The 72089-nt window shown below is 42.8% G+C and overlaps 2 protein-coding genes across 2 annotated transcripts; both read left to right on the forward strand.

The window, feature by feature from the left end:
- The first annotated feature begins 22159 nt into the window (after window positions 1–22159).
- Window positions 22160–29973, forward strand: Il1a (interleukin 1 alpha). The gene is made up of 6 exons (XM_035447011.1): window positions 22160–22206; window positions 23294–23342; window positions 24499–24727; window positions 26454–26627; window positions 27552–27670; window positions 29617–29973. Exons 1-6 carry the CDS (start codon window positions 22160–22162, stop codon window positions 29803–29805), a joined length of 807 nt encoding a protein of 268 aa, XP_035302902.1. The 3' UTR covers window positions 29806–29973.
- A 1821-nt stretch (window positions 29974–31794) lies between these two features.
- On the forward strand, window positions 31795–59950 carry Ckap2l (cytoskeleton associated protein 2 like). The gene is made up of 9 exons (XM_027421832.2): window positions 31795–31929; window positions 32638–32704; window positions 34544–34595; window positions 38944–40181; window positions 43323–43539; window positions 48496–48651; window positions 55816–55876; window positions 57177–57363; window positions 58791–59950. The coding sequence occupies exons 1-9, from the start codon at window positions 31812–31814 to the stop codon at window positions 59014–59016; spliced, it is 2322 nt and encodes a 773-aa protein (XP_027277633.1). The 5' UTR covers window positions 31795–31811; the 3' UTR covers window positions 59017–59950.
- Window positions 59951–72089: the final 12139 nt, after the last annotated feature.

Raw genomic sequence — 72089 nt, forward strand, 5'->3', positions numbered from 1 at the left:
CCCCATCCACTGAAATAATAGATACTGAGTTGGTAAATATGCATGGAAATTCTGGTCTCCACTATTGCTACTACAAAACTGCTACTGAGTAATCACTCTGAATTCATGTTGGGCCCACAAAATTTGGCCTCTACTTCCTTGGGAATTCCCCAGCATACAGAGCTTTCAATGCCTCGATACTTTGCTATTTTTAAGTCTGGAAATGGAATGTTTGTAGAACTTCCTCTGCAAGAGGAAATGGTGACCTCTAAACATTCATCGAAAGAGACAGAAATAGACACTATTGTAAAGTTCCTTCCATTGATGCCATCCAACAGAGCGAAGAGCCTCCTGCCTTTGTTGTGACATCAGCAGAGCCTCCAAGAGGAAGCTGGGCAGTGGTTCTGGAGACACGCTGGGACACAGTACCATCCAAGTTTACCCTTCTACCTACTCTCCATTTTTCAGGGATCTTTGTCTTCCATTTTCCAAAGATCAGGGATGAAAAAACTCAGAGATAAGAAGTTGGAAGTCTCTACCTGAGTCTGGTTCTCAAACGCCCTGGGAATGTCTCTCCATGCCCTGGGAATAGCTCTCCATGCCCTAGGAATATCTCTCCATGCCCTAGGAATATCTCTCCATGCCCTGGTTTATTGGCCACTGGACCTCCACTCAGCCTTTTTCCATAAGGAAAAAGAACTTTGTGCCCAGCCACTAAAAAAGTTCTCTCTGAACTTGAGGCTTCTCTTTAGCTGAGCTCCTCCAGACTCTGGAATCTCCATACTTGGCAGTTCATCTCTGCCTCCCTTGCATTTCCCCTCCTCTCCTCCCTGCCAGGAAGACCTATCCCTAACTGACAACAGAGTTATCACGGCTGGCCTTCAGACAATTCTAAATCGAGCTGCCCAGTTTTCTGTTCTCTCTACAAATCATCACCTTCATCCTTGAGCTGGCCCAGTCCCCTCTTTCCAAGGCAGGAAGGGAGGGAGGGGAGAAGATAGAGAAAGGGAGCGCCACAGTCATAACCAAGTGATGTATAAAACACGAATTGCTCTTTTTCCTCCCACAATTGTACTTTCAGATGCCAGGGCATCTTAATCTCTTGCAGGACTTTCTGATAAGCACTCTTCCTATCAGAATAAAGGCATAAATGTGCACTCCTGCAGCTAATGCTGTTCCCTTTCCCCACCCCCAATCAAAAGAACATTAAAGGCTTGTGATGTGTTTCACTTAGCTTTCTTTTTAAAAACAAACCCACAAGGATGCTGAGAACAGGAAAGAAGATCACAGGAAGAGGGAGCAGAGAGTGGGAACAAGAATTAGACCCACCAGGCAGTTCTTCACTTCACTGAGTTCACACTTACAATAGCAACTCAGGAACTCCCAGCCTCACACCAGAGTTTTGTAAAAACAAAACAAAAACAAACAAACCAAAAAGGCCTTGTTTTTGAAGGGTGGTGACATGATGTTTATTGTCAAGCATGATGCCCTGAGTTTGATTCCCCAGGACTCACACAGTAAAAGACTATAACTGATTTACATGGTATTTTGTGTTTGGTTGGTTGGTTGGTTGGCTGGTTGGGGGTTTTTGTTTGTTTGTTTGTTTTTGGTTTTTCGAGACAGAGTTTCTCTGTGTAGCTTTGGAGCCTGCCCTGGAACTTGCTCTTGTACATCAGGCTGGTCTCGAACTCACAGAGATCCGCCTGCCTCTGCCTCCCGGGTGCTGGGATTAAAGGCGTGCGCCACCAACGACCGGCTACATGGTAGTTGTTTTTAAGCCCAAAACTAGTTTAGGGACCAGTAAAACGGTACTTACTGCCAACCATGATGCCCTGAGTTTGATCCCCAGAACCCAAATGGTAGAAGAAATCAACTCTAAATTTTCTTCTAACTTTCACATGTATGACTGACACACACACAACAATGAAGAAATAAAGTAATAAAAAAATAGAATAACAAATATACATGAATTGGTTTTGAAAATGGAAAGCAGATGTGCAAGTGGAGGCTGAACCTAAGTGGGCAGGAGAAAGATAGAGAGCCAGTCAGAATCTTGCACCTTTAGGAATGAAATGATGCATAAGGAGGACTGTTTGCTCGGTGATTAAGAACAATAGGCTCTGGCCCCCACAAAAGAGTGAATCACGTAGGATTCCATTCATATAAAACTATAGAAAACATGAAGTAATCTTTAAGGATCAAAAAAACAAAGATCTGGGTTTTCTTTAAGGGAAGGAGGGAAGGGAAAGAATTACAGAGGACTCTGGAGAGACCTGAGAGGAGACATGTATGTCCTCAATGGTGGTGATGGTTTGATAGGTATATGTCAAACACACACAAATTAAGTAATTTAGATAGGAACGATTTAGTATCTGTCAGTTTTACCTTGACAAAGCCGTCTTTTAAGAGTGTTAGTGCAGAGTCTCAGGGCTAGTCAAGGTGCGAAGAACAAAGGACCATCGAGTGCTTAGCCTTAAATGGGTCAATCATATCACTCACTCGGAGGATCATAACACATCAAGGAAGAGGGGATGGAAAGAATGTTAGAGCCAGAGGATAGGGAGGGGAGCAGAGCCCTGAAATACTGTCTTTGGGCAGGAAAAGACGTAGTTCTCACAAATCCATAGCAGTTATGGTCGCCTGTATAGGATCTGTACAAAACTGAGCCTACAAGCATGCAGGCACAGATTTGGGAGGGGCTCATGAGGCCCAGCTCAGTCCAGGGGAGCTATTGACTATCCAGAACTGTGAGGAAGAGGAAGTTATTGTCTTCAGTGATGTAGGCACTGGTGAGTTACTCATGCCTTCTGCAATAGCTCCACACCCATGCCTACACAGCAGCCCTGGCTAAACCCAGTGGGTCCCAAAGCAAACCAAAAGACATGAAAGTGTAATGGGAATGGGGAGGAGGGGTTTATTGGAGTGGGAGAGAACTGAGAGAGGATGATGGCAGAATGAGTGTGACCAGGATGTATTAGATACATATATGAAATTGCCAAAGAATAAGTTAATACAAGAAAGCTCTAGGTTAAAAAGCTGAGGGGCTGCAGAAACAGCTTGAGTGGGTAAGAGTGCTTGCTGTGAAAGCAAGAGGACCCAGAGTTCAAATCCCCAGAACCCATGTAAAAAGCTAGGCATGGAAAAGTGTGCCCCATCATTGGGAATCAGAAACAAATGGATCCTAGGAACTCTCTGGCCAGCCAACCTAGCTGAAACAGGAAGCTCCAGTTCAGTGAGAGGCCTGTCCAAAAAACAAATAAGGTAGAGCATAATGGAGGAAGATACCTACCTGATGCCTCCCCTGCCTTTATAAACATATGTATGGGCATGCACCACACACACACACACACACACACACACACACACACTAGTACACTAGTTGGTTCTGTGATAATAATTTAACTATGGTGGAAAAATAAAAATGAAATGATCAGGGAAAATGAACAATTAGATTCCCAGAACAGCTCTTCTCAAACTACCAGGAATCATATTCTGCAAAAACTGGAAAATGAAGTGTGTGGGGACTAGAGGCTGCCTGGAGTATTTTAAGATAAGAAGCGAGTCCTGAAGACAGGATGTTTAATGAAGGCAGAAAGCTTTCTGTGGAGAATCCCAGCCTTCTCCCCACACCTAATGCAGGCTGGTCGCTAGCCCCCATAAGCACATATATTTGAACTTGCTGTCCCCAGTTAGTGGAACTGCTTGGAAAAGATTAGGAGGTGTGGTCTTGTTAGAGGAGGTGTGTTGATAGTGCCAGGCTTTGATGTTTCAAAAGACTCATGCCATTTCCAATGTCCCTTCTCTCTGTCTCACGCTTACAGGTTAAGACATGAGCTCTCAGCTACTGCTCCAGCTGCATAACTGCCTGCCCGCTGCCATGATGGACATGGACTCACCCTCTGGAACTGTAAGCCCCGAAAACAGTCTTTCTTCTACAAGTTACCTTGGTCATAGTGTCTTATCACAGCAAAAGTAAAATAACTAAGACAGAAAGTCTTTTCCCTCCAGGCAAGAGATTAAAAGAGACCTTCCTGGGAACCAAGCCAAAACTACTATTAAGGGCTGTTTCACCCAACAGCCCCAATAAGACATAAATCAATGATCTCTGTAGCTAACTAACCTCACCATGTACTCAGATGTTCCAATCCACTCTAGTGACACCCATTCTAAAAATGTAAGATTATCAAACACCCGCAGATTTCTCATAAGGACATCAAATAAACCAACTCAGAAGGGCAGATAAAAAAAAAAGACCATGCAAAGAGAATAAGGACTTGAAAAACAAATAAAAACCAGTATGAATCAGGCACAGCCACCGTGACATGTTCCTGTAGTCCTAGATGCTCAAGAGGCTGGAGCTGGAAGGGTGCTTGAATTTCAGGAATCAAGACTAGCCTGCACAACCTATCTCCATTTTTTAAGTTTAAAAATATTATGGATATATACTAAATAGGTAAGTATCTCAGTATATTACAAAATACATTACGCTAGTAAGAATTAGTAGAACTGTGAAACAATAATAAAATCTATGATGTTCAACAGGTGGAATATTCAAGAAATAAAACATATTAAAATGTCAGAGAAATGAAAACTCAATAAATGTGCTGAGAGATAATGGTTAAATAAACCTCCCAGGAAGTAGAGAAAAAGATAAAGGCTTAAAATATAGAATAGAATAGAGTGTTAAAGGTAGGGCTGGAGTGGGTGTCTCAGTTGGTAAAGTAGTTGCCTTGCAAGCACAAGGCCCTGAGTTCAACCGCAGAGCTCCCATAGAAAAGCCAGGCATGGTGGCCGTGTTTGTAATCCCATCATCTGGAGGAGACAGAGGATTCCTGGGACTTACTAGCCAGCTACTCCAGCCTAATCCATGATGAAGTCAATAAATGACCTTGTCTCAAAGGAGGTGGATAGCATTCCTGAGAATGACACCCAAAATTGTCCTTTACACTACACTCATGCATAAGCACACACACACACACACATATGCATACATGTAAGCATGCATACACACACACAGGCATGCATAATTTTTAAAGTAATTTTAAGGGAAAAAACCAATAAGAAGAAATAATAGGTAGTTTTAAAACTTAAAGTATACAGGTTTTCAGATTCAATGATCTATTAAATGCTTCACAGAATGAATGAAAATGTACCTACATCATAAAATTTCAGAATACTGAGACTAAGATGATATACTTACGACATTCCAGAAAGAAAACAACAGTCACATGAAAAGAACTAGACATTTGCATTAAGTCAGACCTCTTCACAGCAATATTGGAAGCTAGAATGAAATGGAGCCATGCTTTCAAAGCCAGGAAGCAAAAGCAACTCCAGCCTAGAATTATATACCCAGATGTACTATCAAGTAAGTGTCAAGAGTAGAATAGAGATACTGCCACACAGGCAAATTCCTAAAGAAATTGCTACACTTAGACACCTTTCCCCAAGTGAGAAACAAGGTCCAAGTCAGGAGAGAAGCCAAGGGAGAGAAGAGGATAAATCATGAGGCAACAAATAACCACAGTCCAAACAGAAGCAGATGACAACCAAGCTTAAGGGAAGACAAATAATTACAATACAATTAATGGTAGATTTAGATGAATCTTCAGTGAAGATAATCAGACTTAAATGTGAGGATCTTTTATTTCCAAGTGTTTGGTTAGAGGATCCTTTATAATTACCTCTCTCTCTCTCTCTCTCTCTCTCTCTCTCTCTCTCTCTCTGTGTGTGTGTGTGTGTGTGTGTGTGTGTGTGTTCTCTGTCTGTCTGTCTGTCTGTGTGTTCTCTGTTTATCTGTCTCTGTCTCTGTCTGTGTGTGTTCTCTGTTCATCTGTCTCTGTGTGTGTGTGTTCTGTTTATCTGTCTCTGTCTCTCTCCGTCTGTGTGTGTTCTCTGTTCATCTGTGTGTGTGTGTTCTCTGTTTATCTGTCTCTGCTTCTCTCTGTCTGTGTGTGTTCTCTGTTCATCTGTCTGTGTGTGTGTTCTCTGTTTATCTGTCTCTGTATCTGTCTGTATTACTGAAGTTGAACTAGAGCCCCACTTATGCTAGGCAAGCACTCTGTCACTGAGCTACAGCTCTCTTTCATTTTTTTGAGATGGGATGTCACTTGGTTGTCTAGGCAGACCTTGAACATGCAATCCTTCTGCTTCAGCCTCCTTAGTAGCTGAATTACAACTCTATAACATGTATTTCTTTTTTTAGCCAGGTCTGCCAACAGAAATTATAGACCACCCTACTGATAAGTACATAGAAAACTAAGAAAATAAGAACAAGAAGACAGTTATTAAGGGATGGCAAAATGCTAACTGAACAAAAAAATGCTTAATTTACTAAGTATATCAGGTCTGAGTATATTTATGTCATCATCATCATCATCATCATCATAATAATAATAATAATAATAATTACACCAGTTATTGATCTAAGAAAATTAAGGTGTAACCATATTAGGAGGATCAGCAGGTGGGAAAGGCAGATAATGCCAATTGGAAACTTGAGCAGAACAAAGAATTTGTTTCATTTTCCAAAGAGGAAGTATTGTGCAAGCCTAAAACTCAGCGTTTAAGGCTTAACAATAAGGTGTGTAGCTCAGAAACAAGACCTAAGGCTGTGACACTCAGTCAATAGCATGCCTGCTGAACAGCCAGGAAGATTAAACTTTGGATCCCTTGCACCTACGTTAAAAACTGGCATTTTCACACATCTGAAGCCCTAGTGTCAGGGAGCAGCAAAGGGGAAAGAAGTTCTGGGAGCTTGGTATCCAGAGTCTAGCCAATCAACAAGCTCCAGATTCCCTGGAAGACCTTGTCTCAAAAATAAGGTGGTGAGAGATTGAGGAAAATAACTAACTTGGACTTTCTGGCCTCTATACATATGCACACACTGGAAAGAAAGAGAGGGGGAGGGAGGAATGGAAAGAGAAACAAGAGCTCCGTGCAAAGTTGGAAGACAGAGATGGAGGAAATGGGGCAAATAAAGCATCTGGTTTTTTTGAAAAGAAACTTTAGAAAGCCCCTGGACTCTATACAAAACTGACTTTAAAACAAACCTGAAAGAATAAAAGAAAACAAAACAAAAAAATAGCACTGCGCTACTTTTTAAAACTAGTTTTATTAAGAATAAACCACTATTGTTTTAGTAATTAAACTCACTTCAATATTGTATAAAGTGATGATGTAACTACTCCATAGTTACGGGAAGGTTTTTATTGTAGATATGAGAGAGAACAGACAGAGGCATCAGGAAGAGTCAAGAACAGAGAGAGAAAGCAGACCGGGCATGGCTAGGATTATCTGCAAGGGAGGGGAGAATAGCAGGGGACAGAGAATAGAGAAAACATAATGAGAGAAGCAGGAGCTGATGTAGATATTAATTCAAGGAGCCAAGACAGTGTGAATAGCAGGTTGTAAGGAGGGCCAGCAGCTGGAGGGAGGGAAGGACCTGTGGAGGCATTGAAATGTATGACAGGTACTTGTGAGAAGGGACTGAGCGAGCCTGAAGGCTAGCATGGACCTGATTATGCTGACAGGCACACAGATAAATGTCAACTGGAGAACCAAATGTCCCTTCTGCCAGAGATAAGGGAAATGATTCCCTTTTGGTAGACAGGAACCTGCTTCACAAGTTCCTGCAGAACGCTGGCTTCATCTAACCACCAGAAATCCTTCTGTAGTAGGGTCAAGCTCATTTTTGGATATTTGGTCTGTCTTTGGAATTTCCTTTGAAGCTGAAAAGTATTAGCTGAGTCAACACGCAGGTGTGTGTGAGTGAGTGTGTGTGTGTGTGTGCACACACGCGTGTCTGTGTGTGAGTGTGTGAGAGAGAGGGAGTGTATATGTGTGTGTGATATGTGCAGAATTGTTTGAAACATGTCATGATGAGAACACACACACACACACACACACACACACACACACACACACACACACACACACGCTACCCACCCAGTCAACCTCTCCCTCCACTCCCAGCTCTGGGAAGAGACTACTCTTTCCCCACCTCCTTCCCCTTCCTCCTCTGGCTCTCCCTTCCTCCTCCAATCCTAGAAATGGAAAGTCTTCAGACTGTGGAGTTTGCCAGAGCAGGTGACTGCTCCACCCCAACTTCCGCAGCACATGAGGTGGGAATTCCCGCCGACGCCTAAGTCATTAGCCAAGGATCCAATACGCCCAGGCACATCCTGTGACCTGGAGGGGCACCGAGGCACACGCAACTGGAATTCCTGCCCTGGCATGAGCTGACTTGCATGCTGGGTGTGCAAAGTCTGTGGAGGAGGGGCCCCTGAACAAACAGCTGTTTTCCCAAAAAACCTGTGAGACCCAGGAGTGAGCACTTAGGTGTTTATCCTTAGATATATTCTCTTAACAACTTTTTTGTGGTTTCATTAACAAAACATATGCAAATTTAGGGACAAAGGAGATAGATGGGCTCAATTGGGCAAAAAGCATTTGCTGCCAAGCCTGAAGACCTGAGTTTCATCTCCTGACCTCACATGGTGGAAGGAGAGAACAGAATCCCACAGGTTAGCCTTTGACCTCCACATGCATGCTTGAATGCATGCATGCACACACACACACACACACACACACACACACACACACACACACACACACAATAACTTTTTAAAAGTCTTTTGCTGCAAAAAGAATAATTTTAAATACAATTTGGTCTTTTAAAACCTGCAAATTTAAAATGTACAATTCAAAAAATTTACAAACGTATATACAATGAAACCAAGTGACATAACCAAGTGCTGAACACATCTATCATTTGTATCCCAAATAATATAAACCCAAAGATAGACAGTGGGATTCAAGCTGAAGATCAGAAAAGCAAAGCAGCCAAACCACCAGACTGCTCTTACCTCTGCCAAGGCTGGGGAGATCCTGTCCTCAACGTGGCTGGAGACTAATTCCCTAGTCAGTTATTTCCCTGAAGCTTCCTCCTGCCACTTACTCAGTGAACCCCTTGTCTCCACTCGGTCTTCACTCCCATCACCACACAAATGTTAGTGCATACTCTCACCATGGACTTGTTCACACTTTCTAGAATTTGGTATAAATGGAGCGTGTAGTGTATGTACTCTTTCTGCATGGCATGTTGCACCATAATTAGTCTGAGACTCATACATGTTGTTCCATGTGCCACTAGTTCATTGCTTTTTATTGCTGAGTGGTAGTATTCCATTATATGGCTGAGCCACTGTTTATTTACCCAGTCACTTGTTGAAGACTTAGAGTTGTTTCCATTTTTAGCGATGACAAAGAACATTGTTATGAACATTCCCATAAAATATATTTACATACGGATATACTTTCCTTTCTCTCGGGTAAATGAAGACCTATGACTGGAAGGGTGGAGCCTCATGTTTGTATAGTTTTTTTAAAAAACCATGAATTGCTTTTCAAAATGACTACATCACTTTACATTCCAACCAACAGCATATGAAAATTCTAATCCTTTCTCGGCCTCTTTAATTTGTAACATACTGATAACTCTGTGATTATTTCTAGAGCCTTGAATTACATTTACTTCTCTTTAGCATTCAAAACTTTGCCAAGCTTGGAGGAAATGCTCAGAGGCTTGGTCTCTGTCACAGTAAGTGGAATTCGTTACTGTTATGCCAGACTAATTTGTGCCAGTGCCAACACAGAGTGGGGTGTGGTTCAAGACAAAGCAAAAGACTGGTTAGAGTAGACCAGGCCTCCAGTTTTAGCCCTCAACTTGTAAAGTATTACCCAAGTGTCCATGGCCAACTCACCTACCTTCCCAGAGACTGTCTAGGTGATGGAAACCATGGAATCGTTAATTTGTCAAAATTACAGAGGTTGGTGATATTTCTACAATAACAGTAACTTTCCAAGTATTCTAAGGTTACACGAAAAAGGAAACAAATATTACCAACTCTTTCTTATTTTTACCAAGAAACGCACATTTTGAGTTTTTTTTTTTTTTTTCAACTATCTTACAAGGAAGATGGAGTTACCCCCATTCAGGATGATAGAAACTCTCGTCTGCCCTCCACCAAAGCCCAGGTTCTTCTTTCTCGAATGAGAAATGAAACAACTAGTTTCCATCAGGGCCACACATGTAAGTTCTGCTTGTACTCATTTCATCGCTCCACTCTTATACAATTCAGAATGCCCTGTCTAGGGAATGATGCCTCCCCCAGTGGGATGACTCTTTCCATATCAATTAACTTAATTAAGACAGTCACCCACAGGCCAGCCTGATGTAGGTAATCCCCCATCTTTCTTCTCAGGTAATCCTAGGTTGTGCCTGGTTGGCAATTAATGCTAACCATCAAAGGTATATTCTAGTAATTTTCTCAAGTCTTTGTTCAATGAAATTGAATTTAGGGTGAGTGAGACCAAATTGTATAGGCCAATTATAGTAGCAAGATCCTGTCTCAAAGCACCAGATAACCAAGGAACTAAAGACAATAATAATCTCATTTTAATTTGGGTGACAACTCCTGTGTGAGATTCTGGTAGTTACTGCCTCTGTAGGGTAGGTAGCATTTGAGCTTTCACTGTGAACAATGAAGAATTTCTGGGAATGGAGAGGTTAAGCAGAGCCATATATTATTGTAACACAAAAGATTCTGACTGTGGCAAACATGACTGATGAGCACAAGAAGTGAGTGAAAGCGGTAACTCATCCTCCGACACCACAGTGAGGAAAGAGTGGGTGAGGGAAATCAGTGATGAGATTACCCACTGGTGGGAGGGGGAAACAGAAGGAAGAGACGGTCAGAGGGAAAGAGGAACCGCTGAGGGATCACCTGGGTATACAGGAGAGCAGAAAAGGACTCTATGATGGCATCAAGATCTTGAGTCTGGACTAGGAAAATGGAGAAGTCTGGAGAAAGAATGATGCTGTCTCTGGATAATCTGAGTCACTGCATAGGGTAAGTTTCACGAACACAGAGCATTACCCAGATTTCCCCACTGGTTAGTTCTGCTTTGCCAGCAGCCTGTGGGAATTTCTAGAGAACTGAAGTAGTGGACTTTGCAGTATGGAAAGAAAGAATTCGTAGAAGCAAAGTGGAGAGAGGGGAAGTGATAGTCACATCCCTTTAAGGAAGGAAGTAGAGGCTTCTCACTCCCTGGTCTCCGATTTCCTCAAAAGTCGCCTAAGAAACAGCAAGTTACACTTCAATGCCAAACTTCCAGGATTTCAAGCCATACCTAGTTAAACTCCAAATAAATTAAAGGCTTAAACACAAAACACTACATTATAAACCACCAAGAGATATCAAAAGCAAAGTTTTAGGTAATCCTGGGGGTGAATTTTTTAAAGATGAATCTCTAAAAGTAGAATCCAGAGTTCAAAGGTCTTTGCTAAAAGGATTTTGGTATTCTATGGCAAGCTGCCCTCCCTGCCCCTCCCTCCACCCCTACTTTCGTGCCTCATTGATCCTCACTCTCAGAGCTTCTTCACTGGTTTGCTCTTGGTTTTTCTAACACTCACGGTCTTCCAGCTTCAGGGTTCTGCATGGGCCATTCCTGTTAGCTGGAACATGACTCTTTCCCTATGTCTCTTCCTTCCCTACCTAGACATGATGCTCATTTTTCAAGGGGACTTTTAGAGGGTCAAGGTCTCCCCACACACGTCTTCATAGTATCCCATATTTCCCCTTCCTTAATGATTACCTGCTATAGACTGAAATGGCTGTATGCCAGCTCCTCCAAAATTCATGTGTGGAATCCAAATCCCAAATGCAAAGACATTGGGAGGTGAGACACTGCGAGAGGTGAGACAGACACTGTGAGAGGTGAGACAGACACTGCGAGAGCTGATCTCGTTTCTGAGGGCACTACCTTGGCAACCTTATAAAAAGAGATCTTCTGGAGCTCTCTGTTGCCCCTTTCTACCATGTGAGGCTTGAAGAAAAGTGTAATCTATGAACCAGAAAGTGAACCTCACCAGAATTAGCCAGCACCTCTGGCTAATTCAAATGAAATTTGATTAGACAGCACCTCTGTCATCTCTGAGACTCCAGAATTTCTGTTGCTCATAAGCCATCAATTTGATGATGTTCTGCTATGGCTGTGCTCGTAGGCCAAGACAACACCACTCCTACAGAAGAAGTGTGGCCTCTCTGCCGACAGGGGCACTCCATGAAGTTAAAACACTGTGTCTGTCTTACCACTCAGTCCTTAGCTCTCCATATGTTCCCAAGTCAAAGACCCCATCTTCTATGAGTGAAAGGGTATGTGAGTGAATGAATGAAGAGATAACCTTTAATAATTATCCCAGCCTGGTATGCCTTCTGTAGACAAATTTGTGTTATACTTAGAATCCTTCTGACTGTAGCTTGACTTTTTTATTATTAATTTGTTTGCTTTGCCTAGCCACATTTGACAGTCCCTACTTTCAGAAAGCTGTGTTTCCATCCTGTGTCAAGAACGGACCTGGACAAAGAGTGAAGAAGTCACCTCAGTTCCATGGGTGGAAGGAAAATAAATTCCAAAGAAAGAATAAGCTTCACCAAGGTGTAAAGCTGGAGAAAATGTGGCACCTAGAGAGAAGGGAAAGGCAACCAACACTCACAAGCACAGTCTAATGTGATGACTCCAAAACCCTGTGAGGAATTACCAGAGCAGTTTGCAAGTGAGGCAACCCAAGCTCTGAAGGGTGAGCAGCTTACCCATTACCACACAGTAGGAGATACAACACAAGCCTTAATTAAGCCTTACTCACCCAGTTTCCTCAGCCTGGAATAGCCATTCTCCGCTATGCAAATCCAAGTTCCCAAGCTAAATGGCAGCTTAAGGTAGCTTCCCTGAAGGCTTGCCTGAGCTTCCTCCCACTTCCGGAGCTTCTGGGCGCTCCCTGTCTGCCTGCTTCTATCTGTGCTACTGCTATTCTTCTTGCATTTGCTCACCTTCCCCAGTCCCCAGAAGTTAAAAAAAAATAATAATAACTTAAAAACAGTGGGCTCTTTGCTGTTCCTTTTCCCACAGTTTTCCTCCAGTACTTCACCGTTGACTGAACCATGAAGTAAGCCAGCTACCAGGCCGACTCCTGCTTCTGAGGAATACCTGCCCAGGGCTCACATGGCTCCACTCTTGAGCCCAAGCGCTGTAGCTCTGCTCCTCTTTCAAGAAAATCACAGTACCTTTGAGTAACCTTGTATCAGATGAAATAAACCTCCATAGGTGCTAAACCCACAAAAGAAAGCAAAAAAGAGAGTTAAAAGCATATTCCCCCTCCCTTGGATATTTGTTTTATTAAAACTTGTCCAGATGTTCTGTCTTGGAAACATAAACTTCTTTTCCTTAAGGGTTGAAAAGGGCCCTGAATGTCTTTCACATATTCCAGGCTTTCTTGAAAGCAAGACTGAGTAAGCAATGACCCTTTCACAGTCATGGTAGAAAGACCAGTTCCTTCTAACGTGTCACATATGCCTATGCTAAGAAAGGATTTATTTCTATTTAAGGTCAAAATATCAAGTTTTCCATTGAAATTGGGAAGGAAAAAAGTGGAGAGAATTTAGCATCCATCTGTGAATTGACTGTGTATGAAACAGCTAAAGATTTACAAGAGGTGGGTAAGTAGTGGGTCTGGAAAGGGACACTATGCCATCAGACACATTATTTCAGGAACACAAGGGAGCCATTGTAGAACATGGTCGTATTCAGGGTCATCACGAAATCTGGAATGGACAACCAGTGCTAGAATGCCCCAAGTGATTATCTGGTCCAATCTTCCTCCTCATAAATAAGGGAAGCCCCGAGAAGTGTGAGAACTAAGGCCCTACAGTGGCCAAGATCAAAGTCAGAATGAAGATCTGCCTGGCTGGCTGGCCACACAGTGTGTCACACCTGTTGCTCCCACCCTGTACCCTAGCTGCTTCAGTTGGAAGTTCATCATCTTCAGCCGAAAGTCCACATTAACAACGGAAGGAGAAAACCACTCACTGGTCATGGGACTGTTGGCATGCATAAAAAGTCAACCTCACATCATGTGAGGTTCTTATATGTCTCTTTATTAAAAATACCATGAGGTCTGGGGAAATGGCTCAGTGGATAAATTCACACGTCACTCAAGCATAAGGACCTGAGTTTGAACCCCCAGGACCCATAAAAAGTTGGGTATGGTAGCGCATGTATATAATCTCAGCACTACTACAGCAAGATGAGAGGACACGATGAATCTCTGGAAGCTCCCAGGCCAGCTATCCTAGAGGACACAGGGTCAAAACAAGAAAAGAGACCCTATCTCAAAGTAGGAGAGAGTAGAGGACTGAGTTCCGAGATGCCACTCTGGTCTCTTCCAGGCGTGCAGTGGCACTCACATGCATGCATGTGTGCATATGTGAACACACATACACGAATGCCTGATACACACATAAAAATGTTTAAACACTTCGGAAGACTGTAGGGCACTATGTAAGCATTAGGTTATTTTATTATTTGTCTGACCTAGTATTTCAATATTATCATCCACTTTGTTCTCACAATCAATTTATCTTTACCTCTGAAATCCAAATTTGGCCCCACTGTAATCATCTACTTAAGATGCTGACTTGTCTTACTGGAAAATCCCTCTCCCAGAGGGCAGAGAGAGCTTTGAAAAGAATACTATTGTAGAGACCATGCTGTCCAAGATGAAATTGATTGTGTGAGAGAGGAGTTTTGAGGGAATATATGTCATCCTGGTCTGTGGTAAAGAAGGGAGTGAGACACACACACAGCATTAGTCAGAACAGGTCTGGTTTTACCACAGAAACAAACTGAAATCTCAGTGATTTGCCAAAACCAAAGCTGTGTTTCTCATGCACGCAAAGTTGAGCACAGGTGTTTCAGTCTTTGCCACAGCAGCATCTCGAACACATGACTTCCATGGTTGCTGCATCAAGGGAAGTGACGAAGGCCCAAGCTGGCCCTCATTGCATCAGCAGAGCATCAATCACTTCCGGCTCACCATTTGTGGGCCAGAGTTTGCCATGTGTCCTCAGTCTAACCACAAAGGAGACCAGGAAGACAGACATTCATCAGGCAATCCCACATATGAGCAGAAGGATATTTAGTGAACAATTAGCTACCACACATTGATTCCAGGAAAGCAAACATCAAAGGACTTTATAGTATTTCAATTACCTAAAAAAGAATTTACACTGGCCTTAAAGACATGAAAGCTTGAAGAAATAACATAAAAATAAATAGTAGTAATTACTCCTAGCTATTACATTTCTCGTGGGCTTTATTTTAGTCTTTATATATACATATATATATATATATATATATATATATATATCCAACACAGCAATATTTAATAGTAAATATTTAATCACAGTATTTTTTAATTGAGAAACAAATTCAAAGTGGAGATAATCCTAACTCCAGTGAGGAAAAGGCTCAAAAGGAAAGAAATGCCCTTTTGATCAGAAGATCCCAATTAGCCCAGAAGAAGAAAAGTAAGAGACACAAGGGTTGCCACACAGGCAGCCTGCTGGTGAGATCATTTCTGAAGGGCAACCAGTACAAAGGCAAGGAAGAGACGAGGCCTCATTACTCAACATCTCAAGAGGTGAGAGAAAGGGAATTCGGAAACAGAAAGCACCCATAAGGGAAGGAATGGACCAAAGCAGAGAGAAGGGGTCTCGGCTACCTGGTGATTCCATGACGGAACTTCATCTGTGGATGTCCCTCCTGCTGCAGACTTCTGAACCTCTCATCACCTCCAAGCTAGGGCTGTCCCTCAGCTCCTGGGCTCCCAGAACATCTTAGTGTACACACTGTTGAGTTCAGGTAGAAAGACTGCTTTTGATACCCTTATGAATACATTGGCATCTCTCTATGAACAGTTTTACAGCCTAGAAACAGTTTTCAAACTCAAATTGCTGTCCTATGAAAGGACAGAGCAAGCTGGGAATGCAGCTCAATGGTAGAGTGGAACTTGACATTATATGCACAAGACCCTGCCTCAGTCCCTGGCAGCACCAAAACAAAACTGATCAAGTTACTAAGATGTCTTCCTCTAACCCTCCAGGAAAGACTTTCCAAGAGTTACATGAGACTTTGTTGGTCTGGCTTCTGGTTTCCTCCCAGTCCTTGCTCCTAGGCTCGCCAGCCCATCCCCCACCAGCAGTAGCTCTGAGCTCCAGCCTTCACAACCTGCTTCCATTTACTTGACCCTCATAGCATCTGCTTGGTCCAGAATGTTCCCTTTCTCTCCCCACTGAATAACCCTTCCCAGGATTAACTAGTGCCTCTCTTTCATACCTTTAGTACACTTAAGCTCAGTGTGTAACTAAGTATGTGTTGTCAGGGGTCATCGCTGGCTTCATTGTCAACTTTGAGGGGATCAGAGACCATAGTTGGTTATACTCACTTGATGGAAAGTAAATGTCAAAAAAAAGTTCAGAATTATCAAAGATTTCCTTCATTCCTTGTAACTCCTTTAAAGTGTGTGTGTGTGTGTGTGTGTGTGTGTGTGTGTGTGTGTGTGTGTGTGTGTGTGTTATGCATGTGGGTGCCCATGGAGGCCAGAAGAGGGTAGATTCCTTGGAGCTGGAGTTCCATGTGGTTGGAGTTACAGGTAGTAACTGGGATGCTGGGAACTGAACTTGGAAGACTAGCAGGTGCTCTTACCCACTGGGCCATCTCCCCAGTTCCCTGTAACTCCTCTTTTTAAGAACATTTTCAAACATGTATTTTGTCACCAAATCCACAGTAAACATTTTATTTTATTTACTTATTTCACTTGCTTGTTTGCCTGGGTCTTGTGTATCCATGGCTGGCTTAAATTCATCATATAGCAAAAGATCTGATCCTCCTGCCTCCACCTTCCCAGGGCTAGAATCACAGGCATACACTATCACACCCAATTTTTCGGCACTAGGAATCAAACGAGGGGCTTTGTGTATGCTAAGCTAGTATTTTACTGTGCCACACCCCCAGCCCTGGAACTTTTTTTTAAAAGAAGTGTGTGTGTGTGTGTATGAGGGTGTCAGATCTCCTGGAACTGGAGTTACAGACAGTTGTGAGCTGCCATGTGGGTGCTGGGAATTGAACCCAGGTCCTCTAGAGGAACAGCCAGTGCTCTAACCACTGAGTCATCTCTCCAGGCCCGTATAACTCCTTTTTAAGAGTGAGAAGTCACAGGAGATTTACTTCTTGTCTTTCTCCACTTCACTGAAGAGCCTTGGTCCTTCAGAAGTAGGATACTGTAGGGCAGAAGCAAGAGCTGAATTTTAATTTTATTTCCTGCTCTCATATGAAGTCTCCAACTAAGCCTAATCTCTTTTAGGAGAGTTTATAGTAGGTGGACTCCAAACGCATCCTCTGCAACATGTAAGTCTAGGACTCCCTGTAGACCAAGACAAAGTAGAAAGAGTAAAACCCCATTTAAAAGAGAACCAGAAGACAGAGAGGGGGATGGGGAGATAGACAGACTACATTAAGACATAGAGACAGTCTTGTGGTTGAGTGTAGACTCGTGTCTGAGTCCTATTTCCGCAACCTGCTGACCCTTGCAACCTTGGGCTGGTTACTCAATTTTGCTAGAACTTTACTTCCTCCTCTGTAAAATGTGATGGGGATTACCTACCTCTCTGGTCTAATGAGAAGATTAAATGAGATAATATACTGTAAAACCTCGAAGCTGATAAGATGTTATGAACATCATTTCCTCAGACCTAACTGTCATGGAATTAAAAAGCAGATTAAAACTACGCGGGGCATGAATGGAGACTACAAAGCTCGCTTGCCTCTTCACGTGTTACTCCTCTGAACTGGCTGCATATCACCCGAAGAGAAACACACCCTTCAGTGAGGTCCAAAAATAGCTAATTCCAGGATCCCTATGTCCTCACAAATGACAAACTCTGTAAATGCTCATATCCCAGATAGAACAAAGCTTTGCCTTCACATAACCTATACATTGCCCCCATATGCCTTGAATCATTTCTATATCTCTTATAACACCTAATGTAGTGTGTATGCTCTGTAAAAAAGCCATTATACTGTATTGCTTACAGAATGATATTAATGCAGATACAATACAGTAACAGTGTCTGCATTGTTCAAGACAGATACTTCTCCTTCCCACAATCCCCCAAGTATTTCTACCCACAGTTGGCTGAATCTATGAATACAGATCCCAAGGACACAGAGGGCCAAATTCTTCACCCAGAAAAATTCAGAAATGTGCTTCTCTCGGTATTCAAGGTCTCTAGACATCATGTGCTAATTTTAAAGTGAATGCTGAAGGTGTTTGCCTATGCTTCCCATCTTTATGCTATATTGGCAAGACCATGCCTGAGTTCACAGCCATACTCTACCGGCAATCATTACTCAATCATTGCAAGCCTTCCTTCTGTTTTTAGAATAAAAGGAGGTCTCACTAGAAGAGAAAGGAGAAAATCTTCCTGATCTTTGGGGTTTGTTTTGTGTTGGGAAGTGTGTTGTGTGAGCACATGTGCATACACTCTGTGTGTGTGTGTGTGTGTGTGTGTGTGTGTGTGTGTGTGTGTGTGTGTGTGTGTGTGTACTGAGGCCGGGGGTTGATATCAGAAATCTTCCTCGGTCACTCTTTCATCTTATTGTTTGAGACCTGGAATTTGCAGATATGGTTGGTCCAGCTAACCCAATTGCTCCAGATTACCTTGCTCTACTTTCTGATGCTAGAGTTACAAACATGGCTACCAAGCATTTACATGGGTTATAAGTATCTGAACTCTGGTCCTCTTGTTCTTCCAGTAATCACTTCTAACTTCTGAGCCATCCCCTCAGACCATCTTTTATTTTTATAAAAATCTTGGAATCGCTAAAGACAATGCATTTCAGCCCTGTCACTTGAAAGTGATGGTGATAAAGCTTTCTGGGGTTCAGACTGCAAATGAGATCTGACCTGGAATCAGAATCCTGGGTTTCAAATACAGGCTGTGTCTGTGTCTCAGTTTCTATGACCGTCATTTGGTCATTTCCTTCTTCCAAGGTCTTCAGCCACATAAGGAGATAAAAATGGCCACTGAATATGTGCAGTTGGAGGCTGAAGTGTGAGCACTTTGCAAACCATACGGCAATTGTCACACGAAAAGTGTCACCAAGGTTCTTTGGATCGTTAGGATAAGTAAGTATACATGGCTGTGCTTATAATGCCAGCACTCAAGAAGCTGAGGCGGGATGAACAAGTGTTTGAGAACAGACTCAGATACATAGTGAGACCCTGTCAAGAACAAAAGACAGAGGGAGAGAAGGGATGAGATAGAAGGATGAAGGGAAAGAGAAAGAGGAAGACAGACAGGCAGATCCTTTAGAGTTACAGCATCTGGGTTTCCAAAGCACATTCACCTACCGACGTCCATCATTTCATCTTGCATGCTTAGTTTGGTGACTACTGAGAGGAAAATGCTAATGGTCAGTAACACCTATGGTATAGAACAAGTAAGTGCAAAGGATTATTCCTGGATTATTGAGGAAGCTCTGAGCCAAATACATCAGGCCCAGTAAAGCCCTACCCAAAGCATTTCTCTCCCCCTTCCCGGAAGAGTTGGTTTAGACACACTTGGTGTACACTCACAGGAAGGTAAGCTCCCCACCAAACAAGTGAGGCGCACTCACTCTCTGAACCTCCTGCACTGTCTTTTTCCCTTAAAACCGCTTTCCAAGAAGGTCATGTGAAAGAGTAAGTTGAGAGAGACACTGACCCTAATGGGCTCTTTCTCAACCCAGCTCTCATCTGGGGAATTCTCTACAGCGCAGGAATGAAGATGGAGCCCGGCTGGGTGTTGCCACAGATGGTAGAACAAAGGTGCTTTCCCAGATTGCCAAAGAGGCGCCCTCATTCTTCTCAGAAATCAAATAGCTTCGATGCTTCAGTAGTGGCCCTCACTTGAAAACGTCTTCCCTGTTGAAGTTTTCAAAGCCCTATTTTCATAAGAAGTCTATTCCCTCTGTGAACTAAGGCATCACGGGGATGACTCTACAGACTCTCAAGTGACTGACTGGGGCCGTCATTAGTGTCATTATTTGTGTTTAGTTGCATCTCCATAGCAGCCCACATTCACAATGCACCTTGCATTTGTTTCTTAGTGCTTGTCCTCACACGATGGCCAATAGGCAGAAGATGACAAGATTAACATTTCTGTATTGCCTAAAGGGGAACTAAGATATGGAGTTAGCTGGCTGCTATTGATGCTCATATAAGACATGCTGAGAGACACCCACACTTCGGCTCCAATCTGCTTTGGCACTTATTCTGCCTTCATTTAGGATATCACTCATCTTTGACTCCTGTTTATAAATACAACACGAGCAGGGGCAGCAGAACTGGAATTGGAGGATCTCCATATGCAATAGAACCAATGAACATTTAAACAGCTCCATTATCTATGGTTAAGCAAGACCACAGGGGATACTTCATCTAACCCATAAACTACTGTACTCCTAGTCCCATGCTTCTTTTTGTCGAATGTTTCAGTGGCTTACCTTTCTCCCTCTGCCATTGTTTTTCTTTCCTCTTCTACCACCCACTACCTTTAGTTAAAATGTGAGTGGCTTTAATGCCAACTAGGAAAGTTGAAACCTGATTTACTTAAAGTCAGGTGCTCTACCACCTGAACTGGACCAGCCTTAGGTACTGAAAATGTCTCTAATAAAAATGAGCAGGCAGCGCTGATTCCATGTCCATATATAAGAATCCATACCTTCCTTTCCCACAGCCTCCATTGCTGAGCTGAGCCACTGTCCTGACTGGGCCTTTGTACCTGTCTGCAGAAGCGGGTAGCTATCCTTGCCCACCTTTGATCCATCCTTGTCTTTATGTAATGGAGCAGGGTCACTTTACCATGACGTGACTGAGGCTGGGAGTTCTCCCTTGAAGCTGTCATCTCTGTGGGAAATGTGTTGACATTATTCAAAGGAGTGAGAGGGCCCAGATCTTTATGGTCAATGTCACTTTTATCACCTCTGCCCTCTAACCATAAGGCTGCCATTCCATACTCAGACTGCTGACTTACTCAAGCAAACCTTTCTCTTCAGAGGGGAGGGGTAAACCTCATTTTCCCTCAAATGCCATGACTTAGCTGCCAATTATCCTGCCCAGATTCAGTCCTGGAGCACAATAAACAAATTAGGCCAAACACAAAGTATACCCCCGGAGCGCCCATCCTACTCAGTCCAGCCCTCTGATTTGAGCATTTCTGCCTTCCTCTTCCACCAAATGCTCTGGGTGTCTTGGTAAACTTCCTGCTGCTCTTCCCCTTTTTTGTAAGACTACATGTTTATAATCATATGAAACAAGCAATAAATAGATGAATCAAGTCAACAGCCCAAGGAATCTTTGCAAACAACATCATTACCAAGTGTATGAGCTGCATTTCGGCCAGTATCAAGCTGCGTGAACATAGAAAGATACAAAGCAGAATTATTTCCTGTAAATTCCCAGTGACACACTGGCGGGGGCCCCACCTACTTGAGATGATTATAAAAGACAGAGAAGCCTGACTCAGGCATAAGTCTCCAGGGCAGAGAGGGAGTCACCTCATTGGAGCTTGAGTCGGCAAAGGTATTGTCCTTATCACATCTGAGGCTATGGAGATTGTCTTTTGTTTGCTCCTTGACTGTCTTCTCTCAAGGCACCTTCTGTAAGGCTATAGTCTGTTCTCTTTCTTTCTCTTGTTGTTCCTGATTTGGTGTGTAAGCTGGAATCACAGATTTCAGAGAAGAGCTCTCTTTCTAGTGATAAGGACCTGAGGGGGCAGCTGAACAGGATTCCTGGGAGGGAATCCATCAGTTCAGCCTAATCTTTTCCTGTAGATAGGAAATTTCTACTGACAAAAATGAGATATGCTGGTTCCCGTTCTCTATCTCCCTCGCCTCTATAGAAGGCAGATACCTCATGCAGGTGGTTTTCCTTTTTTTTTTTTTCCTTATCCTATTCACCTTTATTGAATGCCTACTATGTGTGATGGAATGGGCTGGACACAAAGAATACCAAGATAGAGAAAACATTCTAAAACAAATGTACAAGTTAAGAGAGGAGAACAAAGCTTATACAAATAATGTAAGGGCGTATGAAGAAGAATAGAGGAAATTCTGGGCATGTGATAAGTCAGCCACTCATTGTAGTTTCTCAAGAAGAGCGAAGCAGGGTCACTGCCCTTGCAAGCACGGGGTTCAGAGGTGGAGAGCTGACCACCACTGTTCTTTTGTAGAGGTCAAGATGGCCAAAGTTCCGGACTTGTTTGAAGACCTGAAGAACTGTTACAGGTAAGAAACACATTCTACTTTTTGTGATTCAATGACTCCAACTAGGTGTTCAAGTGGCCAGTCAAGTGCCATGTTGTCAGAGGCTCTGTAGATATACACTGGCTCTGAAGTCCAGTCAAGACCAGAGAAGAGCTAGAAGGATAAGACCTCCAACATGCTAAAGTGGTATTTCCCTGAGTGAAATGGGAATTTAGAAAAATATTTTTGAGGTGTACTGACTCCTACATAATCTTAAATTAACATCAACTTAGGCACTTGATAGAGTTTGTATGCTCTATACAGCAGCAGCTATTAATGAACTGTTTGAGAGAAAATTCATTCTTGGGAGAACCTGCTCCCAGTCAAGAGGAGGAAACAGCTCTTGGGCACATGAACTCATACCCACAGTGAAACTTCACCCTGATACAGAAGATAAATGAGCAGAGCTGAAATTCTAGAACATTCTTAACTAACAAGATGTTTTTGTTTGCAATTAATGTTAATGCTAATGAAGCTACAAACTAGTGCTTGAATACTGTTAAATATAGAATCTGTTTTAGTATGTGAAAACAATGTATGACAAAGTGTATCTGAAGTACTTCAAAAGTTTCTCTTTTCTTTTAGCAGCTTCAGCCTTTCCTGAAGTCCAATAAGGCTCTTTGATTTATTAATCATGCCTAATTTTTACAGATAAAGTGCAAAGCTGTTCTAATAATTACTAACTCCAAATTAGTAGACAAATGAGTTACTATGTGTGTAGACATGAATATGCAGAAGTCTTTAGCTTTTCAAAGAGTAGTGTGTGTGTGTGTGTGTGTGTGTGTGTGTGTGTGTGTGTGTGTGTGTGTGTTCGTGTGCCCAAGTTACTGTAAGGCTGACTCTCATCCTGACTGGGATCGAGTTCTCCAAAGAAAGAAGTAACTCTTAAACAGCCACTAAAACCCAGTGCTGTGTTAGAGCATTCAGACTCAATAGTACCTATGTCTAAATCAGTATTCAGGAATGTTGTCTGTATTACCAAAAGCTAATGTGGTCATTAAGATATGATGCCTACGGACCTCAGTGGAATGATGAACAAAAATACAGTCTCCTTATATGTTTTTGACAGTGAAAATGAAGAATACAGTTCTGCCCTTGATCATCTCTCTCTGAGTCAGGTAAGCATATGGTTATCATTCTTATAGATTTGGATTTTCTTTTTACATACTACCAGAAATGCAAAATGAAGGTTGAGTATTATACACTTTTGTTAAAGGTCTAAAATACATTTATTTATTATTAGTGAGATCACTTGCCTCTCTATACTAATAGTTAACTGGCATTCTTCATGCTCATTGACTCTTCCATAACAGAGAAGAAGGGTTATCTGAAGCCCTAAGAACTTCTGGGCCAGGCTCCTTCAAATTGTTAGTTTTGGCATCTTTAGCCAGTTGCTTCAATCCACCTCACCTGGACACCTCTCCTAACATGCTATGTTGACATCATTCTCTGATAGCCCACAGAACTGAGGGAGAGGAAGCTGGCTAAGAGAAAGGGAAAACGTCACACACACTCAGCATGTTATTTTGTGTATCTGTGATACCTGTTTTAAAAGCTGCTTCCAGAAAAATAGACACACCAACGGTATCCATGGGTCCTTGACTGCAAGGCCCCCTAGGGAGATCACCTCCTGCAGATGTTCAAGTCCTTTATATTAAGTGACCTTCTATTTATATAAAATATACATGTATTCTGAAATAACTTTAAATCATATCTAGATGTCTTAAAACTACACCTGCCACACTGTGAATGCTATAGAAACAATTGTTATACTTATGAATCAGTGATTATATTATTTAGGAAGTAATTACAAAAAGATTCACATTTTAGTACAAATGTGATTTAGGTTTAAAAAATATTTTGAACCTTAAGGTTAGTTTAATTTGAGCAGGCAACACAGAGGGCCAAAAGTATTTTTTAAAATATTTTGAGTACTCTGGAATAGATGTCAAACCTTTTGACAGAAGGATCTCACTCACCAGGATCACATGTTAATCTGTTTAATTAAAATTTTTTCTTTTTGAGCCTAAAGGTGGGTGAAAAGACCCCCCCTCAACCCCAGCCTTGGTTTCAGGGAAATCCAAGAATGGAATGGAGCAGAAGGGAAGGAAGGGCAGTGGAGGATGAGAGGGGAGGGAGGGATGAAGCACAGGTTGGTTCCCTACACCCAGAAGGGAGATCCGTCTCACTAAGTCTGTAGGATACAGACCCTACTAAAGAGTCTCATCATGAGGTCATAGGTAAGCGCTCAGGTGCCACTTCCCTTCCTTACAGAAATCCTTCTACGATGCAAGCTGTGGCTCACTTCATGAGAATTGCACAGATAAATTTGTATCTCTGAGAACCTCTGAAACCTCAAAGGTGTCCAACTTCACCTTTGAGGAGAGCCTAGTGATGGTGGCAGCATCATCAGACTCAGGGAAGATTCTGAAGAAGAGACGGCTGGGCTTCAATCAGGCCTTTGCTGAAGATGACCTGGAGACCATAACCCGCAATTTAGAAGGTAAGGGATGAAACATAACAAAAATCCAATTTTTTAGTTTTAAGAAAATGATGATAATGAAGTAGAAAGAAAATAAATCTTGGAACCAAAATAATAGGACATTAGGTCAATAACTATAACAAAGAAAGATTAAATGCTGCTCTTCTCCAGAAGGGAGAGATCAATGGTAACCTGAGTCTAGAACAGTTGTTGAAGGGTTCCTTTCTTGGCTGTATTATAAAGGTCATCCAAAGGTCTTTGGTTGGAGAGAAAGCAGTCACAGTCCATTAGCCCATGACCTCTACTAGGTTCCATCTCCTTAGTCATGATCCTCCGTCTCTCTGGGCTTCAGTTCCCCATACTGTGAATAGAGATGACCAAGTCTTACACCTCACTGGGTTCCTGTAAAGATTAAAGAAGCCAATACCTCAAAACATTTAGACTAGAAGAATGTCTAATGTGAAGTCATCACCCAAGAAATGTCAGCCATTGTGATTACTCCCATTGCCTTTGTAAATGATGCAACACTACTCATTTATTGATGGCTGCACTCTCTGTAGGCTACAAAACAACCTCCTCCTCCTCTCGGTTTACATATGAGGAAATGAGGCTCATATGTGAGAAACCATGCAGCTAATTCGGTCCACTATGACTATGAGAACCCTGAGTTTGTCTTTCATGTCTTTTCTATACATTCCTGCACAGGAAACATAAACCAAGTACTCATTTTAATGTAAAACCTGGAAAACAATACCTCTCCGCCTCGAAAGTTTTAAAATAAAACAAAGTAGAAAAAAGAATATTAACATTCACTCATTTTTGCCACCCAGCTTTTAACCCTACCAACACCAGGGAATGGTTCCTAAAAGACTTCTGTGCATAAGATACACACTGGAGCAAACATGCCCAACATCATCATTGGTATACTACACACAATCTCAGACCCAGCTTTTTCCGTTTACAGACATTTTACAGGCAAATTTTTCAACACTGAAATGGCAATAAACATCTATGTCAGTTTCCATCACCATTCATTTTCTTAGAATAGCATCTTAGAAGTGAAATTAGTCAGAACCTGGAGATTCATGAAGCTACTCAGACATATACTTTCCAGGAAGATGGTAGACCTGTATACTATCTGATATATATATATATATATATATATATATATATATATATATATTATAGATAATGAGGACATAACATTGTGGTATATAATTTTTAACACAATTACTTTTATCTTAGCATAGATTCATCTGAAAAATATAGACTGGGAAGACTGGTAGTCTTCCTTGTCTTTTGGAAACCTGCTAACAGGGCCAGGCATGATAGTTAACACCTTTAATCCCAGTGGGAGGCAGGCAGAGACAGGAGAATCTCTATGAGTTGGAGACTATTCTTTTCTGCAGAGTGAGTTCCAAGCCAGCCAGGGCTCCATATTGAGAGAAAGAAAAGAAAATAGCTAACTAAAATGCAAAATTTTCTCAAGAACTCTTTCAAAAGGTAAAATAAAATTATTGTCTGATGAATTGGTTTACAAAAAAAAAAACAAAATTAAGAAATAACCATAATAAAAACCCTAACTGTAATCAAGCCTTCTGCTGATTGAGTTCAACTCTGGCTGTTCCACGTGGATTGGCTACCCCTACAGTCCCTCTCAGAGCTACATCTGATGCTTGTATTAGCATGTGTACATCATCTATATTTGTAACTAGGCAATAACCTGAACTTGTGGTAATGATCCTAGAGACCATCCAATCAGATTCAGCACCTCAATTCTTCCAGAGCAATGTGAGATACAAACTGATAAGGCGTGTCAAGCAGGACTTCGTCCTGAATGATTCCCTCAATCAAAATATCTACCTGGATGCAGACAAGGTGCATCTCAAAGCAGCTTCATTAACTGACCTGCAACATGAAGGTAAATGGCCACCCTGTCACTCCTCCCCTCCTTGGGTTTCTTTGCTTCTTTCAAACTTTCTGCTTTCAAAACACAAACTTATCTACCTTCTGGGCTTTGCACAATTCTAGAACAGAATGAAGCACCCCCACCCCCACCAAGAATCCCTGGGAAGGACAGACAGACTATCATCCAAATCTTTGCGTTCCACCAGAGAGCACTTTCCTACCTGAGTTCACTACCTGGGACAGAGAGCTTTCTGATGTACCATCTCTTGGGTGCTTATAGACATTCTCAATATGACCTCCCTGTTCTAATTTTAAAGAAGAGAAAACTGAGTGTCACAAATATTTAATGACTTACCCAGAAGCTAACAAGGTGCAATCATTCACTATCTGATAGTAAGCTGACAATCCAACTTAAAACTATCATTCAGTTAGGAAGAGCTTGCTAATATGATGGGAAAGCCAAACAGCCCCTAACTGCAATGGAGTCTGAAGGACGAAATTCAGTGTCTAAAATTTATTGTTGTACAAATCCAGCTTTCGTAATAAACCTGTTTTAGATGCAGAATGCACCATCAATATACAAGATTACTTTTAAAGAGCCACCACAGAAACTTTATAATAAGCAGGCAAGGTTCTTTCTGACTTGAGACACTGTGCACACTTCAGTTACCATGTTCAGTTCAAATACTCAGCTGTTTGTGAGCACTCAAGTTGAAGACCATAGTTTGTACCCTATGACTTTTGCAAATTGTTGTGTATCCTATTTCCTACTTACCACATAGTTCCCCTCACATATTGGCTTAATCTACACATTTTCTACACACACACACACACACACACACACACACACACACACACACACACACCTATCTAAATACCTGTTTTATATTTTTAAAAAATAGTGGATTTACTTTCTTTCTGGCTTTTTCTTTGACAGTAAAATTTGACATGTATGCCTACTCATCGGGAGACTCTAAATATCCTGTTACTCTAAAAATCTCAAATACTCAGCTGTTTGTGAGCGCGCAAGGTGAAGACCAGCCTGTGTTGCTGAAGGTCAGTTGACTTCCATCTTAAACTTGCCCTCATTTACCTCCCTCTGTTTGTAAGCAATCACAGCAAGCAGATGTCCCTCCGAGGATGGCCACAGTCACCACATGCTCACCTTTTCCTCCCTGACTGTATTTGCCTCCCATCTCAGAGCATCCGTTGGTTCTGTTGATCTTTACTGACATCTACCATCTGACTTGAATGGTACTGGGCATTATGAGACCAGGGCAAGCCTCAAAAACAAACTCAAACAAGCCCACTGAGATCAGAAAGGATTAACCACTTGCTAACACAGGTGAAGCCAAAAGCTAAGAGCACAACACTCAAACCTTTGCTTTCTCACTCCAGTGTTCAATTGGTGATACTGTTGTCTCTCATCCCATCTCCATGTTCTCTACAGCCATCCCCCTCAAACACACACACACACACACACACACACACACACACACACACACACACACACACACACTTAGGCATTAGACTTTACCATGGAGAAGAATGTGACTCTCAATCAGTAAATGTATAGTTCAATGCCTCCAATTTCCACCTAAAATGTAGGTGGGCGCCTGTATTTCTCTGTCTGAATCAAATAAAATGAAAGTGTTATCTACTAAGTAGGACAGTCACTTCATTCATGAATTCATTCAACAAGCCATTATTTACCAAGAGCCTTCTCTTTTTCAAGTACAGCATTAAAAGCTATGGAGAATGGCAAGCCAAAATCCCTAACCTTATGGGACATAGTACTCTAGGACACAGACAATAGATAAGTCGAATAGAGAACAACAAGAAAGGAAAATGTTGGTCAGAAAATGCACAAGGTACTAAGAGAGAAAATAGCAGAGTGTTATTTAGAGGGAGAGACAAGAGTGGAGCTCCCAGAGAGACAAGACAGGCTAATAAGAGGTAGGGATGGGCCATCCTTCAGCTATTGGGATCTGTGTGGTTAGTACTTCATGAGCCCACAGGCCACCAGCAAGGGTCAGCACACATTTGATATACAATTTGAAAGCCACTAAAGGGTTTCAGACAGTGCAGGGTGCTGGTATCAGTTACATTTCTTAAATGGACAATATTCTAGAAGGAAAGCTCTAGTGAAAGCTGGGAGCTCAGCTGGGAAGTTCCAGAGAAGTGTGGCAGGAGGATGAGGTGAGCACGTAAAAGGGACCAGACCTTGTATGATCATGTGGAGGCACAACAAGGAACGGGTAAACGCGGGAGATGAGCAAGTCTGGAAGGACAGTGTGATGTTGAAACTCCAAGGAAGATGATCAGGTTATTTACTTATAAAGAGAGTCCCAAAAAGAGTCTTAACAAACACGGAATTTGAAATGTATTTTTCCATGAAGGTTATTGTCAGAGTTTATTCATACTCAGAGGAAGAGGACAGTCTAAAAACGGCTGTGCTCAAAGCTGTCAGCAACTAATCCATTGGGGAAGCATTGTGGGGTTTCAGTTATTTGTGTGTATGGGTATGGTTAACTTTCAGATTTTGGCTGAAACTTAGAGATAAACATCATCTCAATCCTCTACTGTTTCCAGAAAGGTGTGATGTGTATGCTCAGGGGGTCAGAATGTTTAGACATCTTAGAGCCATCAGTGCTCAGATTTGGTGAGAGTACCTGGAGCCAGCATTTAAAACAGGATACACGCACGCAGTGTTTTGCCCCAATTGTCTGGATACAGGGAAACGCTGGTATCATTGACAGTCTGCATGATTCATTTAGATTTCTCTCCTATTAACTAAGGAAATTAAGTCATGAATAGTCTGAACCATACATCGAATAGGCATGAGATAAATGTTGAGTGAACAAATGGAGAAGCCTGGCTCATATCTGAGTCAGGCTTCCAGAGTGCTGCTTCTCATGAAGGCCAGATACCAGAAGGTGACACTTCAGTGTTTTTCCAACACCTTCTTGGGCACTAACAGAATTCTGTTTTGCTTATCACAGGAGATACCTGAGACACCGAAAGTCATCACAGGGAGTGAGACCGACCTCATTTTCTTCTGGAAAGCAGTCAACTCAAAGAACTACTTCTCATCAGCTGCCTACCCAGAGCTCTTTATTGCCACAAAAGAACAAAGCGAGGTGCACCTGGCAAGGGGACTGCCCTCCATGACAGACTTCCAGATCGCATAAGAGCAGCCTTATCTCTGGGGTCCACTTACTTGAGAAGTGCTAACAATCTGTATGTACCATGTACAGGAAGGTTCTTCACCCTGAGTCACTTGCAAGGCATGTGCTGAGCCTTTGTAATTCTAAATGAATGTTTACCCTCTTCGTGAGAGAAGAGCAAAGCCTAAAGGAATCAACCCCAACATATAATGTTATTTGTTATTTAAAGAGCACCCTATACTTTGCACAGTACTAATCACTTTAATTATTATTCTTCATGACATTCTTAGGAGGAACAGAGCTGTAGTGATCAAAAAGACTCTACCCATATTACAGATGGGTTAACTACAGCATAAGAAAACTAAAAAGTACACTCAACGGCAGTTGGAAAGAGAATCCACAAATCCACTATGTCAATCAAACTGTGTACCTTCTGCTTCCAAATTGCTGACTGAGTAGGATAAAGCTATAAGAACTTAATTCTACCATTTTTAAAAGGAAGAGGACAATAGTTACATCTTTCCTACCTCAGCGGGTTTTATTCCAATGAGAGCATTTGGATGAAATCCTCCTCATGAAGACAGAATGTTGAATGCTATTTTTAAGTTATTTTATATATGTATTTATAAATATATTTATGATAATTATATTATTTATGGCACATCCTTAAATCCTCTGAGCTTGACCAGTGTCCTCAGCAGCAGGGCATTCTAGGTGGAGTCAGTCAGACGTAGCTACTTCATAGCACCATGTTGTAGACGTTATGCTTTCTCCACAGCCATGAAGCTCTCCACATTCTCTTACTTGGGAATCCTGTAATTATGGCCATGGATCTGTATTGTTTACTTTGTTCATTTAAGATGATAATTGGGCCACTCTTTCACCCTTCTATCCCTGAAATTGTCTGGGTATTCTTACATCATCAACCTCACCTGTAATTAAATCCAACAATCCAAAGATGGAAAGATCTTAACTGTGACTACCACATCACTGTTACTTGAAGTTTCCTTTCTAGAATGCAATCAGTGTTTGCTCTGGGTTCTAAATTTGTTCTCAAACCACAGTGTCACATGAGTATCGACAATAATAATCAATGCATTGTTGTTGATCATAATTAAATAAAACAAGTTTGAGCTGACATATATTTATTTGTTATCTTTTTTGCTTGGGTTTTACAATAGATGGTTGGTTGTTGTCAGACTTCCTTTGGACCGCCAGCTCCCAAATAGTGACATGAGACTTATTATGAAAGCTTGGCCTTAGCTTAGGCTTCTTCCCAATTAGATCATATAACTTAACTTGTTTATATTAATCTACATTCTGCCACGTGGCTCCTTACCTCTCCTCAATACTGTACATCCAACTTTACCCTGTCTCGATGGTAAATTCCACCTCACTTCTCAGAGTTCCAATCTCTTCCTAGAAGAGTGCCTATCCTCTCCTGCCTACCTATTGGCCATTTAGCTTTTACTAAACCAATCAGGCTGGGAAGTGGTGGTGCGCGCCTTTAATCCCAACACTTGGGAGACAGAGGCAGGTAGATCTCTGTGAGTTTGAGACCAGCCTGGTCTACAGAGTGAGTTCCAGGACAGCCTCCAAAGCAACACAGAGAAACCCTGTCTGAAAAAAACAAAAATAAATAAATAAATAAAATTTAAAAAGAAAGAAGAAAAGAAAACAATAACTACTACGGACTACTTTCATTTGGCATGCTATTATTTGCGGCCAACGCCAGCCTAGTTGACACAGAGCATTGCTTCTCCCTGTCTGTCTGTCTGTCACAGCTGTCCTTATCTGGCTGCAAAAAGATCTATTCTTTGCGCGCCTGCCTGTCAGCTGTAGCGTCACCCACCGGCTCCAGCCCAGCGACACAGCCACGGAAGTGACCCGGCCACTGGGCCGACCTTCTCGGAGATTGTCCTCCAATCGCAGAGCCTCGAGGAGGCCCCGGGGCCAACCGTAAGGCGCCTATTTCCTGTTATCCCGCCCTCTCTGCCTTCCGGTTGGCGAATTTCAAAGTCGCGGAACCAATGGGAGCGTCTGGACGCGCCCGGGTTCTCGTTCCAGAACAGGGCGCTCCTTTTGAAGGCAGAAACTGTCAAGGTAGCGTCATGGTGGGACCGGGCCCCGCTGCCAGCGCAGCCGCGGGTAAGTGTGGTCGCCAGCCTCCCGCCGAAGCTGCCGGGCTGCCCCCTGCCTGCTTCAGGCTGCCCCGGGCTCAGATAGGTTCGGGACGCTGGACCCGGGTCACAGGGCGACGAGCGATGGCCGCGTGTGGACACCCAGGCAGCTGGTTATGGCCGGAACTTTGACCTGAGTCAGGAGGCCGGTTCTGCCTCAGTCCGAGTCCCTGCACCTCTGCAAGTCGACTGATAAAATGTGCACTGTCTGGAGGTTGATTGATTAAATGTGGGCTGGGGTTAAGGTGTTGTGAGCCCTGATATCTGTGACAGGCCTGGAGCCCCACCCCCGTGTCGCCTTCAAGATGCATACGGTGTCCCCTGTTTGTTGTTCTGTACACCGTCCTAGGTGCTACTTGCTCAAGGGTTAAAAAATCTTGCTTTCAAAACCTGGCTTTGCTGCCTATTAGTGGGTAAATTTAAGCATGTCATTTACCCTCCCAAACAGCAAAATACCTTACAGGATTATTGTGTTATTGTCAACAGCTTAGTAAAGAGCTTGGCATCAAGCTGATACCGTTGGTGTTTATATTAATTTGAAAGCAAGCATAGCAGGACTGGTGACTTTATCAAAGCCCAAATAGCTACAGGAAGGTATCATATTTTAGGACTATAAAGGGACTGGTTAAAATCTCAAGTTAAATTTCTGTTGTTTGTTCATGTCCACATTTTGCAGAAGAACGGTGGAGAAAGCTCCAGGAGTACCTGGCAGCCAAGGGAAAGCTGAAGGACCCGAATGCCAAGTGAGTTTACCTCCCTATAGTTTTGTTTTGTTGCTCTGGTTGCTAATAGCAACACAGTACCACCCTTTTGTTTCTGGTCTGTTTAACCTGCATGGTGATCCTATAATAATAAAAGGAGTATTTCAGTCCAGGCATGATTTAAAAAAAAAAAAAAAAAAAAAAAAAAAAAAACTGAGCCAGAGGGTGGTGGCTCACAACTTTAATCCCAGCAGATGGGAGGCAGTGGCAGGTGGATCTCAGTGAGTTCAAGACCTTGAACTCACTGGTGTACAAAGTGAGTTCTAGGACAGAAACCTGGGTAGTGGCTTGTCTGTTGGCAGAGATGTAAGTAAGCTTTGTTCTTTCCTAATAGCAGAGGAAGAAAGGATCTACAGTATTATCTACCACACTGGAAGCTTTTCTGGTTCCTTCTTTTTTCTGGGAAAATTGGTTCCCAGCAAAGCAGTTTTTGATCAGAGAAAACTAGTTCTGGTGTTTGCTTACTAAAGCAAGAGCGTTGGTTACATTCAGTCCACAATAGTGGTGCAGCAACATCCTCCAACTTGGTGATGCCCTCCTGGCATATATTTGAGGTGGACAGAACATAACCCCTTTACCCTTTCCTCTTGTTGGCACTGTACCATTTTGTCCTATTATTTCTCTGTCTTGCTTAACGCAGGTGTATTTTCCTCTATTTGGGTGGCTCAGGTGTTGGGTATCTGCTCTATCACTCGTCCCCTTTTCCTTTAAGACAGGATCTCCCACTGTCTGAAGTTCACTCTGCTGTGATCCTCTCATCTCTACCGCTTGTGTCTAGGGTTACAGGCACACTCACCATGCCTGATTTTTATATTGCTGCTGGAGATCTGAACTAAGGTCCCTATGAGCATAGCAAATGCTCTCACTCCTGAGCCATCTTCCTTGGCCTGTCACATGCACTGTCTACCACTGACATACATTCCCCAGGTCTGCCAATCACTCAACGCAGAAAGATACAGAATTTACTAAGGCCATCCCTGCCCCCCATGGCTTATGCTCATCAGTCTCTCCTCGTCTTGGGTTTCGGTCCATGGAATTTGAGTCCTCCTCAGTTCTGCTCTGTTCTGTCTTTGGTTTGCTGGCCAGACTTCTACATCCTGTTGCATCCTGAATCCGAAGATGTTCCAGTCCCTCACATGAAATGCTCTAATGTTTATTTGTAACCTATGCATGTCCTTTTATAGACTTGAAATCATCTGCAAGTTACTTATGGTTCCCAGTACAATGGAAATGCCATGGAAATAGTTTGCTTTAGAGAATAATAAGGAGGGAAAGTCAACATGTTCGGTATGAATGCAGTTTTGTTTTTCACATTTTTTTAAATCAAAAGTTAGTGAAAATCATAAATGTGGAACCCATGATGTGGAGACTTGATTATTTACAAACCCCTCTCCCCTCTGAAAAACACCAAAGATATATAGAGCAAGGGAGTTTTTTAATGAAGCAGTTGACCATCTTCTTTCTCATGTCCAGCCCTCAATATTCAAGAACTGAGACTCACATAAGACTGTAACTATGAAGAGGCCACATAGATTTCATTAATTTATTAGAAGGCTACATTTGTACATAGGATAACCTTTCAAAATAAAGTCACAAAAGAAATTGGTAAGAGCGGTTGGTTGTGGTCCTTGGGGAGGAGAATACAGGGCCAAGGAAGGGAGAGTAAGAATACATCTTATTAAATAATAATGTTGATTTATTTTACCTTTTGCAGAAATTCTATTGTTTAAAATCCTAATCATAATGTTTTAACCACTGTTCTTTCCTAGCTTTCCTGATTCTTCTATACCAAGAATTAATTTTATTTTTCATCTTTCATAGGCCTTATCTAAAAACCAAGTATAACTGCCCCAAACAACCATCTTCCAAACATGTAAGTAAACAGCCCTATGAGAAGGTTGCTTGTGTGATTTAACATCTAACCAGAATCCTTTAGGATAAAATAAAGTACTGGACCAAGAAGCCTGAGTCAAAATATCTTGTGAAACTTAAGGACATAGGATATCCATCTGTCTTAGTTAGGGTTTCTATTCCTGTGAAGAGACACTATGACCATAGCAACTCTTATAAAGGAACAACATTTAATTGGGTGGCTTACATTTTCAGAGGTTAAGTCCATTACCATCATGGTGCCACATGGCATGCTTGCAGACATGGTGCTGGAGAAGGAGCTGAGAGTCCTACATGTTAACTTGCAGGCAACAGGAAGTGGCCTGAGACACTGGTCGTGGTTTGACCACGTGTCAAACCCACCTCCACAGTGACACACTACCTCCAACTAGGCCACACCTACTAATAGTGCCACTCTCTTTGGGGGTCATTTTCTTTCAAACCATCACACTGTCCTAGAAAACATTGATATGACTGTTAATGTTACTGTTGTGCCCATTTATATATGATTATATATGAGATTCAAAGACATAGCCTGACCTAATTATACACCCAGTAAGAGTCAACTCCTATTTCATTCTGGTAATAAATTATATTGAATACATGGGCTACTTAAAGAATATACTGAGTTTTTAGGAATTATTCTGGGAGTGTATAAAACCACTAAAAGATATGCATTAATGTGTTTTCCAGCCCTATCTTGACCCCTGTTTGATGTATCATTGTTTTTAAGTGCCACTAAGGGTCCTCAAAATCAGGTGTAATCCCATCTTTACATCTCCTAGCATAGTCTGGCACAGTGCCTTTTCTAGTCAACTTTGAATAAATCTCTCTTGATTCAAGCCTTTCCTATATCCTCTGTGAGTTCTCCCATTTCAAATGCCCAGGGTGAGTGATAGTAAATTTAGCTTAAAGCAACATTCCTTCTTGTACATGCATTGTTTTTGTTTTTCACCTTGATCTGTCAGTTCTGAGATGGTTTAAAGGAATCAAGAGTCAGAAACAGGAGTTCTAACCCTAACCCAGCTTCCAGCTCCCTCTCTGTGCCTAGCCTTGGACAGCTCGCTTTCTCTACCAGATGACGGAGTTGAATTTATCTCTAAAATCTCTCTCTCGGTTCTAATGTCCTGAGTATAGTTTTCTCTCTCACCAGGGGGCTTGAAAATGAGTGACCAGTTCTACAACTTGTAATACTTTAGTCAGGTCTGATCAATCTAAAGTTAAAATCTGAAAAATGTCCAAAAGAAACATTTGAAACATTTGAAAGTCACGTATCTTAAGAAGATCTAGTATCCAGGACATATGACTCTTACAGTTCAAACAATTAAAAGACAAATGACTCAATTTTGAAATGAGCAGAGTCTGAGTAGGCATTTCTCAAAGATGTTGAGGATAAGAAGAAATGTTCAGTATCATTAACCATCAGGAAAATGCAACTCAAAATGCCAATGAGGGGCAGGCCTGGTAGGACTGGCTGATAATCCCAGATCCGAGGACGCTAAAAGCAGGAGGTTTGAAAATTCAAGGACAGACTGAGCAATTTAGTAAGACCCTGCCTCAAAATAAAAAGTAAAAATAAGTTTGGAGATACAGATCAGAAAAAAAAAAGAAAAAAGAAAGAAAGAAAGAAAGAAAGAAAGAAAGAAAGAAAAAAGAAAAAAAAAAAGCCTACCTGGTGTGCTTCAGCCTCTTGGTTCAATCCCCAGTAAAACCTGCACACATTCATGCCCCCAAAACAACAATAGCAAACAAGCAAAAACAGTGAGGTTCTACATCATACTTACTAGAATAGCTACATTAAAAAAGACAGATAGTGTTGGGGGATGTGGAAAAACTGGAATCTTCATACATTGTAGATACAAACATAACCCAATGTAACTATTTTAGAGAAAGCTTTTACAGTTTCCTAAAACGTAAGCATAGATTTACTGAATAACTCTGGAATTCTGTAGATAAACTGAAAATATATGCTCACACAAAAACTATACACAAATATTCATAGTAACAGTGTTTATAAACCCCCAAATGGGGAAGCAACCCAAACAGTCATTAACTAGTGAATGAATGTGTATAGCCACACAATGTAATATTATTCAACCCTAAGCAAGTAATGGAGGGCATATTTGGAAACAAGGTTTAGGAGAACCACCTATACTTCATGCTCATTTTTTTTTTCCTTAGAGCATAAAACTTCTCTAAAAAGAAGCTTGTTACAATAATTCTTTATGCCAAGTCACCTGAACCCTGCTGCCACAGGAGCACCCAAAATAACACTCAGAGTCTTATATTATTTACAATGCTGTTGGCCAATGACTAGGATTTCTTATCTGCTATCTCAGTCTTAATTATCAACTATAGTCATAAATAAGACTTATCTTATGGAGGATATCAGTGGAATGCATCACATGGTGGCTCGAGAGCAGAGAGCAGGAGGAAGGGGAAGAGGACGATTTCCTCTTGTTCCTGCTTATATTCTGAGTCTGCCTGCTATGTCACTTCCTGCCTGGATCTCTTTTTACTACATTTCCCAGAATCCTCCTTGACTCCTACTCCTGCCTAACTTGCTTCCCTATTGGCCAAACAGTGCTTTATTCATCAACCAATAAGATAAACATACACAGAAGGACATTCCCCAACAGAAGCTTTTTATGTTGTTTTGTTTTGTTGTTTTTTTAACATGGCTGGAGGAATAGCTCAGTTGGTGGATTGCCTGCTCAGCATGCATGAAACTCTGAGTTTGACTCCAGCATCAATAAACTAGGTGTGATAGCACATGCCTGTAATCCTAGCACTCTGGAGGAGGTGGGAGAATTAATAGTGTAAGCTCATTCTTGACTACATACTAAGTTCAAGGGTAGCCTAGACTCTTTCAGAACAAAAGTAGTAAAGTGCTGATACGTAGTACAACATGAGTGAATCTTGAAACTTATTTGAGGAGGTAAACAAAGAAAGCCAGACACATCCACACAACACACATGCACAAAACATTCAATGAATCCACCTGTTTAACAGCTCCATCTGCATAGGAATAGTGGGAAAATAGCTGTCAGTGCTGAGACTGTGGAAAGAGGGAGATGGAGAATGACTACTAAGAAACCTTTCTAGGGTGATGGAAATGCTCTGGCATTCTGTGGGAGTGGGTGTGCAACCTTGTAAACATTCTAAAACCCACTGAACTTTAGGCTTTGAAATACTAAATGTTATGGCATGTTAATTAAATCTCAAATTTGTTTAATGTATAAGAAATGTAAGTCATAAAAACACGTTTGAGCGACGGGTGGTGGTGGCACATGCCTTTAATCCCAGCACTTGGGAAGCAGTGGCAGGCAGATCTCTGTGAGTTCGAGGCTAGCCTGGTCTAGAGATAGTTCCAGGACAACAGCCAGAGCTGTTCCACAGGGAAATCCTGTCTCAAAAAACCAAAAAAACAAAACAAGATAAATAATGACATGGAGACTTCTTACTATTTGTGAAAGCTCAGCCTATAAGCTTAGGCTTGTTCCTAAGTAGCCCTTATAACTTAAACTAACCCATTTATATTAATCTATGTTCTATCACTTGGCGTTACTTCTTTTCTACCTCCCACCTCCTGTTTCCTCTCCATTTCTCCTGCCTTCTCCTGTGTGCCTAGATTGCCCCTCTTCTTCCTTTTTCTCCCTGGAAATCCCACCTATACCTCCTGCCTAGCTATTGGCCGTTCAGCTTTCTATTATACCAATCACAGCAATACAAAGTGTACAAATACCCTACAACACTACCCTACCACAAATTATTGTGTTACAATTTGATGGCATATCTGTCCAGGCAGGTTAGGTGTATTCTTTATTGGAACATAATAGGCATTTAAAAATACTGATTGATGTAGAAAAATTCTTTTTTGAAACAGTTTTTTCTTGTTGTTACTGGTTTGTTTTTTTAATTTACTGAATCTCTACCTGATTCTGTGAAGTTAAAAAGACTCTGGCTTACTTCTAATAGAAACTCAAATTACAAGAGTCACCTATATACCAAGGTAAGCCTTTATATTCCAGATTCATCTTTCTTAAATAATATCCTAAGATTGTTTTCTAGCATGCGCTTGAGGTTATTTTCATCATTTTAAAAAGTGAGCTATTAGCTGGGCGTGGTGGCGCATACTTTTAATCCCAGCATTTGGGAGACAGAGGCAGATGGATCTCTGTAAGTTCGAGGACAGCCTGGTCTGCAGAGTGAGTTCCAGAACTACACAGTGAAGCCCTGTCTCGAAAACCAAAAAGATTAATTAATTGATTAATGATTAATATAAAAATAAAAGGTGAGTTTCTAAAATATATTTTTCTTTGTGTTTTCAGACTTCTGGACCCAAAAACGATGTTTCCAGTCATGTTGTTTTGCCTGTCAAAACTACAAGGTCTATCAACATTAAACCCCAGACTAAACCAGCCAATAACACAAGGTCCCAGAAGCCAGAGCTGGAGCTACCAAAACTTCCAGGCAAAGGGCTCACTTCAAGATGTTTTTCTTCTAACTCAGACTGTAAACAGTCCAGCCAGAGTCAGCAGCAGCACAGAGCTGCATCGTCCACTATTGGACTGTCAAAAAAGCCCAGGAGGTCCCCTGGTACCCAGAAATTGGAATCCAAAAAGCAGCAGCAAGCACATCAAGGAAATGCTGAGGGCACCCACCCTGTGGCTGGGACCCATGTCAGAAACCAATCTTTGAAGGGTTTCCTAGACGAGGTCAACAAAGAGAATGTGCGCCAAACCTTGCTAGAACCTGGGAAGCCGGTTCCTGACTTACATCCCATAAGTAAGCCAAACACTGGCTCCTATAACCAAACCCAGAAAAGTCTGGCTCCTAAACAAATCTTGAGCAAAAGCTCAGTTAACCGTACTGTTCTGAAAGACAGAGCTAACAAACAGTTTGTTAGAAACACACAAATCAGCACTCAAGCAGTGAAGTCGCAGCACCTCTCTACAGATGCAGATTTTGCACGACCCAGAGAAAAACCCCGGCAAACAATTCTCTCTCAATTCACACCCGCCCATAATAAGACTCTGACATCAAAGAAATCAGTGGTCAAGGACACACAGGACGTAAAGGTTAACAGGATTAAATATGGAAGACCAAATGAAACTACGGTACAGTCACACCCTACCACTGAACAGAAAGTAAAACTTACTAAATCTGGTTCCCACCCCAGCTTGCTTCATGGAGGACAGAACAACAGACGTCCAGCCATCAAGCAGAATCAAAAGACTGTGCAGCCTTGTCTTGACCCCCGGACATCACGCATTCTGCACAACTCAAGAGCTGTAAGCCAGAGGCCTAATTTGACAGCTGGCAAGGTTATTCTAAGCACCCCTAGCATAAGAGCAAATAAAATCCAGAACAATAAAAACGGTAACATCTTCCAACCAAAAGCACAGACTCTGGACTTCAAGTTCAAAAAGGTTCTTCCCCAGAGCCAGTTTCTGAACAAGACTGCTCCCAAAATTCAAGCTGGCACAGCAACCACAAGTAGGAATGGAGCCCCAAGTGCTAGCCAGACTCATCCACGTGTTAAAAAGACAGAAGTAGAGGATCGGAGGTACTTTGCTTTAATTCCAAGACACTGCAACTTAAGATTTCTAGGCAAACTGATAATGGTTGGGGTTGGGACTTGTAGCTCAGTGATAAAGCACTTACCTAGCAGGTGTGAGGCCCTAAATTCAAGCCCCAGCGCCACCAACAGACTGACACATTTTTATATGTGCATATACACTTAGTTGAGAAATAGCTCCTACGTGGTAGCTAGCTAGAGCCTGAAAAGATAGGAAGCTATAATAAATATTAACACCTAACAAAACTAGTGATCCAAAATGTTTTATAAACCATTCTCTGTAATTGTCTACAACGTTGTTTTGTAAAAATGGAAGTAGAGCAGAAGAGAGTAGGAGCTGCTGATATAGATTAGTCACCCAGGAAGTGTCCTACAGAGAGCAACAGAGCAGGACGGGCTCACAGGAGCCACCGCAGTAAGTTCACACAGCTAGGAAGGAAGCCATCAGTGACTAAGTTTGGCAGTTAGCAGAGAACGAATGGAAGCTTCTATGAGCATGAGTAGGCCAGGCTGAGGAAGGTAAGCTGAACCAGGAGCCCTGGTCAGATGCGGCATGCAAGTGTTAGAAATTGGGGTCCCAGGTTTTTGGGGCTCGGTGTTGTACATGGTACTTGAGGTGAGCCAAAGGATTTTATCCTCTTTCTGCCCAAGACCAGTCACAGTCCCCGAATGCAAATGAGCCTCCTTAGAGTGCACTTGTGTATGCCTGGGTGGAATAGAACATAGACTCCTGACAGGAGTGAAAGAGAATGTAAAATTAGATGGTGGCTAAAAGTTGCCATGCAGTGGGAGCAGGAAACAGGATTTGGTCTGGGAACAGAGCCTTCTGCCTTCTTACAAAGAAAGTTACTTAATGTTTGGTGGTGTGGTTGAGAGGCCGATTAAATAGGAGGTTGGGGGAAGTGCTTCCATCCATCGGTCACGTCTCTGGTGAGCAAAGACTGCTGAAACTGAGCATGGTGAGTGACAGGTTGGCGTCTGCTCTGGAACTCCCAGCCCGGGTCACGTCTTTGCCATATTGACAGTGTGTGACATGTTGGAAGTGTCTGGTTACAGAAGGAATAGATTCTGTGGAAAGGATTAGAACCATCCACTCTCGATGTGTGTTCCCCCATGGTTTGCATTGTGCCAGGCTCAGGTGGGGAAGGAAGACCACCACTCCCTCTACCCTTAGAGAGCTTATAGTCTGAAGTATATATGGGACATTTAGAGACGCTAAGCATAGCACTGAAGTCCGAGCAGTACGGGAAATTGTCTTCATTATGATTAGGAGACTATGGAGATAGGAAGAATGCTAGGGACTTGTGGAAACAAGTATGTGTCCACTTTGTTATTATGGAAGATTGTAATATTGCTTATCTTCTCGATAGAGTCAAAGGAAAATGGCAGTTAATAACTTTCATTTATAATAATAATAGATTATTGAATTTTGAAAAAGACAAAGCCGTAGAGACAAAAAGCAGATCAGTGGTTCTCAGGGACTGGAGACTCAAGGTAAGCTTGGCTCTCTGAAGAGATTTGGGCCTGTATTATATCTTGATTGTAAGTACAGTCAAGTGGTCTTGTGTATTTACACCCACAGAATCACACACTTCAAAAAAGTGGGTTTCACTGTACTGTCATTGAAATCTTGTGTGTGCCAGGCACTGTGCTAGGCACTGGACATCCAGTTCTGTCTTCAAAGAGTTTGTGTCCTAGTGGAGGAGACAGAATATGAACACGCTGATTAAATAAAACAAGATAAATTGCAAACCATTACTCTTCAAGTAAGGATCATTTGAACAAAGTACGGAAGATGCAAACCTTGAGGCAGAGGTGAGCCTGGATCAGGAAACTGAAAGGAGCCAGAGCTCCTTGCGGGTAGTGAGGAATGGGCTGTGGTGTGGAGTTGGAAAGGGTGGCAGGACAGTCATAGAAAACATGGCTAATTTTATTTCAAGAGCAATGGGAAATTGGTGCAGTGTACTTTGTATTCTCCTGATGGGTATTATGGGCAGAGAGTGACAAGGGTTAGAGCAGCTGCTTCACATTTCAGACAGAAGGTGACATGTGTGGCTTGGCATGGTGGTCATGTGGACAGAGCCAATACTGAATCTGCACAGTGACGTGTCAGACATAGTGAAAAGCAACTACTCACAGATGTCTCCTGAGGTCAGGGCCTACTGTTTATCAAAATAAGGAGAATTAGGAAGGGATTTGGAGGTAAATATCAAGAGCTTTGTTTGGCACCATATTGAGCTGAAATGCCTGCCAAACAATAAATAAAAGGTCCAAATGAGGCAGTGTGTTTAACATGGTTTGGGCTCCATGGAGTGATCTGAAATCTAAAATGGGCATTTTCTGGTCATTGATACACAATTGTGATTAACAAAGCTAGAGGGCCTACGTCTAAACACTTGGTGTACACATCCACTCGCTGCCCTCCAAAATAATAGTCTATTTGCTTAGAAGTAGGGGTGGAGAGAGTATTATAAGTAGTGGTAGAAAGCCAGCATTGGGACTGGGCACTGTCAGAGACCAATTACTTAAGGAGAAGACAACCTAGGATTAGTGATTAACGAAGAAAGGGACTTGTGTGTGGTCAGAACACTAAGGGACTGGAGTGAAGTAGGTTGCTATGAGCAACAAGATGCTTTTGAAGACAGAATGCAGGTTTGGTTGGTCTGGGTGGCCAGAAGCTTCGGGTGGAGTGCTGAGGCGTCTTAAGGGCAGGTGACATCCAAGACAGCACATGAGGAAATGAAGACTTAGAGAAAAATAATGAAACGTAATCAGAAGTCAGGTATTTAAAAACTAAAGTGCCAGTCAGTCCTCTGTAATCCTACCAGTTCTAAGTGGTGTAGTCAGCCCCGCGTGGCATTGCTCATTGTAGACTGTTATTCATTCTGTCCTCCTGACCTTGTCTACAGTGGAAGGTTTAGTAATATCCAGTCTCTGCCAGTCAGTCCTTTGTAATCCTACCAGTTCTAAGTGGTGTTGCCCATTGTAGATTGTTCTTCACTCTGTCCTCCTGAACTTGTCTACGGTAAAACGTTTAGTTATACCCAGTCTCTGCTTGTCATCGTTTTAGAAACAGACAGGTTAAGAAGGAAAGAGGGAAAGAACTAACCGTCTCCCATCACATTACAGGAAACAGCTGGAAGAATGGCAGAAATCTAAAGGCAAAAGCTATAAGCGCCCTCCCATGAAATTGAAAGCGAAAAGAAAAATCATAGAGGAGATGAACATTTCATTCTGGAAGAGCATTGAAAGAGAAGAAGAAGAACAGGAAGAGAAGAAAGCTCAGTTGGAGCTGTCCAGTAAAATTAACAACACTCTGACGGAGTGTCTGAGGCTCACTGAAGAGGTGAGTAGCAAGACAAAACTGTCCAACTCTGACCTGCACCCCATCCTGCTGCTTAAAAATTTCTCCTAGAGCAGAGGAAATAGCCTTAACCTCGGCAGAAATCAAGCCACTCTTCCAAATATAGAAGAATAGTGACAGTAGCAGCAGTAATACTGATGAATGCACCTGATTGGCAGCTCAGAGATGGTAGGAAACTAACCTAAGCCATTTGGCTCCAAAGGGAGCTTTCTCCATGTGGCTGGGTCCAAAGAGTATACAACATTTGGATTGAAATCTAAGTCAACATGCAATGCTTTTTTCAACTTGGAATTTCCTAAATAGTTTTAGTTGGGGGCTGGCTTAAGATTTATTTTTATTTTATGTATGTGGGTGCTTTACATGCAATAGCTGCATCCCATGCATGCAGTGTCCATAGAGGCCAGGAGAGGGCATCAAATCCACTGGAACTGGAATCACAAATGATTGCCAGCCACCATATGGATGCTGGGAACCCAACCCTGATCCTCCAGAAGAGCAGCTAGTGCTGTTAACCACTGAGCCATCTCTCCAGCACCCCTAAGTACTTTTGGTAGCCAAAAATAGTATCTGAATTGTGTGTTGGAGTCTACAGATGAGGATAAAGTGGGTGATAGACAAAGGGTCAGAGACTTAAGCAACTGCCTTAATGAGAATTCATTAATAAAAACTGATATGCTTAGCCTCTTGATAGAGAGTAAAAGAGTAAAAGTCAGTGTGTTCTGGTGGTGTTAGACTTGGGGGAACAGCAGGGGGACCATTGTTTTAATATTTCTCACTGCAGTAAACATTAGCTATTTCTCCTTTATGGAATTAGAATTCAGAGGTCTGTTTGTTTACTTGATTTGCTCTCTTATTTTCATTAAAAAAAATACATGGATGATTCTTTTGTGTGTGGGATGGGGTAGGTACACTTATGTACACATTCATGTGAATGCCATAGGGCAGCCTCATTGTCGTTCCTCAGGCACTGTCTTCCCTGTTTTGAGGGTAGGAATTTGGTTTGGTTTGGGTTGGTTTGGTTTGGTTTGATTTGGTTTGGTTTGGTTTGGTTTGGTTTGGTTTGGTTTGGTTTGGTTTGGTTTGGTTTGGTTGTAGAACTCCACAGTAGGCCAGGCTGGAGGCTGACTGGCTAGTGAGCCCCAGGGATCTGCTTGTCTCCGCCTCTCTGGTGCCGGGATTGCAAGCACGCACTACCAGTCCTAGCCTTTGGTACATTTCTGGCTGTTGGGCAATGTGCAGCACAACACTTACCGACTGAACCCCGCAGCTCCCGCGTCCCCAGCTGTAAATGAGGGTAAGAGAGTCCACAAGAGCCCAAAGTAAAGGGATATCAAATATTTATCCGGAAACACTCACAAATAACAATAAGGTAAAGAGCCACCCTGGGGGTTCTGAAAGTTGCAATTAGATCTGTAACCACCACACAAGAGGCTCAGAGAGACAGAGCCCTCCTCTTCCTTATAAGAGCTCACATCTGCACACAGAAGCCACGTCCCTAAGGCCGATACCGCAAATCTATTGGCAGAATGAATTCCCACACACGTTTTTGTTTGTTTGTTTGAGGCAGGATTTTCCTGTGTAACCTGGCTGTCCTGGAACTCACTCTGTAGACCAGGCTGGCTTTGAACTGAGAGATCTACTTGTCTCTGTCTCTGCCTCTGCCGAGTGCTGGGATTAAAGGCCTGCGGCCTATCTTGTACCTTCTTTTTTTTTTTTTTTTTGAGAGTACCTTTTTAATATTAAAATAATTTCAAAATTATAGATGAGTGGCCAGATTAGTGGTCACCAACCACTGCAGGCTGCCCTCCAGCTTTCCATATGTGCGTACACTATAGCTGCATCACAAAGTGAGGCATCGCTTTGTTTTGCAAGTTGCCACCGTGTTACTTCAGATTTTATACATGTTTTCCTAGTCTCAATCAAATAAATTGGATATTTTCCCTTTTTTTCTACACTCTGACAATAGTTTGTACATCTTTTCACATAACTGTTTTATGATTCTTAGACTGACTGTATAGAAAGAATTTGTGCCCCCCTTTTTTTTTTTTTAATCACTTGTTGCACTTGGGAGGCTAAGGCAGGAATATCACAGATTCAAGGCTAGACTTGAATGAAATAGGAATTCATAGCCAGCCTCAAATACATAAGGAGTCCTATCAAAAAGCTAAAGGGTGAGGCTGGGGCGAGGGCCGGGAGAGGAAGTAGATGTGCTGAAGATTTCTCTGATCTATTTAAAGGTTGCAAAAATCTTTTGGACTCCAGTAATTGTTTTTTATCATTTGTCAGTATTTATACTTATCCTGTCAATTGTTATTCTTACCTTCTAGTTAAAAGCTTAGACAGTTTAATCAATCTTAGTTCCTTATAAATATGGTAAATGCTATAAATTTGCCTCCTAACTTTTACTTTCTAATATCTGTCATATTTAATGCTCTTTTCATCCAAGGTCATATTACAAAAACAGAATGCCTTTCTACAGTACACCACCTTAAAGAAATCCTCATGTGTTCTATCCGGAATTTTCCTGAACTCTGTCTGGTTTTGGATTTTATAGAGACTTCATTACAAATGCATCATTGATTACCTTGGCCTACATTAGGCCATTAGTGATCAGCTTGCGCTTCAGTCCTATCCCCAGAGGCTGAAGCCCCCACCCCTGTGACTCTGTTTGCCTCCTGTCCTAGGAGCAGCCACCATCCTGAGGCTACCTAGGAACTGCCAGTCATCGATTAATTCATTAGCATGCAAAAGACTTTGGAAGAGTCCAAGGATTTTAGGAGTTACATGCCAGAAAATGGAGGAAGACTCCGTATGTAATCACAGTTTCACACTAGAAGAGGTGAAGTTGGGAGAAAATAGGACTCCAGCTTTCACTAGGTTGTACCACTCAACAATGGCTAGTATTTTAAGGACTAGAGGAGGGACCCTATGGGCCTGGGGCTCTGCAGGAGCTCAGTGGTGTTAAAAGTGAAAGTAAGGGGGTGGGCAGTGGCTGGAACCAGCTGCTGTCCCTGGTAAGGGACTAGGGTGGCAAAAAGCAGATGGAAAGACTCCGTCCAACCTTCACTTGGAAGTCTCCCTCTATTCTCCTATGCAGCAGGGCCCAGCCAGAGCCACTGTCAGTCAGAAAGTTCTACAGGGTTCCAGCCCCACATCAAGACACAGCTCAAAAGTGGTTCACTGAGTAGCTGGCTGATACCCCACCTGTTCTCATTGCTTTTCATTTGTTCCTAAATACTTAGGGTTTCTATTTGGAGTCCTCTAACTCAAAACTTAACTTAGAAGTTATCTTTGCATCATACTTACAATGGTTTTTTTCTTAACTTATTAGTTTCTAACAGTATTGTAGTTAGTAAAGTGGCCATCTCTGGATTGTACTTGATACAATTTATTGAAATTCTCTTGGTTGTTTTAATGACTGATCATTTTTGGTAAACATTCCAAAAGTATTTAAAAATAATGTTTTCTATTTGCTACCCACTGTGTTCCTTTCTGAAAGAATTTTCCAGAGTTGTTCTAGAAGGACTAGTTACTGACAGTTTCAACTTATATTTGTCATCTCTGCTGTCTTTGTTTTTCTAATTGTTGTTACATAGATTCATGACTTGCTTTGATTCTCTGATATTAGTTTTGCCAAATCTGGGTTGGTTTTTGTTTTTTGTTTTTTATTGTTGTTGTTGTTGTTGTTAGAGTTCATCTTTGATATCTTTTTTCATCTCTAGTTTTAAGTCCCTGGGCTGGCATTATTTTAGGGACTTATCACAGATGTAGAGACTGAAACACCGCTCTGAACAGCCTATCTCACCCTCCAGAGTTAGTGATTGCTTGTGTATCCAAACTTACTCCGGACACTTGACTTTGTAATTCCACTTACAGGATTCTCCTGTGTTCATTATTTAATATCATTTTCATGTTTCATAAAGAAAGCTATAAATTAATGAAACAAAATAACACAGCAGACTAAATTCAAACACATCTGCTAATGACGCTTGCAAACTTTGAGTCATTATGCTTAGAAAAGTACCATTATTTTGCCCTCATACTTTGTTCATAGTTTGGGGAGAATTTCCAACTACAAGTTATCTTCTCTAAAAGCGTTGACGTTCCTGCTTTATTTTCTTCCTTGCATCTGGAATTATTAATTTATTGAGTCTAGTCCATCTGAGTCTCATTCCTCTTAAGTTATCCCTTATTTCTCCTTCCTCTCTAGATGCTTTTCAAGTTATGTTTTTATCCTTGGTTTTCTACATACATGTACATACATGCTTACATATATGCATAGATGCCAATTAGCTCTCCAAGAACTTTCAGTGTAAACAATTGTGAATCTATTATTTTTTTTTTCTTGTATGGCTCATTTGAGTGTGTGTTCAACTTTGTTTTCAACCTTCAAGAAATTCTTTTATATTGATATTGAAATTAGCAAGCAGTAGATGTGACCTTTTTGTGGAATCTACCAGCATGAATCCCCAGTACACCTGCGTGCACACATACACCATGGCCTGTGTATACCTCTGCTGCTCTTCCTGCATGCTGAGATTAGTCACATGGAAAGTCAAGCCTTGACTCACTGTTCACACTACTGTGAAGATGTAATATTTTGAATATTTTTAGTATGTAAGAAGTATTTATTACTCTAGGTCTCAATTCTGTTGGGGTCTTTCATCCCCTAAAAATATAGAACCTATTCTTTACCTTATGGTAAATGTTTTTCTATCTATTCTGCACTGTGTAGCTCTTAAATGTAAAGGCTAGTGTTAAAAGTTATTGAAATGTACAATTAAAACGGGGACCTTTTGTGTATTTATTATACATTTACTATACCTCGGTAAAATTGAAATTTTAGCTTCAGAAAAATTATTGATCATACCTTCAAAGATAGGAGAATTAACAGTGAACTAAAGTCATAATAATTATATCTTGTATTTCCTTTTCCAGGGTGTATTTCCTAATGAAATATTTAACATCCTGTCCAGCATTCCGGAGGCTGAAAAATTTTCCAAGTTCTGGGTCTGCAAAGCAAAGTTGCTGGCAAGTAAAGGCACCTTTGATGCTATTGGACTGTATGAAGAGGCCATTAAAAATGGGGCGGCAGTGAGTATCTGTCTTGGATGGGTGACTTAAAATTCCCTTTCATGTGGTTTTTTGTTGTTTGCAATAAGATGATTCTATAATGCAGTGCGAAACTTTCATTCATAGGGGTGAGAGAGGGTAATAGGGTAAATATGATAAACGTGCATTATATGCATGTGTGGTGTTGTCACAGTGAAGCCTGAAACCCATTGTTTTGTATAATTGATGCATACTAACAAGGCAGTCACAGAGTCTGAAGTAGAATATATTCTTTATCAATGCATCCATTAAGTTATTTCTTAGACAGCAGGGTTATACTTATACCAGTAGAATGTCAGTTTTCTTGTCAAGTACCATATGTCATTTAACACTAAGTACAGAAATAAGCAGTTTGGGAAGTAACAATGAAAAGTCTGAATAGTATCGAGATGGCTCAGTGGTTAAGAGCATTGGCTGCTTTTCCAGAGGTCCTGCTCTCAATTCCTAGCAACCATCTATAATAAAATCTGGTGCCCTCTTGTGGCATGTAGAAAGAACACTGTATACATAATAAATAAATAAATAAATAAATAAATAAGCCTTAAAAAAATAAAGAGTAGTATCAACATCAAATAGTTAGAAAGAATTTAAATTACATTAAGTTCAGTGCATCACTAACCCAGAGTCTTTACATCCAGTAGCTTACTAATTCTAAAAGCAAGCTGAAACCACCACTGGCAAATTTATTTAATGAAGACTATATCAAATAACCTCATAACTCTTTTCACTTAAATGTCATTCTCCTCCCTTACTCCCGTTCTGTAGTGCCCATTTCCATGACTGTTCACAGAGTTGTATGTCTCTGAGTTTGGTCAGTTTCACCCAGTTCTGTCTTTTCCTCACCCCCGCCCCCTTCATATTTATACTTCCCAGAGCAAACTGATTCCATTTTTACCTCTGTGGTTTCAGAAAACATGCTTATGTTGCTGCTTTCACTTTTAGACATAATTTGTGAACTTGCAGATGAGGGCACAGCCATAACATCCTTTTACACAGATTCTCCCATGTCCCCTGCCTTACACGTTCATGCCGACAGCCCTGTGGACCTTTGCCATATGCCATGCTTTCACTGACGCCATATGGAAATTCTGTCACTTTAGTGTCCATATTGTTCCTCGCATGTAAGAAATACATGGCAGAGCTGGAGGGATGGCTTATCGATTAAGAAAGAGTGCTGACTGCTCTTCCATAGGACCGGGGTTCAATTCCCAGCACCCACATGGCAGCTCACAACTGTCTGTAATTCCAAATTGAACACACACAAACATGCAGGCAAAACAATGCACAAAAAATAAAAATAAGTAAATTATTTTTTTAAAAAAAAGAAGTGCATGGCTGTGCTGAGCTGTGGAATAGATACTAGGATTGCTTTGCCTTTCAAACACACCTTCTACTCTTACTAGAACTAATTAGTTCTTTATTTTGTCAATGCTTGGTTTTCTGAGTATTTATTATGTAACTAATTTTCATAGTTTTGAATTTTCTGAACAATGCCAAGACTTCAGATAATCTATTGATTTACTCTTAGAGCCCCCCCCCCCCCCCGGTTTATTCCAGGTTGGTCAGGTAGCTCTCAGCCCCTGTCTGCACCAGCTGTCCTTCTGGGTCTGTTTCCATCACTAGCAGACACTCCTTACACACTTCCTGAGTTGTTACAGAACTCTTTCCCGCCAGCCCGGTTCCACAACAGCATCAGCCCCAAATGAACACTCAGAGACTTATATTAATTATAATACTGTTGGCCAATGACTAGGGCCTCTTATTGGCTAACTCTGTCTTAATTACTAATCCATTACTATTAATCTAAGTATTTCCACATGGTCTTAATTTACTGGAGAAAGGTCCGGGGACCTGTTACTCCTCTGGCGTCCTACATGGTGACTGCTCTCTGCCTACACCTCCCAGAATCCTCCTCATCTAGACCCACCTATCTTGTTGCCCTGTTGGCCACAGTGTTTTATTCATCAACCAATAAGAGAAACATATACAGAAAACATCCTTATCATCTCTTCTTTTCTGTCTAAATAAAAAGATAGGCTTTAACTTTAACATAGTAAAATACATAACCAAACAGTTTATCAAATAAGAACTATACTTAACAAAATGTAGTCCATTAACATTTAGCAAAATTTAAAGAAAATATTCTATCATCTATCCTATCTTTGTGAGTCTAAAGCCTTATATGTAACTTATCTTTTATCATAACTAAGGAAAACTATAACCATAACCATCTGTCTTCAACTCCATCAAAGACCTCAGAAGGATAATTTATAAGCTCTAGAATGGACAGAGACATTTCGCTGCCTGGTCAGTCATCCAAAGTTCCTCTGTAACATTGGAGCATTCATCTTCATCCCATAGGCCACAGTGTGTCTGGCAGACTTCTCAGTGAAGCAGGAAATTTTAAACTGTCCGCCAGCATTGGCAGTTCGTCAGTCATTTTTTTCTGTGTCCTGCAGAATATCTGGCAGACTCTTCTATGAAGCAGGAACCCTTCAGGACTGTCTCATTTTGTTTTGGCAAGTTCAGCAATCACTTTCCTGTGGGTCCTGCATGTCCAATTTATACAGCCGACAGTCAAACAGTCCAGGCAAGAGCAGTTTCTTGCCCAAATGGCTATTTCTGCCATGTCAAAGACAAACTCCATAATGAGTTTCTTTGATGCCCATCTTCCTCTCTAAAGTAATTGGTGTTGCCAGAAGCAGTTGTGTCTCACTGTCATAAAAAACCCTAACCCATTTTAAATGCCATATTCTGAAGGTCTTTGAAAGGTTTGAAGACTGTCCATCTCAAATAAATCTCTGTATATCTAGAGAACCTAACTAACCGAACTATAAGTTTTGACTATTATAGGTGACTACAATCTATTTAATTATATATTACATTTTTAAAATAGCTGTATAAACTCAATACCTAAACAAGAGGAGAAATATACATATAACAAAATTGACCTTAAATTTGTATCAATAAGCCAAAATCCATACCAATGTAAAGTATTTATTTCTATATCATATTCCTCCCTTTTTTTTCCTTTAGAAAGAGATGGGTTGCAATCATAAACCATTTATAACCAACCCCATTTAAATGAAAACAAACACTTATAAACAATATTTGGGAATGTGAATGTCATTCTCTCCAAACTGCTTCCTGCTGTTTAGGGACATTGAAATACTATGGGGATCCTTAGAAAACACGGAAACCTGGCCAAGCCCTTGTTGTAGTAGTCTGCAAGGCTGCATCGTCTCAGCTGTTTTAGATATTGGATCACCTGGGCCATTGTTTCATGGGCTTTTGCTTGATCAAACTATATTAATCTGGAAGGAATCCACAGCTTTTCATTTTCTGTGGAAACAAAAAGAAAATCTCTTTTACAAAGTGGCATGTTCTTAGACTTAAATTTTGAAGTCAAGACATTTTTAAAATATATGAGTTGGATTAATCCAGCAGCATTTATAATCAAATATATTTTAGCAGCTGTAGCTCTTTCCTCAGCAATCAAAACATTTAAAAACAACACTATAGCAGACAGTATCTAGACTCTCTGTGTATTTTATTTTTCATCTTTATGTGGCTATTTTTTTAACTCTATTTTTTGACTTTTATTTTTTTATTTTCTGAGACAGGATTTCTCTGTTTACTTTTATCTGTCCTGGAATTCACTCTATACACCAGACTGGCCTTGAATCACAGAGATTTGCTTGCCTCTGCCTCCCAAGTGAATCCTACCAGCATGCACCACCACAACCGGCTACTCTGTTCCTTGTTTAACCACGCATCTTTCTTCTTTTCTCTCCCAAGCCAATGTATTTTCTTTTAACACACTGTAAATGTTTTATCTTTTTCTAACCATGAGTCTGAATCTGCTAAACAGCATTGCTAGGATTAAAGAGGATGTTTTACCTGCTGGCTTTCCAACATGGAGGACATAAGCTTACCGCCAGAACTGGGAGCTGTGATCACTGCCTCGACTCTTAAACCCTTATGAGTAAAACCTAAATCTGCCATGCTTGCTGGTCATTGCTGCCACCAGCTTCTCCTACACACCATTTTTGTTTGGTAGTGGGGCCTCTTAAAAGAGCCCTGTGGTTTTTGCCGCTATGTCAAGTCAGGAAACTTTCCTTAAAGGAGCCACATGAGTCTCTGCTTGTCTCTAGCAAAACAGAGACCACCTGAGAAAATGCTGCTACCAAGAACCCATGCTTGGCTTTGTTCTTTTGTTTTTAAAATCCCTTTTTAAGCTTTTGTCACGTTTTATGTGGAAGTTCTTACAACCCACGGTTGGACACCATTTTGTTACAAAACTCTTTGCTGCCAACCTGGTCCCACAACTGTGTCAGCCCCAAATGAACACTCAGAGACTTATATTAATTATAATACTGTTGGCCAATACTAGTGCTTCTTATTGGCTAGCTCTGTCTTAACCTATTTCTTTTAATCTGAGTATTTCCACGTGGTCTTATCTTAATGGAGAAAGGTCCAGGGACCTGTTACTTCTCTGGCATCCTACATGGTGACTGCTCTCTGCCTACACCTCCCAGAATCCTCCTCATCTCCTAGACCTGCCTATCTGTTGCCCTATTAGCCACAGTGTTTTATTCATCAACCAATAAGAGAAACATATATACAAAAGAAAACCCCCATCACTTAGTAGGGTATATCTCTTGTTTCCTGCATTGTCTGTTTCTTCTTCTCTAGGGCTCTTCCCTAGTCTTACTGTTGTTTTATTCTCCATTATTCACTGAAGGATTTATTCAGATACTGGTGAAGTTGGTGTGTGTGTGTGTGTGTGTGTGTGTGTGTGTGTGTGTGTGTGTGTGTGTGTGTGTGCGTGTGTACAGGTAGATTTGAAATGTGTATTAAAAGTATGAAGGCTAGGGAGATAGCTCATTCTATAAAGTACCTGCTGAACAAGCATGAAGAACTGAGTTTATCCCTAGCACCCACGTACAGTAGCCAGTCATGGTGGCACACTCTTAAACTCCCAGCACAGGTGAGGCAGAGGCAGGTGGATCCCTAGAACTTTCTGACTAGCTAGCCTAGCCTAACTGGTGACTCCCCAGATCCTAGTGAAAAATGCTATCTCAGAAAACATGGTAGATGATTCTTGAGGAATGACAGAGGCTATAACATACACATGTGCATACACACATAAATGCACACTGAACATGCATGCACGCATATGTACTACGTGCATGTATACAAGCTCTGGCCATGTGTATGGGCTTCCCAGTAGGGTGATCTGGCTGGCTGCACTGGTTGGTTAGAGAACCCTCGGTATCCTTATCTTAAGGTCTTTCCCCTTCAGCTATCAGATTGTCTAGGGAGATTCTGCCAGCCTCCTTCCTGTGAGCTAGAAACTATGCTGCCAGCGTTGGGGGGCAGGGCATCTTCTAAGCCTGGAGATTTTGATTTATCCTGTTTTCAAGTAGGCACTCACCCCAGTCGGTCTTGCATGATGTCCCTCAGGAATGTGGAGAATATGTCCCAGTTTCCTGTTAGGGTGGCACAGTTAGGGCACAAACACAAACACGGGGTCAGAGTATAGGGTAGAGTTGGAGGTCTGGGCCTTGGTTCACTTCCTGTTCTTGACTTTGGAAGCTCTGGGATGTGCCTCAGGCTTTTCCTCAGCCACATTCCCAGCCAGCTCTCTCAGGCCAGTTGGCTGTTGTCTCCCTCATTCCAGCTTCCAAAATCTTGTTGCTGTTTATTCTCTCCTATGCTTCTTTTTAATCCTTTATTTTCATTTCAGGAGAATTTCAAGAGAGTTTAAAAATAAATGTGTTTTTAGTCTACCATTTTTAGCAGAAGTCTATATAAATGCAAAATATGCTTCATGAAGTGGGGCTTATCCCTGTAATCCCAACAGTTGGGAGGCTGAGGCAGGAAAATTGCCATGAGTTTGAGACTTGCCTGGTCTCCATAGTCTGACTTAGGTTAGACTACAGAGTAATACCTGGTCTTAAAAAACATTAATAATAAAATATGCTTGATGTAAGTATTTTATAGTGCAGATTCATTACAGTATATAAATGTACTCCCCACTTCAGAAGCTTTCAACATAACTTGTTTGGTTGGCTTTGTTCTTTGATTTGGGTTTTGTTTGTTGTTTTGTTGGAGTGGGTTTGTTTTGTTTTATTGAAACAAATGTATGATCTCATTATGTAGACCAGGCTGACCTGGAACTTACTGTGTAGATCAGGCTGGTCTGGAACTCAAAGATATGCCTGCTTTTACCTCCAGAGTGCTAGAATTAAAAGTGTGTACTACCATGCTTGGTCAGTTCCTCCTCCCCCCTCCCCCTTCCCCCGCGCATGCGCTCTCTCTCTCTCTCTCTCTCTCTCTCTCTCTCTCTCTCTCTCTCTCTCTCTCTCTCTCTCTCTCGTGTGTGTGTGTGTGTGTGTGTGTGTGTGTGTGTGTGTGTGTGTGTTATTAATTTGATACAGAGTACAAAGTCAGGAAAAAATTCCAAATACAATTTTCCCAGGAACAAACAGCAGTTGACTTTGTGGTATGATGTGGCTTGCATTCTTTTCTGTGCAATGGAGTTTTTTGTTTTCCTTTGCTTGGTTGATTTGTCCTCCTGTTTAAGATACATTGACTAAAGAAAGGAGAGAAAGAAGAGACCAGGGGAAAATACAGAAAAGGCTAAAAGAAGTCTGCATGATGGAACTTTGGGTAATGGTCTTCCTGGAGTTTAAACTGTGGTTCAAGCTTTCCGAAATATACCACACACTTTTTAATCATGAACACAAGAATTAAACTGACAGCAACAGTACAGGATGCATTTTCTATCTCTATAGTTAGCTTTATATCTTTAAGCCAGAATCTTTATGTAGGAACACATCTTTAATGATATGATATAAATTAGTGGGAAAAGAGAATTTGATTTAGAGAAATTTATTATAAGCAGCTTTGAACACATCTCTTAATGAAATTGGGTATGCCAGTTAATCAACATTTTCTGTTTCTTCATTTTGCTCATGAATCTTTAAAACTGAATCATTTTAAGTGTGTTTATCTCTGAATATGCAATTTAAAGAGAAAACATTTTTATTGCAGAAAGTTTATTTGATGCTAAGCAAAAGTCCTTAGCTCAGTTTTTCCATGAATGCTTTTAATACCAGTTGTTAATTTTGTTGCTTCCAGCCAATGCAAGAACTGCTGGAGATTCTGAACATTCCGCAAGATCCAAGCAGAAGCACAGAGGGTATGGTTAATTTTGTATTTGAATTAATTCCCTTGAGATAGGCAAGTAAAAACCATTGTAGAACATGTAGGAGATCGGCGGAAGGAGCCCCTAAAACACCTCCCACCTCTTGGTCTTAGTGGCCAGGCCTTTTTAGCTATAATCATCCACTGATTTATTTCTATAACTACAAGTAAATATATGCACAATGCTGTACAAAAGTTTTGTCCTCCACAGCATCCTGGACTAGAGTGCCCTGCTTTCCTGGAGTTCTCTGTGGGAAAACACAAATGACTGGTGTTCAAAAGAAACAGAGATAAAAAAAGAGATGCTGTGGTCTAAGTTGTGTGTTTAATCATCCCTAAGTTAGTGTCACTAGTCTAAACTCATGTTGTCTCTCAAGAGTCTCTCCCCTTACTTAGAGCTGTCACTGTCACTATTCAGAACCTTTAAAGAGAGTGTCTATGGAAGTAATTGTGACAAGCTCAGTGACATGTTCAGGATACTTTTTATATGAGTGGAAAGGGAAAATGTACTATATCTTTAGAAAATAAAATGGGCTGTTATTATCCTAGATGTCAAATATTTGTCCTTTAAGAATAGATTTAAGGTGGCCATGATGGCTCACGCCTGTAATCCTGGCTGAGGATTGCCTTGATTCAAAGCCACCCTGGATGAGAGAGAGATAGAGGAAGAAGAGGAGGAGATTTAACTAAGGACCATGAAGTCATGGAAGAACAGCTAAGTAGCTAGTAATCTGAGGAACAGAGTAGAACTATTCAATGGTAAGCTCAGAAGAAGACTATAGCTCAGATATTTGCTCTCATGAGAGTAAACAAGCAATCAGAATGTGGCCAATGCTAAAAAGGATCAAGGATTCCTCTTCAATTGGCAAAATGCCCAGAAGGTGTCTGGAGGGCTGCTTCGTGAGGTGCCTGATGTCATAGGACATTGTGGCAGGAAAGGGGGGCACTAGGAAGAACTGGAGGAGAGTAGCAGTGGATATGATCAATATATGGTTTATAAATGCATGAAAGTTTCAAAGAATAAAAAATACTATTTTTTTCACTTCTTCAAATCTCTTTTTCACTTTTTTTATTATTTTTTTACACACCAATCCCAGAAAAATGCTATTTTTTAAAATACAGCAAGAAAAAAAAAGAACATATAAATACCAGTTGGAGTCATACCTCTTTATTTACTGTACAGACTCCATTGGGATCACTGGAAAGTCACTGTACATGCTGCCTTCTTGTATTATTGTTAGTTTAATTATTAAATTGCTTGACTCTTACTTCCCTTCCTGGCCTTGTGTACACAGCTGTCACCTCGGGCTCATCAGCTGCTGGAACTAATGTCACATCTGTGGAAGAGCTGGCCAAGGAGGACGACTCTGGGCAGCCGTGTCTTCCTCTAACAGAAAGGGAGCAGATTGTAGCAACACCACAGATAACTGCAGAAGAATGGGATAACCCTGGTATCAAACTACAGATCGCCCCAGTCCCAAGGTAAGCAAACTCTAGCAGGCTTTTGATGACAGACCTAACCCTAGTTGAGCTCTTGGTTTCCTTTGCACCCATCCAGAGAAGTAGTAGTTTGTAGATACCTCTGCCTTAGATCAGGGGCTCCACAATGTGGTGAAGAAATTAGGTCAGTGATTAGTCTCACAGAGCTCTCATAACACTGAAAAGGAGATGAGGATCAGTGTTGCATAGAGATCCAGAATCCATCTTCAATTGGCAAAGATGCCCAGTTGGACATTCAGGAAGGGAGGGGGGGTAATAGAGGTTAGAACCATTGACGGGCAAGTCTGAGTCTTTCCTGCATGCATGCCACCCCCTCCTCCTGTCCTAGGAAGACATAACTGCCATGAAGTCAGTGCTGGTGTCCACACCCCTCCCGCATCCAGCATCAAGCCCCACCTCTCCACTACCATTTGTCCTGCCAGCCTGGCACGGACGGAAGCTGGATAGCACTAACTCCCAGAGTGTGGAAGAGAAGAAGGGGAGTGACCAGCCCTGTGAGAACAGTGAGGGCATCTGAGTATGTTACAGTCAGAGACTGCTAGAGCCTTCTTTTCCTAAGAGGTCATGTTCAAGGCAGAACTGCACAGTCATTTTAAGGCAGCATGGCAGTGTACCAATGTCGTTTCCAAAAACTTAAGTTTAGTGTCTCTCCTCACTACTCATGATTCTGAAAGGACTCGACACAAGAGCACCAACTCAGCAGTTTTGTGTCTTCCTTTCCCTGGAAAGCACAGCTAGACTGACCCCTTAGCCGTCATTACCCCAAGGCTCTTGGCTCATGGATGCATGAAGCAGACAGTCAATCCAAAGCTCACCCTTCCCCCGCCCCCGTTGTTCCAGAATTATTATTATGAGCACTTTTTAGCAGTCCTGCTTGGTAGTTTTGCATAAGCTTAATGCAGCCAGTGGTTTTGTGAATTTTAGATCAGTCACGCATGCAAAGGACCTGAGTTCATTGGGGCGTTTACAAGGAAGATTCCTGTCGTTCCGGTTCCAACACATGATTTGGTCCACCCTCTTTTTGAGTAATGTATAGTCAACACTAGAAGGACTCTTAGAAGTCACTAGTGCAATCAAGTTTGGTGTTAGGCCAGTTTCCTCAAACCTGCAAAAATTTATGAGATAAACAAACAGCAACTATAAAGCAGTTAACTTCAAATCAAAACCATTTTCACCCTTCGTAAAATCCTAATGTTACCACATCCAGGAGCATGTGTGTGGCCACCATCCAGTACTTCCTGAGCAGCAGGAAAAGCTAGTGTAGGTTGAGAAGTACTCCGCACTTGTCTCTTGGTCAGCTGACAGTGAAATGTCGGTTACGCTTTATTATGGAGTAAGAAACAAAGAATTAAAAACAGAATGTTGCAGTAGCTGTGAAGGCTTAGAATACATCCTTTGATCTCTTTCAGAATATGTGGTGTGCCAGAAGTTCAAGACATGAAGCTTATCACTCCCGTGAGGCGCTCAGCCAGGATTGAGCAAGCGGTGACCCGCTACCCAGAAATGCTGCAGGAACATAACGTTGTCGTGGCTTCTCTTAATGAGCTCCTGGAAGTGGACAAAACAGAGTATTTTGTCTTCCGGGAAAATGAAGCTTTACCTGTGACACTAGGTTTTGAAATCCTTGAATCATGATCTTTTGATATTTTTTTTTAATGTTTTTAAATGAAGGTTTCTTCAGGGCTTGCAAGAAATAAGAAATGCCCTTGTCAAGATGGCCTGAAATAAATGTTCACTGAGACACCATGATGCAGAAGAGAGACTCTTGCATCTGAGGAAGTAATGCATGGGGTTTACTCTCAGATTGTATGTCCCACAAGAAAACTTTTGGTTCATGTGTTTTGCTCTATACTTTGTAATAGTTTTACAGCACATATAAGTTTCTGAGTATCAAATATTAATTTATCTCCAATGTAGAAAAAAAAACTGTACTTTGATGATCTACTGTAATTCTGTAGTTATTTTTTGTGCCCAAAGTTTGATGCTGTGGAGTGACTAACCTTCCTCTTAGGATCCACCTTACCCGGGAGGGCAGGTTCTTAGGGTGGGAAGATTTGAGTTTGAAACCAGCTCACTAGGCAAGATGGTCAAACCCCACGCATCAGGGTAAAGTTAGGCCAGCCACCGCCTCACTCAGATCCCAGATGACATTCATGGAGTCCTTTGACTTCCATCACAGTGACCCTATAGATGAGGGTGACTCTTGTCCTCTCTGGATGGGTTACCTATTGTGAAGAACAATCCAGAATTGACATGGCCACCCTGGTGTTTATTATGTACAACCCTCATTTGCACTTGTTCAGAAATGATTCGAATAAAAACAAGTTGTGGGGACAGCACTTGCTGCATCCCTTGTTTTCTCTTTCACGGGACTCTAGCCTGAAGAGGATGTGACCCCCGGAGACTACAGCGGGGGATTTTCTTCTCCTTGGGCAACTGTTCTTAGAGCAGAAAACCAGAGTTGTTTTGTAAATGTAATGTATAGAAAGCCTATTCCGCACATTTTAAGTTTCAGCTTTGTTAATATTATTACTAAGTAATACTGAAAATAAAAACCCTTAAATACTTGTTCATGCCTGCTTGTTTATTCACTTTGTTAGCAAGAGATGTAGCAGTTTCTCAGGGGAAATGCTGGACCACGTGGGGTGCATTCATGGTCTGGATAAACAATCTGACCATAAGCCTCATGAGGATTTTTGCTGTGAGGGAAATAGGTTTCACCTCTCAAGATCAGGCTTATAACACCCAAGATTCCTAAAACTGCCCTAGAAAGCCTTCGTGCCAGAGAGCTAGCCCTCCATGAGAAATAGATGTCCATCCACCAGTGTGCAGGAAACCATGCAACCAGCTTAGAGAGTTCCAGGTTGGAGGGAACTTGCCTCAACCCTCAGACTGCAGCTCCAGTCCTCTCAGAGGTTCAGGATGGAGCCTGCAGTGCCCCCTCTGCTAGAATGGCTCACTTATCTGTGCCCTCTTCTCTCCAGGCCTGAGAATCAGCTTGATTCTGTACTGGCTTCACTTCTCAAAACCATTGTTTGCTGTTGACACAGTTTTGCTTTCTTCATCACCAGCTCCTTGTAGGATGTCTGGCAGTCTCTCTCTGACACTGATAATACAATATGGGTTGAACTGGCAGTGTCTGGTAATGTTTAGTTTTAAAAGGAATAATTGGGGTGGGGGGGGGAGGCAGAGGGGTGGGGGGTTTCAAAGTCTGATCAGACTAAATGGAGCCTTCCAGTCATGAAAACAATAGAGGAGGCTACAACTGCAGAAACCCACCTTAATTCTGAGGCACTTTGTAGATACTTATTAAAGCTCTCATTTACTCAGTGGGTGTTTCCTGATGGGGGCAGGAGAGAGAGAAGGAGGAAAGGACAGAGCCCGTAACAATCTGGGAGGCAGGTCTACAGAGAATGGTAACAAATACAAGTCTTTGTGTGGACGCAGCTCCAGGGGTTTAGCGGTGGCTTTTTAGAGGAAATTCTTATAAAGTGATTCTAGAAAGCTAAGGAAGATTGTATATGTCATCACTTTATCACTGTACAGAATGGCACGGAAAAGATGCACTTATCAGTCCCTGCTGCCAAGGCCCTCTGCTGTGTCTTCCACATACTAGAAGAAAACTTGAATGTGTTATTTCTAAGAAAAGCCTTCCCACCCCCAATCTAAATGGTTTAAGAGAAATGGACTCTACTGGGGGTGTACATGTGACCCATGCCTGAGCAACCAGAGCCCAGCATCACCATGGGTGAGGAACGTTGACTGGAGGATGGGGTCATACCAGACTTACTTGGAAAGAGATATCCTGATGGAGTTGCTGAAAAAGTAAGATGCAAATTTAAGATCTAAGGTTAGCTATCTTATTTACCTTGTAGACAAAGCCTTCTGGAAAATAGTACCAACACAAAATAAACCTCGTTCTATCAGCGACACAAATAGCTCATGCTATGCATGCATCTGGCCTGGTCATCCTGACTCTATCCTTACACAAGGAGCTGAATCAGTGCTTGCTTCCAACATGCCCTCCCAGGAACTGTGACATAGATAGGAAAACAATAGTTAGACGATGCAATGGCTTGAATAAGAAAGGTCTGGGCTGAAGAGATAGCTTGGGGGTTAAGAGCACGGGCCCCTCTTCCAAGGGACTTGGGTTCAATTCCCAACACCCACAAGGTAGCTAACCACCATCTGTAACTCTTAATTCCAAGAGGATCCAACACCTTCTTCTGGCACCTCTATGGGCACATACACAGGGAAAAAACACCCATACACATAAATAAAAATTTTCTCTAAAAAATAAAAAGGCCCCATAGGCTCATATATTTGAATGCTTGTTCTGCAGTTGGTGGAACTGTTTGGGAAGGATTAGGAGGTGTGGCCTTGTTAGAGGGAGTGTGACCCTGAGGGTAGACTTTGAGGTTTCAAAAGCCAATGCTATTCTTAGTCTCTTTCTGCCTGCCTGCTGCATGACCCCCACCTTAATAATGATTATAGATTCACCCTCTGAAACCATAAGCCTTTGTTAACTGTCCGCTTCTATAAACAACAGAACAGTGACCAAGACAGACAGTAAGTGACAAGGAAGAATCTCTATCTCACAGCCATCTGACTCCAGGTCCAGAACTTTTGATGCCTGGCTTACATAAAGCAGTGGAGAATGATGGTGGGAAATAGCAAATCTGAGGAAGTCTGAACCGTTCCTAGTTTAGCAAGTGAGAGCCACCTGGGCTGAGAGGACACCTCAGTGTGAACACACTTGCTGCATTAACATAAGAACTTACTTTTAGATTCTCAACACCTACAGAAAAGGTTGAGCACACAACATCCTTAGTCATCAGGGAAATGCAAATCAAAACAACTGTGAGATACCATCTTACACCGCAGAATTGCTGAGATCAAAAACACTGGTGACTGCTTGTGTTGGAAAGGATAGGAATGCAAACTTGTACGGCCACTGTGGAAATCAGTATAGCAATTTCTCAGAAAATTAGGGATCAATCTACCTCAAGACCCTGCAATACCATTTTTGGGAAAGTACCCAAAGGAAGCACATTCACACCATAAGGACATTTGCTCAACTATGTTCATAACAATATTATTCATAACATCCAGAACTTGGAAACAACCTAGATACCCCTCAACTGAAGAATGGATAAAGAAAATGTGGTATAGTTACACAATGGAGTACTCAGTGGGAAAAAAAAATGACACCTTTAAATTTGCAGGCACTTGGAAGGAACTAGAAAAAAAACATCCTGAGTGAGGTAACCCAGACCCAGAAAGACAAATATAATACGTACTCCCTCATAAGTGGATACTGAAGGGACCAATTCCCCATTTCAGCAGCACTAACAGTCTAGCACATGCTTGCCTGACCTTGCCTTGGTCATTAGGAGGTCAGATGCCTGCCTCGTGGCAAGGAACCAATCGGAAGTTAACTGATGGTGCTATGCTTTATGGCTCTGGGTGTGCTTTACGGACAAGTGCACAGCAATGACACGCAGAGCATAGCAATCACCCTGGGAGGGCCTATGGGCCATAACAACCAGTTGACCAATCAATACAGGGCAAACCCTCTAAGCCTGGAGGCACACCCATCCTGAGCCTGTGAGTACCCCTAGACACTCCCCTTACGCTGCCCTACAAGATCACTAGGCAGCCAGTTGGAGGGGTCTTTGCTAGCCATCCGCCATGGCAGGTGGGTGAAAGACCCGAGCTAACATGGGGTTAGCTCGTTAAAAAACAATAAAGCCTCATGCAGTTTGCATCAAGCTCTCGAATCTGCCTGGTGATTGGGGTGACTGTGATCGTGGCCTGAGGCCCCGATACCTGAGTTTTTCCGGGGGTCTGACATAGCCATCCTCCATGGCGGGTGGATGAAAGAGCCGAGCTAACATGGGGTTAGCTCGTTAAACAACAATAAAGCAGTTTACATCAAGATTTCGACTCTGCCCAATGATTGGGATCGTCGAGGTCCTGGACCGAGATCCTGGGGGCCTGAGCCTCCGGGGGTCTTTCAGATACCAGACATAAAGCAAAGGATAACCAGCCTGCAGTCTACAACCTCAGAGAAACTAGAACCCTCTTCCAAAAACAGACGGAAGCAGATGCAGAGATCTATAACTAACCACTTTCTTACTCCATAGCCTTTGCTCCACCCTTTCCCGTGCAGTTCTCCAAGGCAACACAGCAGTAGCTCCTCATTCAGTAAAATACCCGGGATGCTATAGACACCACACATAAGAATGGAGAGCCAAAATGGCCTACCCCAAGGAGCTGCCCAGCTAGTGGGGCTTGTAATTACAGCCACAAATGTATGTTTAAGTTCCCAAAATGGCTGCCTGTGGCCAGGGGCTGAGGACACACCTGGATAGCCAGGGCAGCAGCAACACCCTGAAGCCTGGAGAGGAACAGGAGGAACTGAAGGTGAAAGACCCCTGCCCCTTAGCTTTTTCTTTTAAGTTTGCCTCCTCCTCCGGTCGGCGGCTGGCGGGCGCGCGGCGGATGCATCCTCCCCTGCACTCCCCGACCCCCGATCCCCACATCCGCCGGCTTCTCCTTCCCCGCCGCCGCACAAGGCCGGCCCCCGCTGGGCCCAGAACGTAAGCCGGAACCAGCCAACAGCCCATGAGCGCAGAACGGCTTAGGACACTTCCGTATGCGCACGCCCGGCTGTCGGCTCCCCCCCAGACGGTTCACCCCGGCGGGGCTCGCGCCCCCGGCACACCCGCCTGGCACCGCGCCCCGAGGAGCCCGCGGCGGCGAGAGGGCACCCTCCCCCCCCCCATGGCCCCGCTTGACGGGGATCGCTCCGACCCAAGGTCAGCCATCTGAAGAAGATAAGTAAAGCCAAGGCCGGTTCGCCTGACTACTAGACCTTGAGAAAGTGCTGATTTGAAATAACTTTGCACCTCATTAAATTGTCCAATAGAATCCCTGTAACTATGCTTTTCGCTTCTGCACTGTGCTTTTTGCTATATAAGGACCTCTCTCCCTTGGCTCGCGCGCTTAACCACACAGAAGCTAAGTCGCCCCGGGTACCCGCGTCTCTAATAAAACCTCTTGCGGTTTTGCATCTAAGTGTGGTCTCGCTGATTCCTGGGTGCGGGTCTCCTTCTACGAAAGTACCCCTTCTGGGGTCTTTCAAAGGGACATTTTAGGCCTGGGGAAACTGTATAAAAGCCCTCTGGCCTCCTCGCCTCTTTTCCTCCTCTTCTCCCTGGTCATCATCTCTCTTTTTCCTTTTCTCTCCTCCTTCCCTCAGCCCCTCAGGTACTTTTGATGCTTTGTACCTTGGTTCTCTACCCAGGAAAGAAATCCTGTGAGATTTTTGTGATCTTGGCTTTATAGTGGATAGACCTTAAGAGATAAGCATTCTAACTGAAGAAATACTACTAGCCCCTCAGTAATGAATTAGTTAGTGTTTAAAGACACAAAGCCTACCGAAAAAAATAAATAAATAAATAAATAAGAATACAGCCAGGCGTCAGTGGCGCACGCCTTTAATTCCAGCACTAGGGAGGCAGAGGCAGGCAGATCTCTGTGAGTTTGAGGCCAGCCTGGTCTACAGAGCCAGTGCCAGGATAGGCTCCAAAGCTAAACAGATAAACCCTGTCTTAAAAACAAAACAAACAAACAAAAAAGACACAAAGCCTTGTCTGGAGCAGGACCCTACAGACCCTGGGGCCCAGAAGTACTTCAGGGAGGAGAGGCCTGAACAGTGCCTGTTAGACCCTGGAAAACTCAGGTATCCGGGGTCCCAGGCCACGACCGAGGTCACCCCAATCACCAGGCAGATTCGAGAGCTTGCTGCAAACTGCACGAGGCTTTATTGTAATTTAACGAGCTAACCCCATGTTAGCTCGGGTCTTTCATCCACCCGCCATGGCGGATGGCTCGCAAAAGACAGCTCGAACCCACTGCGTACAGATCTTTATAGGGCAGAGTAAGGGGAGTGTCTAGGGGGCTCACTATTGGTGTGCCTCCAGGCTTGGAGGGCTTGCCCTGTGTTGATTGGCCAACTGGTTGTTATGGCCCATAGGCCCTCCCAGGGTGGTTGCTATGCTCTGCATCATTGCTGTGTGCTTGTCCGTAAAGTACACCCAGGGTCGTAAAGCATAGCGCCACCAGCTAACTTCTGATTGGTTCCTTGTCACGAGGCAGGCATCTGACTTTCTAATGTCTAGAACAAGGTCAGACAAGCACGTGTTCAGCCGTTATGGCTGCCGAAAGGGGAGGTGGTCCCTTCATGCCAAACCTGGATGTTTCTGAAAGGCACAGGAGGAGTGAAAAAGTGGCTCCCTGAACGCATGGCCTGTATCCCTCACCCACTCTCTAACTTCTGACCCAGAGAACTGCACTATCACACTATCAGGCCTGTCCTTTCAAGGGTTCACTCTGTCGTCTCCAATTGGTAGGGCCAGTCTGGGCCGCCACATAACGGTAGCTGTCTCCACTAAGACAAAAGCTGAACGGTAGGAGGGAATCAAAGCCAGGCTCTCAGAACAGTGAGGCTCCAGGGCTGCACGAGGGGCTCCTATCAAAATAAGCCAGTAATGAGGATGATTTTGGATGTGTTCTGATGCATATGTGACTCATCCGTCACGTGACCCAGGATGACAGAACACAGGCAATCCGGCCTAACAGGACAATCCGGCCTAACAGGCAATCCGGCCTAAGGAGACAATCCGGCCAAGCAGGTTTTAGAAATTCTGAAGCACAGTCAAAGCTCACAGAAATACTATTTTTAAAAGACATATTTAGAAATAAAAGTATGTGTGAACATGACACAACTGTGAGAGAACTGGTTAAATACCTCCATTTCCATTTGCTGCATCTCCAAAGGGCTCAACAGCCATCAAGGATGCCGTCAAAGGTAACAGCAACACTGCCCCCCAAAAGAATTCTCAGGTTCCAAATTAGTTCAGTAAGAGTTTCAATGTGACCAGATATAGTAGTGCTTGCCTTTAACCCCAGCACTCAGGAAGCAGAAGCTGACAGATCTTTGTGAGTTCAAGGCCCACCTGGTCCTCAGAGTGAGTTCCAGGACAGCCAGAGCTACATAAAGAGACCCTGTCTCAAAAAAAAAAAAAAAAAAAAAAGCAAAACAAATAAGCAAACAAAAGAGTTCTCAATAACATTTGTCTTTTCCTTTCTTCGTGCATTTCCAGTTACCTAAAAAAGTATCTCAAGCAGATGATAAGCCATAATTTCAGCCCATGTCCAGGACTGAATCAGCTTCAATGCCACCAGCCTTGTCCTCAGCTCTGTCTTTGCTCTGAACCCTCTAAGAAACAAAGAAAGTAGTATGGAAAGTGACTGCCCAATGGGTCAAAACATGTCAAAATGCCTTATTCAGGACAGTAATAAAAGCTCAGAACCAAAGACACATTTTCAGGGAGAATCCATGATGCTGATGAAAGTGGTCCCACTGCTGGCAGCCTGAAAGGAGGAAAAAGATGCCCAGAGCACAGGTTCAAGATTATGACTGCTCTGGCCTCCTGGGTGTCTCCTGAACAGGACTAGTTTACAGTTCTTCTCCTTTCCTGTTTTACACTCTCAGGCAGGGGGCGCTCGGCACACAGTAGACACACACTGCATGTCCCAGAGGAAGGGACATTTTAACAAGCAAGCCCCAAAAGTGTCAGGGTGGAAATAAGGCCCCTCATGACAGCAGGAGTCTCAGCCCTGACCTCAAAGGTTCACCTCCTCCTTGATGTCTATAGACTCCAGCTCCTGAGAGTGCATGCCCTACACTTTTCCTCCAGAGCAGAGTGGATGGGTTTGAGTGCTGACCCAGCCAACAGTTATCTGAGAAGGTTGACTACTATGGTGAGAAGGGTACCAACCGTTAGCTGTTGAGCAGATGCTGTGGCCCTGAAAAACCTAGTTTCCTTCATTTTGAAAGCAAAATCCCAAGACTAACCTGAATTGGAATCCATAAACAATTTCATTATCTCCATACTTTTAAAAATAATTCTCTAATCAAAGTCAAATGGGAAAATTAAAAATGAAAGAATTTATAACTACGAATTTCTACATAAATACAAATTACTATACTTGAGAACAAAAGGTCTGTGTGAGTGTCTCTGTGTTGGTCAGTACTGCTCCATCCCATAGTAGCCAGAAGCCCCAGAGCTTCTCAGCCACAATGAAATGGCTCCTCCCAACTCTGTGGAGAGCAGAGCCCACAGTCTTCCATTCACTCACCTTCTGACTATAGGAGAAGAAATCAGGAGGCAGAGTCCAGGCTAGCCCATTCGTACTCCACAACCAACTCAGGAGACATCTGTTGGGATGAACATGGATGGAGATGAACCCCGAAGACTTGGAAGATGCACGTAGTCTCCCCACCCACAGATGCTGCAGAAGGAGCCTGTAGAGTACAGACAGAACAAGGAAGTCTGGCAGCTAGTCTTATCTTCCTCAAAATCCCCAGGCCAAGAGGTCAAATTGCTTTCAGTGTTTTGCCCTTGTCACCCAGACCTGTCTTTTCCTCCCCTGCTTTATGTCTACTTAGCAATGACACCTAACTGCATGGATGGTTGTGCCTGGGACTCTCAGCCTTGCAAAGAACTCTCGGCAGCAGCTCATCTAAGAGTGTGGTGTAGGGAGAGCTTACCTTGCAGCCCTGGGGTGAAACCCCAGCTCTGTGTGCTACTAGCTGTGTAACAGAAAATGACTTTGATTATCCGAACTGCCATTTCAGCCATGGTAAAGGAGGGAGTTGACATCTGGCTGAATTACATTAAGCATTTAACGGAGTCTGTGAAAACTGTCCCACCCAGTGAAGGAAACAGAGGATACTCAATAGTCAGTCCCCTCTCGAGTGTCTGAGAGTGTGAGATGGCATCTAAGAATGGAAGAATGAGCAGGGTCCAGGGAAAACGCACACACACACACACACACACACACACACACACACACACACACACCCCTGATCAGTCAGGTCCAGACACACACACCACACACACACACACACACCTGATCAGTCAGGTCCAGACACACACAACACACACACACACACACACACACCCCTGATCAGTCAGGTCCAGACACACACACACACACACACACAACACCACACACACACACACACACCCCTGATCAGTCAGGTCCAGACACACACACCACACCACACACACACACACCACACACACACACACACACCCCTGATCAGTCAGGTCCAGACACACACACACACACACACACACACACACACACACACACACACCCCTGATCAGTCAGGTCCAGACACAGACACACACACACCTGATCAGTCAGGCCCAAACGCAACAGAAGAGGAGGCAAGATCCACATACCCACCCTATGGTCACTGCCATGGCAGGTCCACAACTCTCCATGGGTCCTGTTTTTAGACTATGAAGAACCAGCTCCAACTGGTTTTCCTGCCTCTGGACCTCTGCCTCCTTAACTACAAAAACATGAGTCCCTGCCAGGCTCCCAGAGCAGCCAAGGGGGACACCCAGATGTGTCAGCCTACCTGACCAAGAGGACACTCAGAGGGTTACATTCTAGGTGCCTTAAACTTCATAACCTGTAGATGGCTCTGCAAACATTCTTCATTACTGGTGTGGCTGAGTTAGGATCTCCTGGAATTCTAGATTCTCTGGAACCCTTCTACCTGAGTGGTCAGTGGGAGTCCTGCAGCTTCACTGTGCAGTAATGCCACAGGGGAATGGTCTCCTTTCTTCTTTTCCCCCAAGACCACTGACCCAGAACCCTATTTTCTCAGGCTCCCTCTCCAATGACCCCAGACATCCATCACAGCTACACAGTTAGCCATAAGAGGCCCAGCCCAGAAGGCAGGCCTGCCTGAGGAATGTTCTTGGACTGAGGACTGAGGGGTCAGAGAGAGTCAAGTCCCAGAAACGGGCGATTGTAACCCAGAAGAGCATGCTACGGTCATTCAGAATAATAACCAGCAGAGGGCACTGTAAGACAAGCTCAGGAGATACTTGGGCAAAGCTGGCGAAACCAAATAGCGGGGCGTAACAAATGGAGACAAGTTAGACCTAGATAGTCAAGGGGAAGCTCACTCATCTCCTTTAGGGGTTATCTCTCCTCGCTCACCACATAGCTTTTCCCTAGATCTCCTTGGTGGAGTTGATGGCTTGTAGCCTTCCATGATCCTAGCCCAAAAGTAGCAACACAACAAAAGTAGAGTGGTGAGGAATGTGACCTTCCTCAGCCCCACATGGGGAGGGGGCACAGAACATTAGAGGGTATAGAGCATAAGGACTGAGAGACAGAAGGGGGAGGGGAGAGAGGGGGACACCCATGAGCTGTGTGAGCACATCCGTGAAAGGCCAGGCCCCTAGTCTGCCCAGTGAGTTAGAAGGAAAGGCTTAGAGGGAAACACAGAAAGAGTGTGACTCCTGGGGGTTCAGTGGAAGCCTGATCCAAACAAACGTCTTGCTTTCTGTGTGAGCTCAGCCACCAGCCCCCATGCCTCGCCCTGTGCACCTCAGGGAAATCAGTAGCACTCTTACTGGTGCAGATCTGCCAGGCCTGTGTCTAGCCTCTCCAGATGCTCTCACGGCTCTGAAAAACAGGGGCAGAGATCGGCAAGGGTAAATAGCAGCCTTGGGTTACCCACTGTCCCTGGGCACTTTTGTCTGTCAGTTCCCAGCCAAAGGTCTCTGATCCCCTAGCCGTAACGTCCACCACCACCCCCTCAAGTTACATAAGACCAAAGCCAGAGCAAAGAAAAAGGAACACGGGCCACATATGACAGGTGACAAAAGCACTCAGGGAGTCAGGTGGCCAGCCTTCCAAAAGTCACAAGGCAATGACTCAAAAGCAACCGTGCTTACAGCACACCTGAAATTATTTGAGTTCAGGAAAACAAGGCAGCTCTGATCTCTCATGGGTGAGAAAGTGTGCCTTTCCCAAACACCAAATCTTCAGGGAAGGTGGGGAAAGAGCAAGAGAAAGCCCATCCTGGAATTATCTCAGAGACCTCAAGTCAGAACTTGACCCCTGTCACCTGTGTGATTTTTGGACAAACTTCTTAAAGGTCTCTGCTTCCTTGTATAGAAAAACAGATCTCTGCTGAGTGGTGGTGGTGCCTGCCTTTAATCCCAGCACTAGTGAGGCAGAGGCAGGAAGATCTCTGTGAGTTCTAGGCCATCCTGGTCTATAGACCTAGTTCCAGGACAGCCAAGGCTACACAGAGAAACCCTGTCTCTACATGGACCCGCCTAGGAAAAAGACAAGATCTCCTGAATAAATTGAGAGCATGGGGTGAGGGTGGGGGGCATGGGGGAGGGTGAAAGGGGGAGGGGAAGAGGAAAAGGGAGTGGAGAAACAGAGAGAGAAAAGCAAAGAAACCCTGTCTCAAAATACCAAAAAAAAAAGGAGGAGGAGGAGGAAAGGAAGAATGAAGAGAGGGAAGGAAGGAAGGAAGGAAGGAAGGAAGGAAGGAAGGAAGGAAGGAAGGGGAAAAAGAAAGAAAAGCAGCTCTCCTCCAGTAAATCACATAGTAGATGAGAATCCCTTCACAGAAGACAGGGGCACAGCAACCCTCCTGGCTCACCCTTCTCTCTCACCCAGATGCTCAGCTCCCAGGACAGCTCAGAAACTCCCAGGCAAGTATACCAGACCTGCCACTTCTTAAATTTGACAACGTCCCCAAAGAGGTGGTCCCCGATATATAGGACGCCCATCTCCCCACTAGGAAAATCTCATATACCATGTCTGACGAGCCTGCTGCAGCAAAGAAAGATAAATGCTTGCTCTCCATTCTGTCCTGAAGTGGAAGCTAGGGGGTGTTGGTGGCATAGGAGAAGGTAGCTGGAGCTGGAACCCCCCCCCCCATAGACAGTACAGGCTGGTAGGGACCAGTATAGGTACCACACAGAGCCTCCCTGAGTCCTGGAGGGGCAGAGGGAGGCCTGAGCCAAGAGAATCATGCCATCCCTGGTCAGAGAGGACTGGGGAGTATTAGTCCTGTATGGCAGGACTAATATGGCAGTGATGGAATAAGAATGTCACCAGGCCCTAAAAGTAGTCTCCTGGATTCCTGTCTCCAGGGACAGGCAAGCCAGTAGAGCCAGCAGCAGCCACAGGTAAGGTAAACTCTAAGGTCAGAGGCTTCGCCTCCACAAAACACAAGATGTATGCAACTGCCATTTTTGTTTGACCTGCCTCAGGGAGGTCCCTCCTGCAAAACAAAAAGAATGGGGCTTTTATGTGTCTACCACAATCAGGCCCTCCAGGTTCTAGGTGAGTCCTCAGCCTTTGGGGCATGGTGCTGGAACATGGACGTATAGAAGGGCATACACAGCCCAAGAAGTGTGACCTTGCAGCAATCTGCCCCTTGCCCACCAGCCTCCCAGTCCAAGGAGACATCTCTGGGCCCAGGAACTAGGAGGTCTTGATCCACAACATCCCTAGCCAAGCCAGACAGTAAACGACCAATGGTGATTGCATGGCAGGTGGGGGTTACACTCATGTGAACTTTTAGACAAGCCTCCAAAGCTGCTCACAGTGAAGAGCCCTAGGCCATGAAATAAGACCACAGTTACCACCCACTCAGCAATACTTGATCAGAGCTCAAGGCCTGTACCTTGATCTCCTGGACCTACCAGAAACTTAGATCAACCCACCTAAGTCCTCCCCAAATATCTTACTATCTCCTAAGAGGCCTTAAAGGAGAACATAAGTGGACCTGCCCCACCCATTCA

Source organism: Cricetulus griseus, chromosome 6 (genome assembly GCF_003668045.3).
Source record: "Cricetulus griseus strain 17A/GY chromosome 6, alternate assembly CriGri-PICRH-1.0, whole genome shotgun sequence".
In the NCBI taxonomy this organism is placed as follows: domain Eukaryota; kingdom Metazoa; phylum Chordata; class Mammalia; order Rodentia; family Cricetidae; genus Cricetulus; species Cricetulus griseus.

What these genes read in the sequence shown, in the direction of transcription:
- Ckap2l (XM_027421832.2), top strand. Translation starts at nt 31,812, where the DNA reads ATGGGAGCGTCTGGACGCGCCCGGGTTCTCGTTCCAGAACAGGGCGCT. An exon ending in AACAACCATCTTCCAAACAT is followed by an intron (nt 34,596 to 38,943) that starts GTAAGTAAACAG and finishes TTGTGTTTTCAG; the next exon opens with ACTTCTGGACCCAAAAACGA. An exon ending in CCATTAAAAATGGGGCGGCA is followed by an intron (nt 48,652 to 55,815) that starts GTGAGTATCTGT and finishes TGTTGCTTCCAG; the next exon opens with CCAATGCAAGAACTGCTGGA.
- Il1a (XM_035447011.1), top strand. Translation starts at nt 22,160, where the DNA reads ATGGCCAAAGTTCCGGACTTGTTTGAAGACCTGAAGAACTGTTACAG. An exon ending in CATAACCCGCAATTTAGAAG is followed by an intron (nt 24,728 to 26,453) that starts GTAAGGGATGAA and finishes TAATGATCCTAG; the next exon opens with AGACCATCCAATCAGATTCA. An exon ending in ACCAGCCTGTGTTGCTGAAG is followed by an intron (nt 27,671 to 29,616) that starts GTCAGTTGACTT and finishes TGCTTATCACAG; the next exon opens with GAGATACCTGAGACACCGAA.